This window comes from Lolium perenne, chromosome 5, assembly GCF_019359855.2.
Source record: "Lolium perenne isolate Kyuss_39 chromosome 5, Kyuss_2.0, whole genome shotgun sequence".
In the NCBI taxonomy this organism is placed as follows: Eukaryota; Viridiplantae; Streptophyta; class Magnoliopsida; order Poales; family Poaceae; genus Lolium; species Lolium perenne.
The window spans coordinates 261,305,718-261,377,806 of NC_067248.2; the positions used below are offsets into that span (position 1 = coordinate 261,305,718).

Consider the following 72,089-nt stretch of genomic DNA (forward strand, 5'->3'; position numbering starts at 1 on the left):
CCAACCACTATGCCATTTGTGTCCACCATATCTACCTACTACATGGTATTTCTCCGCCATTCCAAAGTAAATTGCTTGAGTGCTACCTTTAAAATTCCATCATTCACCTTTACAATATATAGCTCATGGGACAAATAGCTTAAAAACTATTGTGGTATTGAATATGTACTTATGCACTTTATCTCTTATTAAGTTGCTTGTTGTGCGATAACCATGTTTCTGGGGACGCCATCAACTATTCTTTGTTGAATATCATGTGAGTTGCTATGCATGTTCGTCTTGTCTGAAGTAAGAGAGATCTACCACCTTATGGTTAAGCATGCATATTGTTAGAGAAGAACATTGGGCCGCTAACTAAAGCCATGATCCATGGTGGAAGTTTCAGTTTTGGACATATATCCTCAATCTCATATGAGAAAATTAATTGTTGCTACATGCTTATGCATAAAAGAGGAGTCCATTATCTGTTGTCTATGTTGTCCCGGTATGGATGTCTAAGTTGAGAATAATCAATAGCGAGAAATCCAATGCGAGCTTTCTCCTTAGACCTTTGTACAGGCGGCATAGAGGTGCCCCTTTGTGACACTTGGTTAAAACATGTGCATTGTGATGATCCGGTAGTCCAAGCTAATTAGGACAAGGTGCGGGCACTATTAGTATACTATGCATGAGGCTTGCAACTTGTAAGATATAATTTACATGATACATATGCTTTATTACTACCGTTGACAAAATTGTTTCATGTTTTCAAAATCAAAGCTCTAGCACAAATATAGCAATCGATGCTTTTCCTCTATGGAGGACCATTCTTTTACTTTTATTGTTGAGTCAGTTCACCTATTTCTCTCCACCTCAAGAAGCAAACACTTGTGTGAACGGTGCATTGATTCCTACATACTTGCATATTGCACTTATTATATTACTCTATGTTGACAATATCCATGAGATATACATGTTACAAGTTGAAAGCAACCGCTGAAACTTAATCTTCCTTTGTGTTGCTTCAATGCTTTTACTATGAATTATTGCTTTATGAGTTAACTCTTATGCAAGACTTATTGATGCTTGTCTTGAAGTACTATTCATGAAAAGTCTTTGCTATATGATTCACTTGTTTACTCATGTCATATACATTGTTTTAATCGCTGCATTCACTACATATGCTTTACAAATAGTATGATCAAGGTTATGATGGCATGTCACTCCAGAAATTATCTTTGTTATCATTTTACCTGCTCGGGACGAGCAGAACTAAGCTTGGGGATGCTGATACGTCTCCGACGTATCGATAATTTCTTGTGTTCCATGCCACATTATTGATGTTATCTACATGTTTTATGCACACTTTATGTCATATTCGTGCATTTTCTGGAACTAACCTATTAACAAGATGCCGAAGTGCCAGTTGCTGTTTTCTGCTGTTTTTGGTTTCAGAAATCCTAGTAACGAAATATTCTCGGAATCGGACGAAATCAACGCCCAGGTTCCTATTTTTCCCGGAACCATCCAGAACACCCGAGAGCCGCCAGAGGGAAGCCCTGGGGGCCCCACACCACACCCTGGCGCGGCCAGAGGGGGGCCGCGCCGCCCTATGGTGTGGTGGCCCCAGGCCCCCTCCGAGGCTGCCCTTCCACCTATTTAAAACCTCCATCGCGAAAACCCTATCACGATCGACGAAACCCACAGAAACCTTCCAGAGCCGCCGCCATCGCGAGGCCAAGATCTGGGGGACAGGAGTCTCTGTTTCGGCACGCCGCCGGGACGGGGAAGTGCCCTCGGAAGGCTTCTCCATCGACACCGCTGCCATCTCCACCGCCATCTTCATCACCGCTGCTGCTCCCATGAGGAGGGAGTAGTTCTCCATCGAGGCTCGGGGCTGTACCGGTAGCTATGTGGTTAATCTCTCTCCTATGTACTTCAATACAATGATCTCATGAGCTGCTTTACATGATTGAGATTCATATGAGCTTTGTATCGCTACTAGTTGTGTGCTACTCATGTGATGTTATTAAAGTAATCTATTCCTCCTGCATGGTGTAAAGGTGACTAGTGTGTGCACCATGTGGTTCTTGTCGTAGGCTATGATCATGATCTCTTGTAGATTGTGGAGTTAATTATCATTATGATAGTATTGATGTGATCTATTCCTCCTTCATAGTGTAATGTGGACAGTGTGTGCACTATGTTAGTTCTTGGTTTATTTTGCAATGATCTATTATGCTCTAAGGTTATTTAAATATGAACATTGAATTGTGGAGCTTGTTAACTCCGGCATTGAGGGTTCGTGTAATCCTACGCAATGTGTTCATCATCCAACAAAAGAGTGTATGTAGCACATATAAGAAAGAGTTATTTATTATGCGATCAATGTTGAGAGTGTCCACTAGTGAAAGTGTAATCCCTAGGCCTTGTTCCTAAATATCGCTATCGCCGCTTGTTTCTTGTTTCTTTGCGTTACTCGCTGCGTTACTACCGCTTGTTTACTTGTCTGGGCAAAGCACTTTTCTGGTACCGTTGCTACTGCTCATATATATTCATACCACCTGTATTTCACTATCTCTTCGCCGAACTAGTGCACCTATTAGGTGTGTTGGGGACACAAGAGACTTCTTGCTTTGTGGTTGCAGGGTTGCATGAGAGGGATATCTTTGACCTCTTCCTCCCTGAGTTCGATAAACCTTGGGTGATCCACTTAAGGGAAAACTTGCTGCTGTTCTACAAACCTCTGCTCTTGGAGGCCCAACACTGTCTACAGGAAAAGGAGGGGGCGTAGACATCAAAGAGCCATAGAGCCGATGCGACATTTCATTGAGGTATGATCACCAAATTTTAATGTAAGCTATTATGTTCGGGTGGCTTTGTAACCATGAATTCTATTACGCAGAACACTGGATGGAAGATGCGGCGGTTAGCCAACTTGCTAGGTTGCCGCGAAGGCGAAATTGCGTCATCCTCTTCTGAAGAGGCGAAGGTTTGGACTATTTTGTTATCCTCAAACATGTGCATAGTAATTTCAACTTTTTCCATCTCATTTGTTCATGTTTATGAAGATTCCTGACGACACCATTCGGAGTCAAAGCATTAGCCGATGCAAGAAGCAAACCACATGGTCTGCGTACCAGTTGAAGCCAAGGGGCAAGGCTCCAAACCGTTACACTCCGGACGATTATGTCAACCGAGGAAAGAAGGTTGTGGTTGAGTTCGATGAGGAGCCGGCGCGGAGATCTGATTTGAGGAGGATGAGGAAAGATGAGCCATCATCTTCAGAGGAGGAGGAGGAGGAGCAGGAGATGCAACAGCAACAAGAGCAACGGCAGCAGACGAAAATGATGGCAATCCGGAAGTAGCCTGTGAGGAGGGGACGTCGAGGATAGATGGATTTGCTACGTGTTGTGAACTCTATCTTCATTGCTACTTGTTGTGAACTCTATGTCATTTCGAACCATGTCGTCATTGCTACGTGTTGTTTGAATCTATGTGCTACGATGTGAGCTATGATGTGTGCTATGTGTATGATGTGTGTATGAAATTGCTATTGAAATTGCTATTGTTGTATTGAAAACTGTTGAAATAAGGTAGGAATTTTCATAGTTTAGCAAAAGTCAGTGTGTGGCGCCAATGACATGGGCGCCACACTTCACAGTGTGGCGCTGACGCCATGGGCGCCACACTTCACAGTGTAGCGCCGACACCATGGGCGCCACACATTGCAACTTATATGTCGAAAACATCCAGGGGGCTCCGAACGCTTAGTCCTTAGCCGTTTTGGCGACCTTGTTTGTGTGGCGCCGCTGGCATCGGCGCCACACAAACAGGCTCGCCAAAACGGCTAAGTCCCAGGCGAATTGTCTTACAGTATGGTTTGGGCAATTATAAGTGGATCTGTGGTGCCGATGGGAGCGACGCCACACATCCTGCCACGTCAGAGCGGAGCACACATCAGTGTTGACCGCGCCACGTCAGATGGGCGAGTGACGCCGCAGGCACGGGCGCCACACAGTGCGGTGTGGCGCCGATGCGCGGGGCGCTACACAAAAGGGTTAGATGGGTGAAATAGTTTCGCCGGAGGGTCAGTCTGTCCTTTTCTTCCAGAAAAGGGTTATTTTTGTGTAAATCGCAGATGAAATGGAAAAACTGGCCATGACAAAGATAAAATGAGAGACAAATAGGAAGGATATAGCATAGCTCCTCGTATTAATCATTGCTAGTATTTTTTTTTTGGCTCTGAGAGGAGTGTAGAACAAAATGCTGCCTTTTTTTTTTGTGTCTGGGTCACTAGGTGTGTGCGCTTTGAGATATGTGAAAGAAGGGCCATACTTATTTATAGTCCCACCTGAAGGAACTAGCAGTGTGTACATCGGAGACTAGCTGGCCATGGGTGTTTATTTACTTGTTCGCCGTGATAACTGACAAAACAATAGCATCACATGACAAAGTTTAAACAATCGTGTCATGTATAAGCATGATTTGATCAATCGGGAGAAATAGACAATATGAGTGTTTTAGGCTCGGCGGCCATTGATTTGTCTTCTAGTGTTGTATTATTTCTTATAAACGACTAGGAAGTATGACCCGCACACTCGCACGGGCATGGACAACGAAGTGGTTAAATAGTTTTATTATGAAGGGAAATTTTTTAAGATGTGTGAAGTTTAATTTGGACAGAGATCAGGTGCCTTGACGTTCACAAGGCACAGCTTTCCTTGTGGCCTCTCATCCACCATTCATACAGATCCAACGGCAGCAACTAGATCAAGAGTAAATCAACCAGTTGACCGGACGAGTCACCACCTGACCGAGCTTCGTCCTCGTCGCGGGAAGGGGAAAAATCGCGCGGGCTTCCTGTACAGAGCTCTGCCGCGCCGCCGTGGGAGAGGGAGGGGAGAGATCTCGGGCGGCTGGAGCCGGACAATACGGTGCCGGCGGGGCACTCTGCGCCCACTACGACGGGCTCCTGGCTCCTGCGCCCCGCCCCGCCCCAACGCCGACGACGCCCTGTGCCCTGCTCCGGCGAAGTCCTCTACAGCCGTCGAATCCTCTTGCCGGTAGACGCCGCCAGCACACATTTGCTCATGTTGCCGATTGACTCCTGTAGGTAGCCATGTAGCTATTATTGATTTTCTGTGATGTCTTATGCAATTGAATGATGTGTTGTGAATTTAATCTGTTGCTGATTGCGTTCATGTGCTGTGCAATTTGACAGGATACAATGTGCTATCCAATTGTTAGTGTTGTGCATTTGCAAATATTGTGCAATGGGAGATATTGACAGGATACAATATTGTGCTATCCAATGGGCCGTCGTTGGTGGGAGGCAGAGGAAGACGTCGGAGGGCCATAGGAACGGGCGGAGCGGCGGAGGTGGGCGCCGGAGTTCACCATGGAGGAGCAACTGGACTGGCTCCTCGGGCCTTCCGGCGGCGCAGGCACGGCGACGGAGATGCACAGCGGTCGGCGCGGCGACGGAGAGCAGGCTGCGCGGTCGGCGCAGTGATAGGAGTTGCGTCGCGCGCGTGAGGATGAAGTAGCGAAGCGGACGTCCCTGTGAAGCTGGGTTTGGTAGTCAACCTGGTTGATTTAGTCTTGATCTATTTTCTGCCGTTGGATCTGTATGGACGGTGGATGAGAGGCCACAAGGCAAGCTGTGCCTTGTGAACGTCAAGGCACCCGATCTCTGTCCGTTTAATTTACCCATTCCGCATTAAAAAGTTTTCTTCAATCTTTTTTCTTTCGCACTATAATATTCTTTAAGTGAGACAACATTATTCCAACATAGTACGGTGCTTCTCATGGTTCTCATACAACCAAATTTGAGGATCTGTTGGAAAGCACCCTAGTTTGCAAGATCAGCCGGCAAACACTAAAAGGCCAATCGCTAATAGGAGAAGGGGGTTCTCATTCTGTTCAGGTGATGAGAGGGCTCAGTGTTTTAGCCGGAGGCAATGGAATAGTTTTGATGCTCGGTCCTTACCATCACTAATCCAATTAACAGCCTCATAAATACTTCAATACATTAGACGTGCCAAACTTTTAAATTAATTCAAAATTCTAGAGCTTGCACTGTTGGAAGTACTCTACAAATTGGTACGGTTGGATTTTGTATGTTGATTTTAGAAGTGTGAACATACCGGGTTTGGCTATCCAATTCTATCTAGCAACATTTTTTTAGGATGAGTAAATTATACTAGAAGGAAAATGATCCAATCCCCCTCGCGTTGGCAAGCTCCTGATGCGGTTCCGTCCGATCAAACCGATCGTGTGGATGGCCTTTCCCCACGTCCCACCGCCCTCTGAAACTAGGCTTATCTTCTTCCCATCTTCTCCACCAGACCACGACTGCTCACTCGTCTTTCTCGGTCACGCGCCGCCGCAGCCCCGACCACACGCACCGCCGCACGATGCAGCCCAGCCTCCCTCGTGCAGCAGCAGCGCCCGGGGCCATCGGAGGAGCCCCGCACCGCCATGGATCCCAGGCAGCAGGGCTTCCTCGACGGCGCCGTCGCCTCCCCACCGGCCGCGCGGATTCCGTGCACCGGCTGATGCCTCAGCGAGATGAGCGCGGGGGACGGGAACTGCGGACGACGGCATCTACCGCTCCGGCTTCCCGGCCATGGCCGCTGCCACCAGCGCCGTGACCAGTGGCGGCCAAGCAAAATCCCAGATTTATGTGCTCAGGATGACAGGAAGTATGCCTTTGAGCCGCTTTTCATTCTGGCAGAGCCTGGGTCTGTTGATTGTAACGATATGGAATCTTCAAGGTCTGGAGTTGATGCAAGTAGCAGCAGGGTTTACAGCTCCATTTCAGGTGGCACTGATAGTGGAGCTAGCCCGCTACTTGAAGGGTCTGAGAATGACGGTGCTACAAGTCTTCATTGCTGTTATGGCTGGACCGAGGACTGGCGATGGTTAGTATGCATCTGGACAGATTCTAGAGGAGAGTTATTAGACAGCTTAATATTTCCTTTTGGTGGTATTAGTAGCCGCCAAAACACTAAAGTTCTCCAAAGCCTTTTCATTCAAATTCTGCAGCAAGCTTGTCAAATAATGTCGTCTTCACCAGAGGCAAGCAATACGAGACCAAGAGATGTAACAATAACCCGTATTGGAGGTTTCCTCGAACTTGAAATCCAGGGTACTAATCACCTGTCATTGACTTACTTTTTGTCTGATGGAGCATAATGTGTTTTGTTTTATGTTTTTGTAATTTATGTACTCTGTTTATGCAGAGTGGCAAAAAGCAATATACTCTTTCGGTGGCAATGAGGTAGAAAAGTGGCCTGTTCATCTACGGCGATCTATACCTGATGGCATTCCATCGAATTCTAATGGACCAACACTCCAGCAACAAGATATAGGCTTAATCCAGGACAGAAACATGCCTTCCTCACCAAATACGTTGTACAACCCTCATTCAAAATCTAGCTTCACGAAAGGGCAACCAGGCAGCAAAAAACAGATCCTAGTGGAGCAAACTGGAATGGATAATTCAAGGGGGTCGTTGCACTTGGTTCGTAGCATCAGTTTAGTTGCAGTTTCCGAAGATAATTCATTGCATCTTGCCTGCCAAGCGGATCTGTTGGCCAGACCTGCTCCTGGTAAATACAATCTTCATCATATAATATTGTTATTATTATATATGCATCTACAATGGTAACAGGCGTTTCTAGTCCCGGGCTCAGCTGAGCTCTTTTTTATGAACCGTACAGGTTGTGACACGTGCACTGGCTTGTGTCAGGAACAGGAGGACAGGGGTGGTTGTAACAGTTATGTACGCGTACTGTACGAGAGGGTACGGAGGTACACGGATAGACGGAGGACACGATAACCGTCTGGTAGCCGTCCATGTGGTACAGGTACAGATATTACATGTGCCAGCGGCACAAGACAACCTAGTTTTAGTTGAGGGGTGTATCAGGACGGCATCTCCTCATCTCAAAAAAAAAAAAAGGACGGCATCTCCCCGTCCCGGAGGCAGTTCTTGTCTGTGCTGAGCGGCGGCAGAGTTGATTTGGAGGTTAAGCAGAGGAGGAGGCTAGGGAGATGGATTTCCCACTACATCCAGTTGCGGGGTATGTGATCCAGTACCTGTACCTTCATTTTTTTGTTGCCTATGGCTGTATAGCCATTGATGCGCAGCCGTTGTTCAGGGTGCCGGTGTACGAAGGTGCCGGGGAGAACTTTGAGCCGCTCGAGGAAGTGAAGCACACAGACGGCGAGGGGTTAGCTGTGGTGGCGGAGGTAGTAGCAGCAGCAGAGTCGGCTCTAGGGATGCAAAAAGGGGACGTGGAGATTGAAGAAGATGGAGTAAAGACAGGCGATTCAGGCGACAGCGGGAAGGAAGAATCAACTTTGTCGGTAGTGCGACCAGATCCAAGAGCTCCAGGCTGGAACAAGAGGTGAGTTTTGTGGTAGGCACATTTGTGGATTTCTGTTTGCCCGATGTAGGCGGAAATGCTAAAATCTGGACATTTGGGGGCAACTTGGATGGGATCCTATTTTACATATGTTCTGTTAGATCGATTTGTTGTAACAAGACAATACATGCTTATTTATTCTAGAAAAATCGAATAACAAGACAATACATATGCTAAGGAATTCAGTACCAGTGCCACACGTCTGACGGTATACGAAATAAATGGACGCGCATTGGTGGGCCATGGAACAGCAGACGATCGAATAAACAAATCGAATACGACCGGATGTACGTGAGAGTACCATCAATCTCAAAGCAAGTGGACGGAACAGAAAAAGAGCTCATCTGAGCCCGCGATCAGAAACACATTTCCGATGATGTATCTGTATATGATGGAAGTGGCAAACTGATTCTTTACATTTTCATAGAGTACCACATTAAATGAAGACTGACATTGTAGACGGAAATGTGTTTCTGATCGCGGGCTCAGATGAGCTCTTTTTCTGTTCCGTCCACTTGCTTTGAGATTGATGGTACTCTCACGTACATCCGGTCGTATTCGATTTGTTTATTCGATCGTCTGCTGTTCCATGGCCCACCAATGCGCGTCCATTTATTTCGTATACCGTCAGACGTGTGGCACTGGTACTGAATTCCTTAGCGGAACAGAACGTGAAATCGTTGTTCTGTACCACGAGACGTGTGGCACTGATACTGAATTCCCGCAATTTACAATCTATGCCAACACTCATCACAATAGCTCTAAATCTATGCAAATACTACAGCAATTTCTTTCCCTTCCTATAAATGTTTAGAACAACATGCTCTAGGGAAAAAAACCTTTCTCACACCTAACTAATCTGAAGACATTAGCACTCGTCCAGCTTTCGACGTTTCAAGCAGGTGTCCTTCCTGTGACCTTCGACACCGCAAATTGTGCACCGCCCGACCTTGCGGGGCTTCTTCGGCAAATCACCTCGATCAGGGCATGTAGTGCTCCTGTGCCCCGGCCTCCGGCAAATCGTGCAAAACCTAGTGCGTTTGCTTGTGCCCTCATACGGTGCCCTGTCCCTGCTGTTGCTTGGTCTCCCGGCTGGTCTCTTCTTGCCTGGTGCCTTCAACGCATCAATATCATTTTCTGACCTTGTAATCCATTTATCCTTTTGAACTGTCACTGTTGCAGCTCTTTTTTCCTTTTCCTTCTGTTGTTCCTCCAGCCCTAGACCGTCAGGCTTCTCGGTGTATGGCTGCATTGTCACAATATTATCACTAAACAGGCTAGTCAGCTTCTCATAAGCTTCAACACTTGTGTCACCCATCCTGACAAGCTGCAATGCCTGCATGTACAGCTGTGAGTGCCTGAATGTGAATGTGCCCTTTGCCAATTGGTCGCGCTGGTAGTGTGCTAGATGATCTGGCAGTACGTCTCTTGCATCCCTCGTCCATCTTTTCACTATGTGCCGAGCAGGAATTTTCTTAACATCCAAGTGATCCATAATCTGCATACAAAAAATTTGGTCACTCTCCATACAAAAAATTGTAGAACCTACGACTATACAGCAATGCAAAGCCATCAAGGAAAACCCTCCCACGACCTTAAGGATATGGCAACAGAGCATCCCCATGTGTTCGAACTGGCCGCACTCACACTCAAATTCTTCCCTATTATCGCCCACCGTAACTTTAAATTGCACTCTGCTCCACAGCTCTCTTTTTTCAGCCTGAATATTTGTTGCAAAATATACCTTACCAATCTCCTCAACTTCAACCTCATAGTACCCTGCCTCATACAGGATATCTCCAAACTTCTCAAACATTGCCCTTGTGTACACCTGGCTCGCATGCCTTTCGAATGCCCGATTAACCCTAAGCAAAGGTCGTGCCTGCCAAAAAAAAGAACTTGTTAGGGCCAGACTGGGCGAGATAAAATCGCTATCACAACATATACTTCTAAATCGAATCACATATGATATAAATAGAGTCAGATCTATGTGCACTCACGACACGTGTCCTCTTCTCCTCAGCACACTCCGCTGAATCCCTGTCAAATTGCATCCTCAAGTAATGCCTCACAAACATGTGCATCGGGCATGAAGGCGGGACGTATGTCTTGAGCATGTGGTTTGCACTTTCGCTACGCTGTGTACTTGTCATCTTTGCACAAAAAACCCCTCTGAAATAAGGGCTAGCCCATTTCTCACGTATCTCATACAGCTGAGTCATGTATGTGTGGCTACGAAGGCTATATTTGTCAATCAACATCTGCCAAGCAGATTCGAACTCGTCCACAGTTATCATGTGGTTTATCACCTTGTGGAACTCTGCCCTAAATTCGCTTCTCTTAGTGTAAAGCGACCCGAGAGACTCCTTCGCCTTCTTCAGGACATGCCACTTACACCACCTGTGTGTTGTGCGCGGCATTACATTACTTATAGCTACCTCCATGGCTCTACACTGATCTGCAATTTTGGATTTCAACAACATATACAAATTAATTATTTGGCTTGATTATTTCAAGCAGAAAATCATTTTCACATAGCTCTTATTAAAAACGGAATAGTATACAACCTGTCAGTATTGTTTGCGGAGCACTCCCTCCCATCATGGCTATAAACTCTGTGAATACCCACTCGAAGCTCTCTGTCTGCTCATCCCTAAGCATAACCCCCGCTAGAATAATACTCTGGAAGTGATTGTTCACTCCGACAAACAAACCGAATGGCATGTCATACAGATTTGTCTTATAGGTCGTGTCGAAGGTCAGGACATCTCCAAAGAATTTGTACTGTGTCCGCCCACTGCCAGTTGCCCACATTAGGTTCTTGATGCGCCCCTCACCGTCTGTTTGTACTCTAAATGTGAAGTCAGGATCCTTCTTCCCCATCTCTGAGAAAACTTGCATCGTTTTGTGCACGTCGGCATCAGCATTATCACGGCTAATCTTGCCACACAAATTTTTCAGGGTCTTCTTCGTGAAGGGGACATTCTCCATACTCCCAAAGAAGCTACCAACTATAGCATACACCTTGCCTATGTCTATGTTGTTATCTCTAAGTTGTTTCACTAGGTTTTTCGTGTACATATCTATATGCTTGTGTGATGGCCAATGCACTCGCTCTCCGCAAGTTAAAGACAAGGAGTGGTTGTGTGATACCCTGTGCTCTGCGATGTACCAACCGTTGTCGCTAGTCCGCAGCAGCCGTATCAAGGCGGGGCACTCGCACCTGCATGACCTTGAATTGTCCTTCTCAGGCTTCCCCTGGAAAAAAAAGACATGACCTTGCAATTAGCATGGGTCCTCACAACACCGAAACTGTTGTCAACACAGAACAAAGCAAAAGACAGAACTCAGAATTGTTTATTCTCACCGAGCAGCCGCAGACTATCTCTTGCATACACTTGTTCCTCTCGACATTCAGCCTGCTCTTCCCGTATCTAATCCCAAATCCATTCTCCCACGAATAAAGATTGTAGTAATCATATGCTTCGTTCAGAGAGTCAAAACTGAAACCAAGTTCAATTTTTATGACATTCTCCGATGGGTTCTCAGCAAAGTCCCTAACTGACTTTTCGAGTGCACCAATTCTTCCTGGACAAGGATCCCTCTCAGCTGGTGCTTTGCCCACTCTCAGCCTGCAAAGCAAATTAATAACAGTTCTATGTTATCTTCATGCATTCCATGTAACTACACTCTTCCCACCAAATGCCAAGGGGTAGACTTGTTTAGGATCACTTCATTAGGTGAGATCGTACGATCTACTCACACAATTCATTCATATAAATTCAAACCTAAGATTTGTCTTTTTAAGTTCTCTAATTGTACGTCGAATTTGAAGCTGAGATTTTCAGAGGTTGCATACATAGGACAAATGTTTGTTGTCGATTTTTCTAGAATAAATAAACATGTATTGTCTTGTTACAACAAATCGATCTAACAGAACATATGTAAAATAGGATCCCATCCAAGTTGCCCCCAAATGTCCAGATTTTAGCATTTCCGCCTACATCGGGCAAACAGAAATCCACAAATGTGCCTACCACAAAACTCACCTCTTGTTCCAGCCTGGAGCTCTTGGATCTGGTCGCACTACCGACAAAGTTGATTCTTCCTTCCCGATGTCGCCTGAATCGCCTGTCTTTACTCCATCTTCTTCAATCTCCACGTCCCCTTTTTGCATTCCTAGAGCCGACTCTGCTGCTGCTACTACCTCCGCCACCACAGCTAACCCCTCGCCGTCTGTGTGCTTCACTTCCTCGAGCGGCTCAAAGTTCTCCCCGGCACCTTCGTACACCGGCACCCTGAACAACGGCTGCGCATCAATGGCTATACAGCCATATGCAACAAAAAAATGAAGGTACAGGTACTGGATCACATACCCCGCAACTGGATGTGGTGGGAAATCCATCTCCCTAGCCTCCTCCTCTGCTTAACCTCCAAATCAACTCTGCCGCCGCTCAGCACAGACAAGAACTGCCTCCGGGACGGGGAGATGCCGTCCTTTTTTTTTTTGAGATGAGGAGATGCCGTCCTGATACACCCCTCAACTAAAACTAGGTTGTCTTGTGCCGCTGGCACATGTAATATCTGTACCTGTACCACATGGACGGCTACCAGACGGTTATCGTGTCCTCCGTCTATCCGTGTACCTCCGTACCCTCTCATACAGTACGCGTACATAACTGTTAAACCACCCCTGTCCTCCTGTTCCTGACACAAGCCAGTGCACGTGTCACAACCTGTACGGTTCATGAAAAAGAGCTCAGCTGAGCCCGGGACTAGAAACGCCTGTTACATACATCATACAGTTGTTTCCTTAAAATCTGGACTGTCCTAAGTGTACCAATCAAGTAAAGAGGATCTTGCTTGTAAGGAAATCGATAGTCGAGCATCAAAATCATACGCACTAATGTTGTCCTTTTCCCATCCCTTACAGGTGATGGAATTCAAAGCAGCAATCAGCCTTCTAGTTACTTGGAAGGGTTCTCCCCAGTCAAGTCCATCGGGTCAATGTCTGCATCGTATCTTCTGGTTCCGTCACCAAGCATGCGATACCTTTCTCCTGCGACGTTACAGCTTCCAATGTGCCTCACATCAGAGTCCCCACCACTCGCCCACCTATTGCACAGCCAAGGGACAGCGACTCCCTTGGCAATGGGTTACGTCGTCTCCAAAGCCGTCCCACCAGTTAGAAAGAACTCTGCGCAACTCACCAAAGAGGACAGACACTCTGTTCTCTCTGTCAGCATCGTGGACTATTATGGAGGCAGCAGCGCCACCGTTCAAGACAAGATGAGCAGAGGCAGCAAGCAGGCGAGGAACATGGCTCATGAGATGTCAGCCCGTGATTATGAGACGGATATGCATAATGTGCTGGAATCTGTAGCTGCTGAGCTCCACGCGCTTTCGTGGATGACGGTGAGCCCGGTGTATGCGGAACGGCGCAGCGCCCTGCCCTTCCACTGCGACATGGTCCTGAGGCTGAGGAGACTCCTCCATTACGCCGACCGACATCTCTCTCAGTCTCAACCAACAGTAAAAGGAGAGACCTAGCTTAGAGAGGCATGAACTAATTCTTCACATGACAAGATTTTAGCTGTTCTTACACAGGAAGAGAAAAAACAAGGGTAGATCGATGTAACGGCTTGAACCTCCGTGCCTGACCGTGTGTATGTATGTAGGTAGATAGGTAGGTGGAGGGCATGTTGTTGAGCTCTCTAGCCCGATTTTAGCAACTTGGGGTTGAGGTTGTAAGTAAGCGTGCACCGATGCCTCTCGCTGTGTTAGTTGTAATAACATTGCAGAACTGTTTTTTCAATCAGATGCTATGTCTTTCTGTATACCAGGAACTAGCACATATCAAAACAGCCGTGTTTCTTTCTTCTGCTTATGTAGCACTCATATTACGAAATTTATCAGTATCCATAAAAGTTTCAATGCATTTATAATCATAAATTATACATGATTCTCTATCCTTGTCGTTCTCCCAACCTTCAGTATTTTCTTGGATCCGATCAAGAAGGTCCCTTTTAAACTCTTCTTTATTGCGTGTAAATGATCCAGAACAAGAAGTATCCAGCAAGGTCTTGTCTTGAAAAGAAAGTCTTGCATAGAAATTATCAATAATAACATTACCAGGAAGCTCATGAATGGGGCATTTGAGCATTAAAGACTTCAATCTCCCCCAAGCTTGGGCAATATTCTCTCCATCATGAGGCCAAAAATTATATATGCGATTCCGATCCTTGTGAATTTCACTTGGAGGATAGAACTTAGAATAAAACCGGGGCACAATATCATTCCATTCAAGAGAATCCCCATTATCCAGTAATTTATATACCAATGCGCCGCTTTACCAGACAGCGATAAAGAGAATAGTTTCTTCCTCACTTCATCCATAGCAATACCTGCACACTTGAATAAACCGCATAATTCATGTAAGAACAATAAATGATCTCCAGGGTGGACAGTTCCATCCCCTTCATAGCGGTTATCCATAACACGTTCAATAATTTTCATAGGTATTTTATATGGTATCACTTCCTCACCTGGCGCCTCATCCACTACCGTTGCAGTAGTAGTAGATTTCCCAAATAGAAATTGAAGAGAAGATCTCTCCATAATGACTTATAGCAGCAGGCAGAAATAAAATCAGCACAAACAGTAAAGGTTTTCCTTACCAATTCCACTTACCAATAGCGCTTCACTCCCCGGCAACGGCGCCAGAAAATAGTCTTGATGACCCACAAGTATAGGGGGTGTATCGTAGTATTTTCGATAAGTAAGAATGTCGATCCCAACAAGGAGCAGAAGGTGTTGACAAGCAGTTTCGATGAAGGATTCACTGTAAATGCTCACAGACAAGTATTCAGGGGGTTTTGATGTAACAGTTGAATAAAGTACGAGTAAGTAAAGTGCGAGAGTAACAATTGCAGCGAGTGGCCCAATCCTTTTTAGCACAAAGGACAAGCCGGTTTGTTTACTTATAATGATCAAACGTTCTCGAGGACACACGGGATTTTAGTCTAGTGCTTTCGCTACATACGGCTAAATAATCTTCATTGTTATGATAAGTGTTGTGTGGGTGAACCTATGCTAATGTACCGCCCTTCCTAGGACTAATACATACTTGTGATTATACCCCTTGCAAGCATCCGCAACTACAAGAAAGTAATTAAGAATAAATCTAACCACAGCCTTAAACTCTGAGATCCTGCTATCCCTCCTGCATCGATATACCAACGGGGGTTTAGGTTTCTGTCACTCCGGCAACCCCGCAATTGGCAAACGAATACAAGATGCATTCCCCTAGGCCCATAAATGGTGAAGTGTCATGTAGTCGACGTTCACATGACACCACTAGAAGAATAACACCACAACTTAAATATCATAGCATTGAATATTACTCAACCATAGTTCACTACTAACATTTAGACTTCACCCATGTCCTCAAGAACTAAACGAACTACTCACGAGACATCATATGGAACATGATCAGAGGTGATATGATGATGAATAACAATCTGAACATAAACTTGGTTCAATGGTTTCACTCAATAGCATCAACAACAAGTAGAGATCGATACCGGGAGAGTTTCCCCTATCAAACAATCAAGATCAAACCCAAATTGCTACGGCGGTGACGGTGTCCAACGGTGGAGACGGCGGTGATGATGGTGGAGATGATGATGATGGTGATGGAGATGATGTCCACCTCGATGACGGTGACGATGGCGTCGATTTCCCCCTCCCGGAGGGAATTTCCCCGGCGGATTCCTGCCCGCCGGAGAGCTCTTTTCTCTCTGGTGTTCTCCGCCCCGCAGAGGCGGCTGTAACTCTTCGCGAGGTACCCTCTGTGGCTTAGGTTTTCGGGACGAAGGATTTCGCGAAGAAAAGGAGGCGAAAGGGGCTGTGGGGCCCCCACACCACATGGTGGCGCGGCCAGGCCATGGGCCGCGCCGCCCTATGGTGTGGGCCCACCCTGGGTCCAGCTGGCTCCTCCTTCTGGCTTCCTTCGTCATCTTGAAAAATAGGATTTTTGGTATAATTTCCTTCCACAGTTGATCTTCCGAAATATTGCGTTCTGACGGTGCTTTTTCCAGCAGAATCCTGGCTCCGGTGCTTGATCCTCCAATAATGATGAAACATGCAAAATAGATGAAATAACATAAGTATTGTGTCCCAATATGAAATATATCAATGAATAACAGCAAATTATGATATAAAATAGTGATGCAAATTGGACGTATCAATATTCAAACGAGAAAAATCATGTATCAAGCTACCCCTAACCCCAAACTCTGTCTTATGAAGTCAAGCATGAAGAGAAGTACGTGGTTTTTGGTTTCAAACATGGAAATTTCAAAAACCCTCCCAAGAGCTTCATTTCGAAGTGATTAATTAAGAAGCATACATGCATGCTTACTTTTTCATATTCATGTTTTAAACTTATTCAAATCTTGGTGAAACCTAGGATTTGACCAAGATTCAAATGGGTATAAAAATTCCAAAAAAAGGTCTTCTTATGTTATATATATATAGTAGGCATTCAATTAAGTTGATAAATAAGGTCTAGACATATTCAAACCAGAAAAATCATGTATCTACCCCCTAACCCTAAACTTTGTCTTATGAAGTCAAGCATGAAGAGAAGTGGTTTTTGGTTTCAAGCATGGAAATTTCAAAAACCTCCCCAAACTTCATTTTAGAGTGACTAAGAAGGATACAAGCTTCCCTTTTCATTTTCATGTTTTAAACTTGTTTAAATTATCTTGGTCAAATCTAGGATTTGACAAGATTCAAATGGGAAAACATATGATAAGTGATGCAAATATCATTTCTAAGTGCGGGCAAACCAGCCTTTAGCTTAACATATTTCTAAGTACAAGGTTTCAGAAAATTGAGTGGGGGCGGCTGCCCCCCTTGGCTATAGTCTGGATCCGCCCATGCTATAGTTTGAGGCCATTTGGATGACGTCGAAAAAATTCTTTGATTAGAAATGGGGTTGTTCGAACCCCGTAGTTGGATTTTTTTGAACCTTGATCTGTAGTACTGGGCAAAACCCTAGTTTAACCTATTTAATTATAGATTCGTGATACGTCTCCGACGTATCGATAATTTCTTATGTTCCATGCCACATTATTGATGTTATCTACATGTTTTATGCACACTTTATGTCATATTCGTGCATTTTCTGGAACTAACCTATTAACAAGACGCCGAAGTGCCGTTCTTTGTTTTCTGCTGTTTTTGGTTTCAGAAATCCTAGTAACGAAATATTCTCGGAATTGGACGAAATCAACGCCCAGGGTCCTATTTTGCCACGAAGCTTCCAGAAGTCCGAAGAGGAGACGAAGTGGGGCCACGAGGTGGCCACACCCTAGGGCGGCGCGGCCCCTCCCTTGGCCGCGCGGCCCTGTGGTGTGGGCCCCTCGTGCCGCCTCCTGACCTGCCCTTCCGCCTACTTAAAGCCTCCGTCGCGAAACCCCCAGTACCGAGAGCCACGATACGGAAAACCTTCCAGAGACGACGCCGCCGCCGATCCCATCTCGGGGGATCCAGGAGATCGCCTCCGGCACCCTGCCGGAGAGGGGATTCATCTTCCGGAGGACTCTACGCCGCCATGGTCGCCTCCGGAGTGATGTGTGAGTAGTCTACCCCTGGACTATGGGTCCATAGCAGTAGCTAGATGGTTGTCTTCTCCCCATTGTGCTTCATTGTCGGATCTTGTGAGCTGCCTAACATGATCAAGATCATCTATCTGTAATTCTATATGTTGCGTTTGTTGGGATCCGATGAATAGAGAATACTTGTTATGTTGATTATCAAAGTTATGTCTATGTGTTGTTTATGATCTTGCATGCTCTCCGTTACTAGTAGATGCTCTGGCCAAGTAGATGCTTGTAACTTCAAGAGGGAGTATTTATGCTCGATAGTGGGTTCATGCCTCCATTGATATCTGGGACAGTGACAGAAAGTTCTAAGGTTGTGGATGTGTTGTTGCCACTAGGGATAAAACATTAGTGCTATGTTCAAGGATGTAGTTACTGATTACATTACGCGCAATACTTAATGCAATTGTCTGTTGTTAGCAACTTAATACTGGAGGGGGTTCGGATGATAACCTGAAGGTGGACTTTTTAGGCATAGATGCATGCTGGATGGCGATCTATGTACTTTGTCGTAATGCCCAATTAAATCTCACTATACTCATCATAATATGTATGTGCATGGTCATGCCCTCTTTATTTGTCAATTGCCCAACTGTAATTTGTTCACCCAACATGCTGTTTATCTTATGGGAGAGACACCTCTAGTGAACTGTGGACCCCGGTCCAATTCTCTATACTGAAATACAATCTACTGCAATACTTGTTCTACTGTTTTCTGCAAACAATCATCTTCCACACAATACGGTTAATCCTTTGTTACAGCAAGCCGGTGAGATTGACAACCTCACTGTTTCGTTGGGGCAAAGTACTTTGGTTGTGTTGTGCAGGTTCCACGTTGGCGCCGGAATCTCTGGTGTTGCGCCGCACTACATCCCGCCGCCATCAACCTTCAACGTGCTTCTTGACTCCTACTGGTTCGATTAAACCTTGGTTTCTTACTGAGGGAAACTTGCCGCTGTGCGCATCACACCTTCCTCTTGGGGTTCCCAACGGACGTGTCAACCACACGCATCAAGCAAATTTCTGGCGCCGTTGCCGGGGAGATCAAGACATGCTGCAAGGGGAGTCTCCACTTCCCAATCTCTTTACTTTGTTTTTGTCTTGCTTAGTTTTATTTACTACTTTGTTTGCTGCACTAAATCAAAATACAAAAAAATTAGTTGCTAGTTTTACTTTATTCGCTATCTTGTTTGCTATATCAAAAACACACAAAAAATTAGTTACTTGCATTTACTTTATCTAGTTTGCTTTACTTACTGTTGCTAAAATGGCCAACCCTGAAAATACTAAGTTGTGTGACTTCACAACCACAAATAATAATGATTTCTTATGCACACCTATTGCTCCACCTGCTACTACAGCAGAATTCTTTGAAATTAAACCTGCTTTACTAAATATTGTTATGTGAGAGCAATTTTCTGGTGTTAGTTCTGATGATGCTGCTGCCCATCTTAATAATTTTGTTGAACTATGTGAAATGCAAAAATATAAAGATGTAGATGGTGACATTATAAAATTAAAATTGTTCCCTTTCTCATTAAGAGGAAGAGCTAAAGATTGGTTGCTATCTCTGCCTAAGAATAGTATTGATTCATGGACTAAATGCAAGGATACTTTTATTGGTAGATATTATCCCCCTGCTAAAATTATATCTTTGAGGAGTAGCATAATGAATTTTAAACAATTAGATACTGAACATGTTGCACAAGCATGGGAAAGAATGAAATCTTTGGTTAAAAATTGCCCAACCCATGGACTGACTACTTGGATGATCATCCAAACCTTCTATGCAGGACTAAATTTTTCTTCGCGGAATTTATTGGATTCAGCTGCTGGAGGTACCTTTATGTCCATCACTCTTGGTGAAGCAACAAAGCTTCTTGATAATATGATGATCAACTACTCTGAATGGCACACGGAAAGAGCTCCACAAGGTAAGAAGGTAAATTCTGTCGAAGAAACCTCTTCCTTGAGTGATAAGATTGATGCTATTATGTCTATGCTTGTGAATGATAGGACTAATATTGATCCTAATAATGTTCCATTAGCTTCATTGGTTGCACAAGAAGAACATGTTGATGTAAACTTCATTAAAAATAATAATTTCAACAACAATGCTTACCGGAACAATTCTAGTAACAACTATAGGCCATATCCTTATAATAATGGCAACGGCTATGCTAATTCTTATGGGAATTCTTACAACAATAATAGGAATTCACCCCCTGGACTTGAAGCCATGCTTAAAGAATTTATTAGTACACAAACTGCCTTTAACAAATCTGTTGAAGAAAAGCTTGGGAAAATTGATATACTTGTTTCTAAAGTCGTTAGTCTTGCTGCTGATGTTGATCTTTTGAAATCGAAAGTTATGCCTAATGAAAATCATCATAATAAAATTGTTACTACAGCAAATGCCATCCAAGTTAGAATTAATGAGAATATAAGATTGATGGCTGAACTGCGTGCTAGGTGGGATAGAGAAGAAAATGAAAAACTAGCTAAAGAAAAGAATGTAGCTAAAGTTTGGACTATTACCACCACTAGCAATGCTAATGCTACGCATGTTGCTGCACCTCCTACTATTAATAATAAAAGAATTGGTGTTAGCAATGTTTCCACATCTAATGCAAAGCGCGAGAAACTGCCTGAAATTGCTAAAACTGCTGAAACTGCCTGTGATAAAACTGCTGAAATTTTTTCCAACATTGGGGATGATGATCCCATTGCTTTAGATTATAATGGTTTGAATTTTGATGATTGCCACATCTCTGAAGTTATATAGTTCTTGCAAAAACTTGCTAAAAGTCCTAATGCTAGTGCTATAAATTTGGCTTTCACGCAACATATTACAAATGCTCTCATAAAAGCTAGAGAAGAGAAACTAGAGCGCGAAGCCTCTATTCCTAAAAAGTTAGAGGATGGTTGGGAGCCCATCATTAAGATGAAGGTTAAAGATTTTGATTGTAATGCTTTATGTGATCTTGGTGCAAGTATTTCTGTTATGCCTAAGAAAATTTATAATATGCTTGACTTGCCACCGCTGAAAAATTGTTATTTGGATATTAATCTTGCTGATCATTCTACAAAGAAACCTTTGGGGAAAGTTGATAATGTTCGCATTACCGTTAACAATAACCTTGTCCCCGTTGATTTTGTTGTCTTGGATATTGAATGCAATGCATCTTGTCCCATTATATTGGGAAGACCTTTTCTTCGAACTGTTGGTGCTATCATTGATATGAAGGAAGGTAATATAAAATATCAATTTCCTCTCAAGAAAGGTATGGAACACTTCCCTAGAAAGAGAATGAAGTTACCTTTTGATTCTATTATTAGAACAAATTATGATGTTGACACTTCGTCTCTTGATAATACTTGATACACACTTTCTGCGCCTAGCTGAAAGGCGTTAAAGAAAAGCGCTTATGGGAGACAACCCATGTTTTTAACTACAGTACTTTGTTTTTATTTTGTGTCTTGGAAGTTGTTTACTACTGTAGCAACCTCTCCTTATCTTAGTTTAGTGTTTTGTTGTACCAAGTAAAGTCGTTGATAGAAAAGTTCATACTAGAATTGGATTACTGCGCAGAAACAGATTTCTTTGCTGTCACGAATCTGGGCTGTTTTCTCTGTAGGTAACTCAGAAAATTATGCCAATTTACGTGAGTGATCCTCAGATATGTACGCAACTTTCATTCAATTTGAGCATTTTCATTTGAGCAAGTCTGGTGCCTCGATAAAATTTGTCAATACGAACTGTTCTGTTTTGACAGATTCTGCCTTTTATTTCGCATTGCCTCTTTTGCTATGTTGGATGAATTTCTTTGATCCATTAATGTCCAGTAGCTTTATGCAATGTCCAGAAGTGTTAAGAATGATTGTGTCACCTCTGAACATGTTAATTTTTATTGTCGCTAACCCTCTAATGAGTTGTTCTAAGTTTGGTGTGGAGGAAGTTTTCAAGGATCAAGAGAGGAGTATGATGCAACATGATCAAGGAGAGTGAAAGCTCTAAGCTTGGGGATGCCCCGGTGGTTCACCCCTGCATATTCTAAGAAGACTCAAGCGTCTAAGCTTGGGGATGCCCAAGGCATCCCCTTCTTCATCGACAACATTATCAGGTTCCTCCCCTGAAACTATATTTTTATTCCATCACATCTTATGTGCTTTGCTTGGAGCGTCGGTTTGTTTTTGTTTTTTGTTTTGTTTGAATAAAAATGATCCTAGCATTCACTTTATGGGAGAGAGACACGCTCCGCTGTAGCATATGGACAAGTATGTCCTTAGGCTCTACTCATAGTATTCATGGCGAAGTTTCTTCTTCGTTAAATTGTTATATGGTTGGAATTGGAAAATGATGCATGTAGTAATTTGCTATAATGTCTTGGGTAATGTGATACTTGGCAATTGTTGTGCTCATGTTTAAGCTCTTGCATCATATGCTTTGCACCCATTAATGAAGAAATACATAGAGCATGCTAAAATTTGGTTTGCATATTTGGTTTCTCTAAGGTCTAGATAATTTCTAGTATTGAGTTTGAACAACAAGGAAGACGGTGTAGAGTCTTATAATGTTTACAATATGTCTTTTATGTGAGTTTTGCTGCACCGGTTCATCCTTGTGTTTGTTTCAAATAAGCCTTGCTAGCCTAAACCTTGTATCGAGAGGGAATACTTCCCATGCATCCAAAATACTTGAGCCAACCACTATGCCATTTGTGTCCACCATACCTACCTACTACATGGTATTTTCCGCCATTCCAAAGTAAATTGCTTGAGTGCTACCTTTAAAATTCCATCATTCACCTTTGCAATATATAGCTCATGGGACAAATAGCTTAAAAACTATTGTGGTATTGAATATGTAATTATGCACTTTATCTCTTATTAAGTTGCTTGTTGTGCGATAACCATGTTCACTGGGGACGCCATCAACTACTCTTTGTTGAATTTCATGTGAGTTGCTATGCATGTTCGTCTTGTCTGAAGTAAGAGCGATCTACCACCTTATGGTTAAGCATGCATATTGTTAGAGAAGAACATTGGGCCGCTAACTAAAGCCATGATCCATGGTGGAAGTTTCAGTTTTGTACATATATCCTCAATCTCATATGAGAAAATTATTAATTGTTGTTACATGCTTATGCATAAAAGAGGAGTCCATTATCTGTTGTCTATGTTGTCCCGGTATGGATGTCTAAGTTGAGAATAATCAATAGCGAGAAATCCAATGCGAGCTTTCTCCTTAGACCTTTGTACAAGCGGCATAGAGGTACCCCTTTGTGACACTTGGTTAAAACATGTGCATTGTGATGATCCGGTAGTCCAAGCTAATTAGGACAAGGTGCGGGCACTATTAGTATACTATGCATGAGGCTTGCAACTTGTAAGATATAATTTACATGATACATATGCTTTATTACTACCGTTGACAAAATTGTTTCATGTTTTCAAAATCAAAGCTCTAGCACAAATATAGCAATCGATGCTTTTCCTCTATGGAGGACAATTCTTTTACTTTCAATGTTGAGTCAGTTCACCTATTTCTCTCCACCTCAAGAAGCAAACACTTGTGTGAACTGTGCATTGATTCCTACATACTTGCTTATTGCACTTATTATATTACTCTATGTTGACAATATCCATGAGATATACATGTTACAAGTTGAAAGCAACCGCTGAAACTTAATCTTCCTTTGTGTTGCTTCAATACCTTTACTATGAATTATTGCTTTATGAGTTAACTCTTATGCAAGACTTATTGATGCTTGTCTTGAAGTGCTATTCATGAAAAGTCTTTGCTTTATGATTCACTTGTTTACTCATGTCATATACATTGTTTTGATCGCTGCATTCACTACATATGCTTTACAAATAGTATGATCAAGGTTATGATGGCATGTCACTCCAGAAATTATCTGTGTTATCGTTTTACCTGCTCGGGACGAGCAGAACTAAGCTTGGGGATGCAGATACGTCTCCGACGTATCGATAATTTCTTATGTTCCATGCCACATTATTGATGTTATCTACATGTTTTATGCACACTTTATGTCATATTCGTGCATTTTCTGGAACTAACCTATTAATAAGACGCCGAAGTGCCGATTCTTTGTTTTGCTGTTTTTGGTTTTGAAATCCTAGTAACGAAATATTCTCGGAATTGGACGAAATCAACGCCCAGGGTCCTATTTTGCCACGAAGCTTCCAGAAGTCCGAAGAGGAGACGAAGTGGGGCCACGAGGTGGCCACACCCTAGGGCGGCGCGGCCCCCCCCTTGGCCGCGCGGCCCTGTGGTGTGGGCCCCTCGTGCCGCCTCCTGACCTGCCCTTCCGCCTACTTAAAGCCTCCGTCGCGAAACCCCCGATCGAGAGCCACGATACGGAAAACCTTCCGGAGACGCAGCCGCCGCCGATCCCATCTCGGGGGATCCAAGAGATCGCCTCCGGCACCCTGCCGGAGAGGGGATTCATCTCCCGGAGGACTCTACGCCGCCATGGTCGCCTCCGGAGTGATGTGTGAGTAGTCTACCCCTGGACTATGGGTCCATAGCAGTAGCTAGATGGTTGTCTTCTCCCCATTGTGCTTCATTGTCGGATCTTGTGAGCTGCCTAACATGATCAAGATCATCTATCTGTAATTCTATATGTTGCGTTTGTTGGGATCCGATGAATAGAGAATACTTGTTACGTTGATTATCAAAGTTATGTCTATGTGTTGTTTATGATCTTGCATGCTCTCCGTTACTAGTAGATGCTCTGGCCAAGTAGATGCTTGTAACTTCAAGAGGGAGTATTTATGCTCGATAGTGGGTTCATGCCTCCATTGATATCTCGGGACAAGTGATGAGAAAGTTCTAAGGTTGTGGATGTGCTTTGTTGCCACTAGGGATAAAACATTAGTGCTATGTTCAAGGATGTAGTTACTGATTACATTACGCGCAATACTTAATGCAATTGTCTGTTGTTAGCAACTTAATACTGGAGGGGGTTCGGATGATAACCTGAAGGTGGACTTTTTAGGCATAGATGCATGCTGGATGACGGTCTATGTACTTTGTCGTAATGCCCAATTAAATCTCACTATACTCATCATAATATGTATGTGCATGGTCATGCCCTCTTTATTTGTCAATTGCCCAACTGTAATTTGTTCACCCAACATGCTGTTTATCTTATGGGAGAGACACCTCTAGTGAACTGTGGACCCCGGTCCAATTCTCTATACTGAAATACAATCTACTGCAATACTTGTTCTCTGTTTTTCTCGCAAACAATCATCTTCCACACAATACGGTTAATCCTTTGTTACAGCAAGCCGGTGAGATTGACAACCTCACTGTTTCGTTGGGGCAAAGTACTTTGGTTGTGTTGTGCAGGTTCCACGTTGGCGCCGGAATCTCTGGTGTTGCGCCGCACTACATCCCGCCGCCATCAACCTTCAACGTGCTTCTTGACTCCTACTGGTTCGATTAAACCTTGGTTTCTTACTGAGGGAAACTTGCCGCTGTGCGCATCACACCTTCCTCTTGGGGTTCCCAACGGACGTGTCAACCACACGCATCAATTCGTAGGTCGATTTTTCTACGTACCTTTTTATTATTACTCTACTATGCAGCACATATGTGTTTGCCCGTCGAGTGAAACTCGGAGGAAGAGGGATCACTCGGAAGGAGAGAAGAAGGAGGGAGAGCATTATGGTGTCTCCCCTTTTTCGGGTGATGATGTTGACTGTTGTGCAGGGTTTGTCAGTGAGCAGGAGGTGCGAGCGAGCGAGCGAGCGAGTCGAGCGAGGCCGAGAATGAGAGAGATTTGTTTTTTTTGTGAGAGGGACAACCGAAGGATCCAGAAGGACCCACAGACTTCCAATACGCATCCTGATGCGTCTTCTCTTGACAAATAAAATGGCTGGGAGTTTGCGTACCTATTGCACGTGACTTGTGCTCACTGAAGTGTGGGACCTCACGCATGGGCACCACACGTAAGTGACAGACCTGTTGGTGTAAAAACTCGGTTGATTATTATAGTGCATTAGAACAAAGTTTCCTATGGATTCAAGGGTAGGAAATCCAAGTTAACTCATTTACATGACATTATTTTTTCCATGAAGCAAAGTTAACACATCTATCAATTGGTACATTTTGGAGTGACTAAGAAGGATCCATGCTTACCTTTTCGTTTTCACGTGTTAAACTTGTTTAAATTTTGGTCAAACCTAGGATTTGACAAAGATTCAAATGGGCGGAAAATTAAAAAAAAACAGAAAAATGAAAAACCAAAGCACATACGTAGTTTTCTTATGTCATATAGTAAGCATTCAAGTTGATAAACAAGATCTAGACATATTCAAAACATACAAATCATGTATGTACCCCCTAACCCTAAACTATGTCTTATGAAGTCAAGCATGAAGAGAAGTGGTTTTGGGTTTCAAACATGGAAATTTCAAAAACCTCCCAAGAACTTCATTTAGAGTGACTAAGAAGGATAAATGCTTCCCTTTTCATTTTCATGTTTTAAACTTGTTTAAATCTTGGTAAAACCTAGGATCTGACCAAGATTCAAATGGGCATCAAAAATAAAAAAATCAGAAAAATGAAAAACCAAAGCACATAGTCTTCTTATGTCATATAGTAAGCATTAAAGTTGATAAACAAGGTCTAAACGTATTCAAACCAGACAAATCATGTATCTACCCCTAACCCTAAACTCTGTCTTATGAAGTCAAGCATGAAGAGAAGTTGTTTTGGGTTTCAAACATGGAAATTTCAAAAACCCTCTCAAAGAGCTTCATTTTGGAGTGACTAAGAAGGATCCATAGGAAACTATGTACTAATACAGTATAATGATCACCCGAGTTATTAGAGCAACAAGTCTATCACTTACGTGTGGTTCCCATGCGTGAGGTCCCACACTTCAGTGAGCACAAGTCACGTAGTCTTCTTATGTCATATAGTAAGCATTCAATTAAGTTGATAAACAAGGTCTAGACATATCAAACCAGAAAAATCATGTATCTACCCCCTATATTATACACTATATAAAGGTTGGCTGATTTAGAGCTCTCATTTTGTCTTGACTACTATTCATGAGCTATTTATCTCCAGTTGGGTAGAGACACGTACGCATCCTCTTCTCTTTCTACCGTGTCAAGCAGATGGTTGTTTTCCGTTTGCCTTTTTTCTTGCTAAATAAACTACCGGTAACCACCGGTTCCTAGGCCTTATTCTCATTGTTTCCCACCTCTCCCGGTTACTTCCTCCAGAAAGGTCTAGTGGGTGGGTCCTGCCATCCACCGCTTGGTCCTCTTTTGCCCAATTCAACCGCTTTGACCGAGTTGTGAGGCAGAACAAATCCCCCAACGCCTGCACGACCCAGGCCCAGCTCTCTCCATGCCGCCCCTCGCCCGTCCCATATCCGCCGCCGACCAAGAGGCCTCCAAGGCTGGCGACGCGGGGAGCTCCCGGAAGGGTTGGTTGCCAGCCATGATCTCCACGTAGCGCTGGGTGACGAGTATCTCGGCGGGACGGCGGCCTCAAGACATGGCGGCCGCAGGTCGGGGATGGCTTTCTCGTGGCAGGGCAGGCGCGGGCCGATGGAGGCGACGTTCGGCCGGAGTAGGCGCATCCCGATTGGAGAACGGGAGAGGAAGAGCGCGACAGCGACGTCGTCGCTTTGAGGATTGCTACCCGAGGTTAACTTGCACACCGCCTCCCGACTCATGTTTCTTTTTTTCCTTTGTTTTACTGCTCTTTTGTTTTCTTTCTCCCGATCTGATCTCTATTTGTTTCCTGCAGCTTCTTGTGCTACTAACACGGTGTTTCTGGTCGGCCGCGAGATTGTCCTCCTTCTACGTCTCCTTTGTCAGCTCAGCCTGTAGGGTAGGTCACCGTGCCGGAGTGGCCGGTGGCGTCGTCGTCGTCCAGGAAGCACAGAGGTTCACCTCGCCGGAGCAGTGCCCGTCGATGCTTTCTCCCGATCTGATCTCTATTTGTTTCCTGCAGCTTCTTGTGCTACTAACACGGTGTTTCTGGTCGGCCGCGAGATTGTCCTCCTTCTATGTATCCTTTGTCAGCTCCGCCTGTAGGGTAGGTCACCGTGCCGGAGTGGCCGGTGGCGTCGTCGTCCAGGAAGCACAGAGGTTCACCTCGCCGGAGCAGTGCCCGTCGATGCTTTCTCCCGATCTGATCTCTATTTGTTTCCTGCAGCTTCTTGTGCTACTAACACGATGTTTCTAGTCGGCCGCGAGATTGTCCTCCTTCTACGTCTCCTTTGTCAGCTCCGCCTGTAGGGTAGGTCACCGTGCCGGAGTGGCCGGTGGCGTCGTCGTCCAGGAAGCACAGAGGTCCACCTCGCCGGAGCAGTGCCCGTCGATGCCTCCCCGGCGCTACGCGCCTAGACCTTGCCTCAATTTTCTTCGCCTTCTCTCTCTCTTTCACAGGTGCTCGGTTCACTGAGGAGTAGTGCCATCAAGCATCACGCCTTAACAGCTGTGGAGAACGAGAGCGAGCTCAACTCCATGTTCACCATCCCCTGCAGTAATAAGCTGAGCGTGACTTTCCCCATCACTTTCTCCCTCTCATTTGATTTCTTTCTCTGTGTCTCACTCGACCCCAAGCTTCTCCTCTTATTCTCCTCCATGGCGCGTGGGTGATGACTGATGACCAGGATGAGCGGCAGCAGATGACCGCTGCCTTACCCTCATTGTGTCGCCACGCCCAGGCAGTCACGCCAAGCTGTAGTAGATGGCCGTGACAAGTACGGAGAGCAGATCCCCGATGAGCAGCGCCAGTCATCTACTCCTACATCCTCTCAAGTTGTGTGCTGATTCTCTGCTCAGATCTTATTTTTGTGTCTAATTTTGATATTTTCTCAAAGCCATCTATTTGTCATGATTACAGATTCTCCGCTGGCATGGAGACTGAGGCAGAGAAAGGCTAATTAGCTATACCACAGAAGAAAGAAACAAGGTAACCAAATAGCTGCAAGGGAAATCAATAACATGGGCTTCACCAAAACGGGTTATTAGCTTATTTAGAGTTCTTACCCTCTCACAATAACATGGGCTTAGCAAAAAACGGGTTATCAATTTTTCAGTGTTATTAACCTTACCCTCAAATCTAAGTACAAAAATGTAATACAGAAAACATATATGCTTGAAATCATACTAAGGGATACTCCAAAATCAGATTTAGGCAGACTGTTTATTTTCTACCCAAATAAGAAGGTACTGACATGAATTGTCAACACATTTAAACGATGCAACTGTTTATAAGTAGAGATTCAAAATACCAATTTAAGGTCAACATAACTTTATTGAACACCTCTTCATCATGTCGCTACATAAATTATAAATTATGATTAAATGATTAGTGAATAGCAGCACTGGATTGGATTCCCAAACAACCATCCACCCCGTGTAAATTAGACTAAAATGTTGAGCATTTAAATATAATTGCGAACTATAATTTTTACATGCATTGTCGTTTCTTATTCTACAAAAATATTTGGTACAGTAACAACACTACCAACCACACAATTTATACGCATAGGATAGATTTTTATCACCAACGATTGCTCCACCAAGAGGTGAGAGCAGAAGCACGACAAATGGACGCAGAGATAGGGGATGTGGACGTACCATTGTTGTGGGAATGAGTACGACATAATCAACTCAACCAGTCACCCACTCCACTTCCATTTTCTTCTACCTGTATAATTCCAGCATCTCCCCTTTGTGTCTTGCATTCATCCGCCCATAGCCTGTGTTTCAACTGGACCGCTCATTTATTATCTTCTGATGGTGATTTCTCACTTTTTCTGAACTGGGAGTTTCCCGTGCACACTTGCTTCGTGAAACACAAGCAGGTTAGCTAGCTCTAGCTGCTCCATGTGACTTACATAATGCTAATTTGCTCCTAAACTTGCTTATGGGACAAAGCGCAATACGTAAGTAAGGTCCAACATTCTGTCCTGAGGAGGAAAGTCGAGCAACTTGCGGTTCAGGTGAGCACCATGTGTAGTACTGTTTGGCCTGATGGAGGTGACGTTGGTGTTCTGCACTTTTTTGGTTCAGGAATTTATGTTTGCATGTCGCAAGACTCGGGCTTATTCATTTCCTGGTTCATTGGAATTTTTTTTCTACAGTCTTATACTGTACATGGTATTTGCCCATGGAAATTTCTCTGTTCTCTTGACATGTTGATGGCTTGATGCCTACAAATGATATTGAGGAACCGTTTCGTTGTAAAATGACATTGATTTAGAGGACAAAAATGCCAGTTATGTATCCCAGTTACACATACTGTCCTAAGTCCTAAGTCCTCTGTTCTAACTGAATTTATTGCAAATAAATGAAAATAAGATTTTACTTTAAATATTTTTGATTGTATTTGTCTCAATGGGCATCTAATTTGTTCTGATTGGTCTGATCTCTATTAGTTGTTGTATGACTCTTTTTATTGATTTCTTTCAACTCATTCTTTGGAAGTTCTCTGATTTTTCCATCTATGATATATGCAGCTTTGTGATCTTCTAAAGTACATGGAACGCACATTCTTAAGAAGTCTGGGTCGTCTCCTCGCGTCGAATAGATGTCTCCAGTTCAAAGACCAAAGAAGCATCGGTATTCACATCAAAGCTGCATGGTCCATCTTTGATGCCTATCTAAATGTAAACTTGTGGTACTTTGCAAGGTATAGCATGGCCTGCCCACAGTTGCAGGTCTCCAGTCCATGCAGGTCTCCAAGAGCTTTGGAAGAAAAGGGAGAATTCTGAAAATAAGGACACTCGTGAGCCTGATGCTGTCACACAAGCTGAGCTTGCCGAGAAGATGATTCTGCTAAGAAGAAAGTGAGAGACCTCACGACTGAAGTAGATGTACGGTTTAAGCGGGATAAGCTTCTCTATGAAGATCTGCTTGACATGTTTCTTTGAACGTTTATTTCCTCAATTGCGGAATCTTGCATATTACTACAGGTTGTTAAACAAGTTTATTTATCTTGCTTTTTTTGAATGAGATGTGACTACTTGGGTGAATATTCTGCGGCCCAAATGGTGATCCCTGAGGCTGAGGCGCTGAGCAGCAATAGAACCTATTGTCTAAAGAGGACATACTAATAGCTCTTTAGCCATCTCGGTGATAGTACTGTTATGAGTCTTCAGACCGGCTGTACAAATTGGGCTATTACACTATATGTGTGCTAAATGACGCCAATGTGAAAACCGACAATTTAACTCCAAAACTAAAGAAGCTTATGCAGACAGCCCACAAATTATTTTCAAATGAAGCATTTTAACAGTACATTCTTGCATCAATTGACATAACACCACGGGCAAGGTGCCATAGCTTAATGTGTATGCAATACGGTTTAATTACTGGGAAACAATTACAGGTACAAAAAATGTGCTTATCTGACCACAGATTGGAGCAACGATTTATCAAAGCACGACCATAACAGTACAATGCGTGTACTTTTTACTTCCAATTTAAGCACTATAGAAGACGACATATCTGAGCAGTTTATATACGCTTAGGTTGACCAATCTATACACTTCAACGGTAAAGCAAAACTGGTTTCCTTGCATGGTACTATGGTAGCATGAACAAACGAGAGGGAAAATTAGCTGCTTAGGATTTGTTACGTATTTTCTTTTTTTCATCTGCTGATTACTTCGATCCCGCTGGCTTGCACAAATTTCGGTGTGCCGGTGCAAACATGGCGCACCATCTAGATCCGCCCCTAAACGAAAGAGATGGGATTGTGAATTGTGACCCGTGCCCTGTCTAGGTTTCTGAATTTACGCATTGTGTGCAGCAGCTTGAAATCTGAAACCGTTTAATCCCTTAAACAGTTAAACTGCATGAGAAAGTCATATGTACCGAGCTCAAAAAACTAACTTTTCTGCTTCCTTTTCTTACATGGCATCCGACTCAATGGAACATATCTCCAAATCGATGCACACTATGTAGCTGAACAAAACCAAATTGTCTTTGTTTTTACTGTCTCTTTCTAGCGGAACAGTCTACAGGTTTCGAGATGTTGTACTTTCGATCCTTTAATTTTAGCTTTCTTCACATAATAACTTCTTCCCAGATGCACGCAACTGCTATTCCACATAGAAATGCTCCTGTTGAGCAACTAAAGAGAGAAGTGACATACCGATTATTGATGCCTTTACCCATAGGCTCTCGAGCTCAGCGTCGGCAGCCTGGGTTGCCCCGCTCTTCCCTCCCGTCGGCACTGCCGCCTGCTACGCGAACGAGCTCCACCGACCTCCATTGAACGGAGCTTCTACCACGTCACCCTCCGTCCGAAGCACGCAGGGCGTTCGCGCTCGCAACGATTGGCCTCCGCGACTGCGGCCTGGACGTGAAGACACCCGCAGAGGCATCGCTTCGCATCCCCTGCGGCATGCTGCCCGCCGCCGTCCCAATCACGCCGCCCATCTTCTTCAGCTACGGCACCCAGAGCTAGCACCTCTCTTCTGGTCACTGTTCTAGGATCCACTAATTTTTTCCCTCACCCGTTCCTATCCTCATCTCTGTTTTATTTTTTGAGGGGGTTCTCATCTCTGTTAAGACCGATGCTGCTAGACGAATCGACTATTTCGATTAGGCCCGGATCTACTGCTGCGGCCCATGTAAAGAGCCTTGACGTAGCACACCAAATAAACAGAAGATGGACCGAGTGTCCTATGGCGGCGCTTACATGCGGTGCATGGCCAACAAAAAACAGCAACATGGGGTGCATTCCCGTGTACACCTGCCGTCCTGGACGCAACAGCCAGTCTTACAGTGAAAGTGGTATCCGGAGACACTCCTCCTCTCTCCTTTTAGAACAGCCGAATCAACTTCAGCCGACGGTGCCCCTCATAAAAAATTAATCACATTTTCTAAGAAAAAAAAAGCCACGGGCGCGGCGTGCGCCGCGCCACCGCCAGTTAGTATCCCTAAACCCTGACTTATGAAGTCAAGCATGAAGAGAAGAAGTGGTTTTTGGTTTCAAACATGGAAATTTCAAAAACCCTCCCAAGAGCTTCATTTTGGAGTGACTAGTTAAGACGCATACATGCTTACTTTTTCATATTCATGTTTTAAACTTGTTCAAATCTTGGTCAACAAACCTAGCTACGATTTGACGAAGATTCAAATGGGTATAAAAAAATTAAAACCAATGTCTGCTCATGTCATATAGTAAGCATTCAATTAAATTGATAAACAAGGTCTAGACATATTCAAACTAGTAGGAAAATCATGTATCTACCCCCTAACCCTAAACTATGTCTTATGAAGTCAAGCATGCATGAAGAAAAGTGGTTTTTGGTTTTCAAGCATGGAAATTTCAAAAACCCTCCCAAGAGCTACATATTGGAGTGACTAAGAAGGATAGATGCTTAATTTTTCATATTCATGTTTTAAACTTGATTAAATCATGGTCAAACCTAGAATTTGACCAAGATTCAAATGGGCATAAAAATTCAAAAAAAATGAAAAACCAATGCACATAGTCATCTTATGTCATCTAGTAAGCATTCAATTAAGTTGATAAACAATGTCTAGACATATTCAAACCAGAAAATTCATGTATCAAGCTACCCCCAACCCCAAACTCTGTCTTATGAAGTCAAGCATGAAGAGAAGTACGTGGTTTTTTGGTTTCAAACATGGAAATTTCAAAAACCCTCTCAAGAGCTTCATTTTGGAGTGACTACGAATGATACATGCTTAATTTTTCATATTCATGTTTTAAACTTGTTTAAATCATGGTCAAACCTAGGATTTGGCCAAGATTCAAATGGGCAAAATTTAAAAAAAATCAAGGCACATAGTCTTCTTATGTCATATAGTAAGCATTCAATTAAGTTGATAAACAAGGTCTAGACATATTCAAACGAGAGAAATCATGTATCTACCCCCTAACACTAAACTCTGTCTCATGAAGTCAAGCGCATGCATGAAGATATGTGGTTTTTGGTTTCAAACATGGAAATTTCAAAAACCCTCCCAAGAGCTTCATTTCGAAGTGATTAATTAAGAAGCATACATGCATGCTTACTTTTTCATATTCATGTTTTAAACTTATATTCAAATCTTGGTGAAACCTAGGATTTGACCAAGATTCAAATGGGTATAAAAATTAAAAAAAAAAACAAAAAAGGTCTTCTTATGTTATATAGTAGGCATTCAATTAAGTTGATAAACAAGGTCTAGACATATTCAAACAAGAAAAATCAAGCATGTATCTACCCCTAACCCTAAACTCTGTTTCATGAAGTCAAGCATGAAGATATGTGGTTTTTGGTTTCGAACATGGAAATTCAAAAACCCTCCCAAGAGCTTCATTTTGAAGTGACTAAGAAGCATACATGCTTACTTTTTCATATTCATGTTTTTAACTTATTCAAATCTTGGTGGAACCAAGGATTTGACCAAGATTCAAATGGGTATAAAAGTTCAAAAAAAACAAGGTCTTCTTATATGTTATATAGTAAGCATTCAATTAATTTGATAAACAAGGTCTTCACATATTCAAACCAGGAAAATCATGTATCTACCCCCTAACCCTAATTAAACTCTGTCTTATGAAGTCAAGCATGCATTAAGAGAAGTGATTTTTGGTTTCAAGCATGGAAATTTCAAAAACCCTCCCAAGAGCTACATATTGGAGTGACTAAGAAGGATAGATGCTTAATTTTTCATATTCATGTTTTAAACTTGTTTAAATCATGGTCAAACCTAGGATTTGACCAAGATTCAAATGGGCAAAATTTTAAAAAATGATAAATCAAGGCACATAGTCTTCTTATTTTTGGTTTCAAACATGGAAATTTCAAAAACCCTCCCAAAGAGCTTCATTTTGGAGTGACTAAGAAGGATCCATAGGAAACTATGTACTAATACAGTATAATGATCACCCGAGTTATTAGAGCAACAAGTCTGTCACTTACGTGTGGTTCCCATGCGTGAGGTCCCACACTTCAGTGAGCACAAGTCACCTACGCTAGGTAGGCAAACTCCCAGCCATCTTCTTTGTCAAGAGAGAGGCATCAACACTCTCTCTCTCTCTCTCTCTCCAATTATCCACCTCCGTTGGCTGCCGGTTTTGGCAGGTCGTTTCTAGCTCAGCTCGTAGGCCATGGTGTGCAGGCTCTGTAGCCATGGCGATTTGGTCGCGCCAAGTGGTTCGTCCCCGGCTCCGACGAGGATCAATCCAGACGGTGCCTATTAAGGACCCGATCGCATTTCTTGCTTTCAGCATGGGGTCTACCATGTAAATCTTAGGAATTTAGACGTAATTTCCTGTTTATTTTGTGTCCTGCTGTAAACTGCGCTCTGATGCGTATTGGAAATATGGGTCCTTCAGGATCGTTCGGTTGTCCCTCTAAAAAAAACATCTCTCTCATTCTCGGCCTTTCTCGCTCGTTCGCACCCCCCTGCGCACTAACAACCCTGCACAACAGTCAACATCACCAGAAAAAGGATAGACACCATAAATAAGTGGGGCCCCGTGATCGCTCTCCCTTCGTCTCCTCCCGTGTGATCCCTCTTCCTCCGACTCCCGACCTTGCGGAAAAGAAAATGAAATGAAAGAGTTTCACCGGACGGGCAAACACATGTCTTTGCCTAGTAATAATAATAATAACGTAAAAAAATCGACCTACGAATCTATTATTAAATAAGCTAAACTAGGGTTTTGCCCAGTACTACGGATTAATTTCTGAAAATCCAACTACGGGGTTCGATTTTGGCCTGCTAATATAAAATTATATAATCCGAACTAGTATTCCTCTAAAAAATCATTTTGGTAAGCATCGTTTGGTACTTTTCATAGCTAGAGTGCTTACTCCCTCCGTTAGCAAATAGTCTTCGTATGTCATATAGTAAGCATTCAAGTTGAAAAACAAGCTCTAGACATATTCAAACCAGAAAAATCATGTATATACCCCCTATATATCCCTAAACCCTGACTTATGAATTCAAGCATGAAGAGAAGTGGTTTTTGGTTTCAATCATGGAAATTTCAAAAATCCTCCCAAGAGCTTCATTTTGGAGTGACTAATTAAGAAGCATACATGCTTACCTTTACATATTAATGTTTTAAACTTGTTCAAATCTTGGTCAACAAACCTAGGATTTGACGAAGAATCAAATGGGTATAAAAAAATTAAAACCAAGGTCTGCTCATGTCATATAGTGAGCATTCAATTAAATTGATAAACAAGGTCTAGACATATTCAAACTAGCAGGAAAATCATGTATCTACCCCGTAACCCCAAACTCTATCTTATGAAGTCAAGCATGCATGAAGAGAAGTGGTTTTTGGTTTTCAAGCATGGAAATTTCAAAAACTCTTATGTCATCTAGTAAGCATTCAATTAAGTTGATAAATAATGTCTAGACATATTCAAACCAGAAAGTTTATGTATCAAGCTACCCCTAACCCCAAACTTTGTCTTATGAAGTCTAGCATGAGGAGAAGTACGTGGTTTTTTGGTTTCAAACATGGAAATTTCAAAAACCCTCTCAAGATCGAGCTTCATTTTGGAGTGACTACGAAGGATACATGCTTAATATTTCATATTCATGTTTTAAACTTGTTTAAATCATGGTCAAACCTAGGATTTGACCAAGATTCAAATGGGCATAAAAATTCAAAAAAAAACAATAAAATGAAAAACCAATGCACATAGTCATCTTATGTCATCTAGTAAGCATTCAATTAAGTTGATAAACAAGGTCTAGACATATTCAAACCAGAAAATTCATGTATCAAGCTACCCCTATCCCCAAACTCTGTCTTATGAAGTCAAGCATGAAGAGAAGTACGTGGTTTTTTTTGGTTTCAAACATGGAAATTTCAAAAACCCTCTCAAGAGCTTCATTTCGAAGCGATTAATTAAGAAGCATACATGCATGCTTACTTTTTCATATTCATGTTTTAAACTTATTCAAATCTTGGTGAAACCTAGGATTTGACCAAGATTAAAATGGGTATAAAAATTCAAAAAAAAAACAAAAAAGGTCTTCTTATGTTATATAGTAGGCATTCAATTAAGTTGATAAACAAGGTCTAGACATATTCAAACAAGAAAAATCATGCATGTATCTACCCCTAACCCTAAACTCTGTTTCATGAAGTAAAGCATGAAGATATGTGGTTTTTAGTTTCGAACATGGAAATTCAAAAACCCTCCCAATAGCTTCATTTTGAAGTGACTAAGAAGCATACATGCTTACTTTTTCATATTCATGTTTTTAACTTATTCAAATCTTGGTGGAACCAAGGATTTGACCAAGATTCAAATGGGTATAAAAATTCAAATAAAACAAGGTCTTCTTATGTTATATAGTAAGCATTCAATTAATTTGATAAACAAGGTCTAGACATATTCAAACCAGAAAATTTATGTATCAAGCTACCCCTAACCCCAAACTCTGTCTTATGAAGTCTAGCATGAAGAGAAGTACGTGGTTTTTTGTTTTCAAGCATGGAAATTTCAAAAACCCTCCCAAGAGCTACATATTGGAGTGACTAAGAAGGATAGATGCTTAATTTTTCATATTCATGTTTTAAACTTGATTAAATCATGGTCAAACCTAGGATTTGACCAAGATTCAAATGGGCATAAAAATTCAAAAAAATGAAAAACCAATGCACATAGTCATCTTATGTCATCTAGTAAGCATTCAATTAAGTTGATAAACAAGGTCTAGACATATTCAAACACGAAAATTCATGTATCAAGCTACCCCTATCCCCAAACTCTGTCTTATATATGAAGTCAAACATGAAGAGAAGTACGCGGTTTTTTGGTTTCAAACATGGAAATTTCAAAACCCCTCTCAAGAGCTTCATTTTGGAGTGACTACGAAGGATACATACTTAATTTTTCATATTCATGTTTTAAACTTGTTTAAATCATGGTCAAACCTAGGATTTGGCCAAGATTCAAATGGGAAAAATTTTTAAAAAAAATGAAAAATCAAGGCACATAGTCTTCTTATGTCATATAGTAAGCATTCAATTAAGTTGATAAACAAGGTCTAGACATATTCAAACGAGAGAAATCATGTATCTACCCCCTAACACTAAACTCTGTCTCATGAAGTCAAGCGCATGCATGAAGATATGTGGTTTTTGGTTTCAAACATGGAAATTTCAAAAACCCTCCCAAGAGCTTCATTTCGAAGTGATTAATTAAGAAGCATACATGCATGCTTACTTTTTCATATTCATGTTTTAAACTTATTCAAATCTTGGTGAAACCTAGGATTTGACCAAGATTCAAATCCGTATAAAAATTTAAAAATAAAATAAAAAAATAAGGTCTTCTTATGTTATATAGTAGGCATTCAATTAAGTTGATAAACAAGGTCTAGACATATTCAAAGAAGAAAAATCATGCATGTATCTACCCCTAACCCTAAACTATGTTTCATGAAGTCAAGCATGAAGATATGTGGTTTTTGGTTTCGAACATGGAAATTCAAAAACCCTCCCAAGAGCTTCATTTTGAAGTGACTAAGAAGCATACATGCTTACTTTTTCATATTCATGTTTTTAACTTATTCAAATCTTGGTGGAACCAAGGATTTGACCAAGATTCAAATGGGTATAAAAATTCAAAAAAAAAACAAGGTCTTCTTATGTTATATAGTAAGCATTCAACTAATTTGATAAACAAGGTCTACACATATTCAAACCAGGAAAATCATGTATCTACCCCCTAACCCTAAACTCTGTCTTATGAAGTCAAGCATGCATGAAGAGAAGTGGTTTTTGGTTTCAATCATGGAAATTTCAAAAACGCTCTCAAGAGCTTCCATTTTGGAGTGACTACGAAGGATACATGCTTAATTTTTCATATTCATGTTTTAAACTTGTTTAAATCATGGTCAAACCTAGGATTTGGCCAAGATTCAAATGGGCAAAATTTAAAAAAAAAATCAAGGCACATAGTCTTCTTATGTCATATAGTAAGCATCATTCAATTAAGTTGATAAACAAGGTCTAGACATATTCAAACGAGAGAAATCATGTATCTACCCCCTAACCCTAAACTCTGTCTCATGAAGTCAAGCGCATGCATGAAGATATGTGGTTTTTGGTTTCAAACATGGAAATTTCAAAAACCCTCCCAAGAGCTTCATTTCGAAGTGATTAATTAAGAAGCATACATGCATGGTTACTTTTTCATAGTCATGTTTTAAACTTATTCAAATCTTGGTGAAACCTAGGATTTGACCAAGATTCAAATGGGTATAAAAATTCAAAAAAAAAGGTCTTCTTATGTTATATAGTAGGCATTCAATTAAGTTGATAAACAAGGTCTAGACATATTCAAACAAGAAAAATCATGCATGTATCTACCCCTAACCCTAAACTCTGTTTCATGAAGTCAAGCATGAAGATATGTGGTTTTTGGTTTCGAACATGGAAATTCAAAAACCCTCCCAAGAGCTTCATTTTGAAGTGACTAAGAAGCATACATGCTTACTTTTTCATATTCATGTTTTTAACTTATTCAAATCTTGGTGGAACCAAGGATTTGACCAAGATTCAAATGGGTATAAAAATTCAAAAAAAACAAGGTCTTCTTATGTTATATAGTAAGCATTCAATTATTTTGATAAACAAGGTCTACACATATTCAAACCAGGAAATTATGTATCTACCCCTAACCCTAAACTCTGTCTTATGAAGTCAAGCATGCATGAAGAGAAGTGGTTTTTGGTTTCAAGCATGGAAATTTCAAAAACCCTCCCAAGAGCTTCATTTTGGAGTGACTAAGAAGCATACGTACGTGCTTACTTTTTCATATTCATGTTTTAAACTTGTTCAAATCTTGGTCAAACCTATGATTTGACCAAGATTCAAATGGGTATAAAAAATGAAAACCAAGGTCTTCTTATGTCATATAGTAAGCATTCAATTAAGTTGATAAATAAGGTCTAGACATATTCAAACCAGAAAAATCATGTATCAAGCTACCCCTAACCCCTAATTAACTCTGTCTTATGAAGTCAAGCATGAAGATAAGTATGTGGTTTTTTGGTTTCAAACATGGAAATTTCAAAAACCCTCTCAAGATCGAGCTTCATTTTGGAGTGACTACGAAGGATACATGCTTACTTTTTCATATTCATGTTTTAAACTTGTTTAAATCATGGTCAAACCTAGGATTTGACAAAGATTCAAATGAGCATAATTTAAAAAAAAACAAAAAATGAAAAACCAAGGCACATAGTCTTCTTATGTTATATTGTAAGCATTCAATTAAGTTGATAAACAAGGTCTAGACATATTCAAACCAGAGAAATCATGTATCTACCCCCTAACCTAAACTCTGTCTCATGAAGTCAAGCATGATGATATGTGGTTTTTTGGTTTCAAACATGGAAATTTCAAAAACCCTCCCAAGAGCTTCATTTTGAAGTGATTAATTATGAAGCATACATGCATGCTTACTTTTTCATATTCATGTTTTAAACTTATTCAAATCTTGGTGAAACCTAGGATTTGACCAAGATTCAAATCCGTATAAAAATTAAAAAACAAAATAAAAAAAACAAGGTCTTCTTATGTTATATAGTAAGCATTCAATTAAGTTGATAAATAAGGTCTAGACATATTCAAACCAGAAAAATCATGTATCTACCCCTAACCCTAAACTTTGTCTTATGAAGTCAAGCATGAAGAGAAGTGGTTTTTGGTTTCAAGCATGGAAATTTCAAAAACCTCCCCAAACTTCATTTTAGAGTGACTAAGAAGGATACAACCTTCCCTTTTCATTTTCATGTTTTAAACTTGTTTAAATTATCTTGGTCCGCCCATGCTATAGTCTGGATCCGCCCATGCTATAGTTTGAGGCCATTTGGATGACGTCGAAAAAATTCTTTGATTAGAAATGGGGTTGTTCGGACCCCGTAGTAGGATTTTTTTGAACCTTGATCTGTAGTACTGGGCAAAACCCTAGTTTAACCTATTTAATTATAGATTCGTAGGTCGATTTTTCTACGTACCTTTTTATTATTACTCTACTATGCAGCACATATGTGTTTGCCCGTCGAGTGAAACTCGGAGGAAGAGGGATCACTCGGAAGGAGAGAAGAAGGGAGAGCATTATGGTGTCTCCCCTTTTTCGGGTGATGATGTTGACTGTTGTGCAGGGTTTGTCAGTGAGCAGGAGGTGCGAGCGAGCGAGCGAGCGAGCGAGTCGAGCGAGGCCGAGAATGAGAGAGATTTGTTTTTTTTTGTGAGAGGGACAACCGAAGGATCCTGAAGGACCCAGAGACTTCCAATACGCATCCTGATGCGTCTTCTCTTGACAAAGAAAATGGCTGGGAGTTTACGTACCTATTGCACGTGACTTGTGCTCACTGAAGTGTGGGACCTCACGCATGGGCAACACACGTAAGTGACAGACCTGTTGGTGTAAAAACTCGGTTGATTATTATAGTGCATTAGAACAAAGTTTCCTATGGATTCAAGGGTAGGAAATCCAAGTTAACTCATTTACATGGCATTATTTTTTTCATGAAGCAAAGTTAACACATCTATCAATTGGTACATTTTGGAGTGACTAAGAACGATCCATGCTTACCTTTTCGTTTTCACGTGTTAAACTTGTTTAAATCTTGGTCAAACCTAGGATTTGACAGAGATTCAAATGGGCGGAAAATTAAAAAAAAAACAGAAAAATGAAAAACCAAAGCACATACGTAGTTTTCTTATGTCATATAGTAAGCATTCAAGTTGATAAACAAGGTCTAGACATATTCAAAACATACAAATCATGTATGTACCCCTAACCCTAAACTATGTCTTATGAAGTCAAGCATGAAGAGAAGTGGTTTTGGGTTTCAAACATGGAAATTTCAAAAACCTCCCAAAAACTTCATTTAGAGTGACTAAGAAGGATAAATGCTTCCCTTTTCATTTTCATGTTTTAAACTTGTTTAAATCTTGGTAAAACCTAGGATCTGACCAAGATTCAAATGGGCATCAAAAATAAAAAAAATCAGAAAAATGAAAAACCAAAGCACATAGTCTTCTTATGTCATATAGTAAGCATTAAAGTTGATAAACAAGGTCTAGACGTATTCAAACCAGACAAATCATGTATCTACCCCTAACCCTAAACTCTGTCTTATGAAGTCAAGCATGAAGAGAAGTTGTTTTGGGTTTCAAACATGGAAATTTCAAAAACCCTCTCAAAGAGCTTCATTTTGGAGTGACTAAGAAGGATCCATAGGAAACTATGTACTAATACAGTATAATGATCACCCGAGTTATTAGAGCAACAAGTCTGTCACTTACGTGTGGTTCCCATGCGTGAGGTCCCACACTTCAGTGAGCACAAGTCACGTAGTCTTCTTATGTCATATAGTAAGCATTCAATTAAGTTGATAAACAAGGTCTAGACATATCAAACCAGAAAAATCATGTATCTACCCCCTATATATCCCTAAACCCTGACTTATGAAGTCAAGCATGAAGAGAAGAAGTGGTTTTTGGTTTCAAACATGGAAATTTCAAAAACCCTCCCAAGAGCTTCATTTTGGAGTGACTAGTTAAGACGCATACATGCTTACTTTTTCATATTCATGTTTTAAACTTGTTCAAATCTTGGTCAACAAACCTAGCTACGATTTGACGAAGATTCAAATGGGTATAAAAAAATTAAAACCAAGGTCTGCTCATGTCATATAGTAAGCATTCAATTAAATTGATAAACAAGGTCTAGACATATTCAAACTAGTAGGAAAATCATGTATCTACCCCTAACCCTAAACTATGTCTTATGAAGTCAAGCATGCATGAAGAAAAGTGGTTTTTGGTTTTCAAGCATGGAAATTTCAAAAACCCTCCCAAGAGCTACATATTGGAGTGACTAAGAAGGATAGATGCTTAATTTTTCATATTCATGTTTTAAACTTGATTAAATCATGGTCAAACCTAGAATTTGACCAAGATTCAAATGGGCATAAAAATTCAAAAAAATGAAAAACCAATGCACATAGTCATCTTATGTCATCTAGTAAGCATTCAATTAAGTTGATAAACAATGTCTAGACATATTCAAACCAGAAAATTCATGTATCAAGCTACCCCTAACCCCAAACTCTGTCTTATGAAGTCAAGCATGAAGAGAAGTACGTGGTTTTTTGGTTTCAAACATGGAAATTTCAAAAACCCTCTCAAGAGCTTCATTTTGGAGTGACTACGAATGATACATGCTTAATTTTTCATATTCATGTTTTAAACTTGTTTAAATCATGGTCAAACCTAGGATTTGGCCAAGATTCAAATGGGCAAAATTTTAAAAAAATCAAGGCACATAGTCTTCTTATGTCATATAGTAAGCATTCAATTAAGTTGATAAACAAGGTCTAGACATATTCAAACGAGAGAAATCATGTATCTACCCCCTAACACTAAACTCTGTCTCATGAAGTCAAGCGCATGCATGAAGATATGTGGTTTTTGGTTTCAAACATGGAAATTTCAAAAACCCTCCCAAGAGCTTCATTTCGAAGTGATTAATTAAGAAGCATACATGCATGCTTACTTTTTCATATTCATGTTTTAAACTTATATTCAAATCTTGGTGAAACCTAGGATTTGACCAAGATTCAAATGGGTATAAAATTTTAAAAAAAAAAGGTCTTCTTATGTTATATAGTAGGCATTCAATTAAGTTGATAAACAAGGTCTAGACATATTCAAACAAGAAAAATCAAGCATGTATCTACCCCTAACCCTAAACTCTGTTTCATGAAGTCAAGCATGAAGATATGTGGTTTTTGGTTTCGAACATGGAAATTCAAAAACCCTCCCAAGAGCTTCATTTTGAAGTGACTAAGAAGCATACATGCTTACTTTTTCATATTCATGTTTTTAACTTATTCAAATCTTGGTGGAACCAAGGATTTGACCAAGATTCAAATGGGTATAAAAGTTCAAAAAAAACAAGGTCTTCTTATATGTTATATAGTAAGCATTCAATTAATTTGATAAACAAGGTCTACACATATTCAAACCAGGAAAATCATGTATCTACCCCCTAACCCTAATTAAACTCTGTCTTATGAAGTCAAGCATGCATGAAGAGAAGTGGTTTTTGGTTTCAAGCATGGAAATTTCAAAAACCCTCCCAAGAGCTACATATTGGAGTGACTAAGAAGGATAGATGCTTAATTTTTCATATTCATGTTTTAAACTTGTTTAAATCATGGTCAAACCTAGGATTTGACCAAGATTCAAATGGGCAAAATTTTAAAAAATGAAAAATCAAGGCACATAGTCTTCTTATTTTTGGTTTCAAACATGGAAATTTCAAAAACCCTCCCAAAGAGCTTCATTTTGGAGTGACTAAGAAGGATCCATAGGAAACTATGTACTAATACAGTATAATGATCACCCGAGTTATTAGAGCAACAAGTCTGTCACTTACGTGTGGTTCCCATGCGTGAGGTCCCACACTTCAGTGAGCACAAGTCACGTACGCTAGGTAGGCAAACTCCCAGCCATCTTCTTTGTCAAGAGAGAGGCATCAACACACACTCTCTCTCTCTCTCTCTCCAATTATCCACCTCCGTTGGCTGCCGGTTTTGGCAGGTCGTTTCTAGCTCAGCTCGTAGGCCATGGTGTGCAGGCTCTGTAGCCATGGCGATTTGGTCGCGCCAAGTGGTTCGTCCCCGGCTCCGACGAGGATCAATCCGGACGGTGCCTATTAAGGACCCGATCGCATTTCTTGCTTTCAGTATGGGGTCTACCATGTAAATCTTAGGGATTTAGACGTAATTTCCTGTTTATTGTGTGTCCTGTCAGAACTGCGCTCTGATGCGTATTGGAAATCTGGGTCCTTCAGGATCGTTCGGTTGTCCCTCTAAAAAAAACATCTCTCTCATTCTCGGCCTTTCTCGCTCGCTCGCACCCCCCTGCGCACTAACAACCCTGCACAACAGTCAACATCACCAGAAAAAGGATAGACACCATAAATAAGTGGGGCCCCGTGACTGCTCTCCCTTCGTCTCCTCCCGTGTGATCCCTCTTCCTCCGACTCCCGACCTTGCGGAAAAGAAAAATGAAATGAAAGAGTTTCACTGGACGGGCAAACACATGTGCTGCCTAGTAATAATAATAATAACGTAAAAAAATCGACCTACGAATCTATTATTAAATAAGCTAAACTAGGGTTTTGCCCAGTACTACGGATCAATTTCTGAAAATCCAACTACGGGGTTCGATTTTGGCCTGCTAATATAAAATTATATAATCCGAACTAGTATTCCTCTAAAAAATCATTTTGGTATGCATCGTTTGGTACTTTTCATAGCTAGAGTGCTTACTCCCTCCGTTAGCAAATAGTCTTCGTATGTCATATAGTAAGCATTCAAGTTGAAAAACAAGCTCTAGACATATTCAAACCAGAAAAATCATGTATCTACCCCCTATATATCCCTAAACCCTGACTTATGAATTCAAGCATGAAGAGAAGTGGTTTTTGGTTTCAATCATGGAAATTTCAAAAACCCTCCCAAGAGCTTCATTTTGGAGTGACTAATTAAGAAGCATACATGCTTACCTTTTCATATTAATGTTTTAAACTTGTTCAAATCTTGGTCAACAAACCTAGGATTTGACGAAGAATCAAATGGGTATAAAAAATTAAAACCAAGGTCTGCTCATGTCATATAGTGAGCATTCAATTAAATTGATAAACAAGGTCTAGACATATTCAAACTAGCAGGAAAATCATGTATCTACCCCCTAACCCTAAACTCTACCTTATGAAGTCAAGCATGCATGAAGAGAAGTGGTTTTTGGTTTTCAAGCATGGAAATTTCAAAAACTCTTATGTCATCTAGTAAGCATTCAATTAAGTTGATAAACAATGTCTAGACATATTCAAACCAGAAAATTTATGTATCAAGCTACCCCTAACCCCAAACTCTGTCTTATGAAGTCAAGCATGAAGAGAAGTACGTGGTTTTTTGGTTTCAAACATGGAAGTTTCAAAAACCCTCTCAAGATCGAGCTTCATTTTGGAGTGACTACGAAGGATACATGCTTAATTTTTCATATTCATGTTTTAAACTTGTTTAAATCATGGTCAAACATAGGATTTGACCAAGATTCAAATGGGCATAAAAATTCAAAAAAAAAAACAATAAAATGAAAAACCAATGCACATAGTCATCTTATGTCATCTAGTAAGCATTCAATTAAGTTGATAAACAAGGTCTAGACATATTCAAACCAAAAAAAATCATGTATCAAGCTACCCCTAACCCCAAACTCTATCTTATGAAGTCAAGCATGAAGAGAAGTACGCGGTTTTTTGGTTTCAAACATGGAAATTTCAAAAACCCTCTCAAGAGCTTCCATTTTGGAGTGACTACGAAGGATACATGCTTAATTTTTCATATTCATGTTTTAAACTTGTTTAAATCATGGTCAAACCTAGGATTTTGGCCAAGATTCAAATGGGCAAAATTTAAAAAAAAAATCAAGGCACATAGTCTTCTTATGTCATATAGTAAGCATTCAATTAAGTTGATAAATAAGGTCTAGACATATTCAAACGAGAGAAATCATGTATCTACCCCCTAACCCTAAACTTTGTCTTATGAAGTCAAGCATGCATGAAGAGAAGTGGTTTTTGGTTTCAAGCATGGAAATTTCAAAAACCCTCCCAAGAGCTTCATTTTGGAGTGACTAAGAAGCATACGTACGTGCTTACTTTTTCATATTCATGTTTTAAACTTGTTCAAATCTTGGTCAAACCTATGATTTGACCAAGATTCAAATGGGTATAAAAAATGAAAACCAAGGTCTTCTTATGTCATATAGTAAGCATTCAATTAAGTTGATAAATAAGGTCTAGACATATTCAAACCAGAAAAATCATGTATCAAGCTACCCCTAATTAACTCTGTCTTATGAAGTCAAGCATGAAGATAAGTATGTGGTTTTTTGGTTTCAAACATGGAAATTTCAAAAACCCTCTCAAGATCGAGCTTCATTTTGGAGTGACTACGAAGGATACATGCTTACTTTTTCATATTCATGTTTTAAACTTGTTTAAATCATGGTCAAACCTAGGATTTGACAAAGATTCAAATGGGCATAATTTAAAAAAAACAAAAAATGAAAAACCAAGGCACATAGTCTTCTTATGTTATATTGTAAGCATTCAATTAAGTTGATAAACAAGGTCTAGACATATTCAAACCAGAGAAATCATGTATCTACCCCCTAACCTAAACTCTGTCTCATGAAGTCAAGCATGATGATATGTGGTTTTTGGTTTCAAACGTGGAAATTTCAAAAACCCTCCCAAGAGCTTCATTTTGAAGTGATTAATTATGAAGCATACATGCATGCTTACTTTTTCATATTCATGTTTTAAACTTATTCAAATCTTGGTGAAACCTAGGATTTGACCAAGATTCAAATCCGTATAAAAATTAAAAAACAAAATAAAAAAACAAGGTCTTCTTATGTTATATAGTAAGCATTCAATTAAGGTTGATAAATAAGGTCTAGACATATTCAAACCAGAAAAATCATGTATCTACCCCTAACCCTAAGCATGTATCTCGTTGTTTGCGCTATGATACAATATCTACCTATGTTACACTAATCTCCTCTCTCCTACTTAATTAGCTGCCACATCAGCAGTTTTGTGGGACCAATGTGTATGATACTAGCTATGATACTAGCACTATCATGTGGGTACCTAAATCTCGAGTCAAAGTTTGACACGGGACCGATGTGGACTTTATTAATGGTGGAAGGGAGTAACAATCATAAGCACATTATTATTATTGATTGAACAACATTTTATTTGATGTGCCATAAGAAGTTTAGAAACTCCTAGCCCCTGGAGGTGGCGTTTTGGCACACACGTGCATATGCACCGATTATTGGAAATAATAAAAAAAAAATTATATAAATGTTAAAAAAATCTGACATAAATTTTTTGGTATACATTGTGACATCCTATGTTCGTTCATAAGTTTTCGTGGAAAAACAACATTTTGTGTGGTGTGTACAAAAAAGGCAAAAAATGTACGTAGTCGTGTTACAGCATCAAAATTTGTCTTTTTTACAGGAGCCACATATTTTTTTAAAAAAACTTATGTACCAACATAAAATGTCTAGATATACATGTAAAATTTCAGTTTAGAATTTTTGGACACTTTGAAATGTGGATTCACATAATGGATTCCTCTACCTCGACCCCCTTGGATTACTGAACAGACTTACAGTACTACTAGTAGGGCCTACTATTTATTATTATTATTACCTACTGCAGGCAAAATTTAATCTCATCGAGCGGTAAAATTCCCCGCCAACGCCCAAATATCTCGCGCCGCAAAGTTTCAGATCTGCGAATATTTTTTTTCCCTCAAAAGAAGGACTGCGAAATTCCCTTTTTCTCCTCTATCGCCCAGCTTCGCCCTAGTTTCGCCCGCAAGCCCTCAGAGAAACCGCTCCTCTTACCTACCTCCCACCTTCACGGCCGCCGCACCGGAAAATCACCGCCGCACTTCGCCGTTCAAGCTGCCACGGCTTCAAACCTCGAGGCTGCCCTATCCGCTTGATCTGCACCTACTCCGGCGTCCACCGCACCGTATCTCGTTCGCCGACTCTATCGACCACCGCACCTGACCAGCTTCGCCGACACCGACGTCCCCGTGCACTGCACATCATCTGCTTCACCGACCTTCTACTTCGGCCGGCGCGCTGAACACTTCATCGACCGCCCAGCATGTCCTTCTCCGACCCCCCAAGATCTGGTTCCCCGGCACCCACCGCAACAGCAGTCCCCTCGCCGACCTCCACGTCACCCGTAAGAACGCGGAACACGTCTAAACGCCGCCCGAGAAATAGGTAACCGGACATCCTGCGCGTTTTGTTACGTTAGGAGTATTGCAGGTGTTGTATTTCTGAATTCGTGCTAGTATATTTTTAACTTACAAGTGCTTTCGTTTGTAACCACCTCATCCTTTAGATTTAAACACGACGCATAAGTATTTTTTTTCCGTGACCTAACCCACCCATTTGCTGAAACTCTACATGGTATCAGAGCCTAGGTTTCCTTCCTGCTAGTGCTAGCCGCCCCAAACAGTACCATACAAGTTCTTCCTTTGACCACAAAAACCACCGTTGAGATGTACAAATCCAGGCGGCGGGAGGCCGCATCAGGTGCTCTGCGTGGGTTGCGGCTATCACACACAGCGATGCGAGTTGTGTGAGATCGGCGGCTGCTCGCGCGGGGACAAAGAAGAGGGTCAAGATCGTTTTGGTTTAGAAAGGAGAGAAGAGGAAGTGAATCCGTGGCAGAGAGATCTGGATCCGTGCGAGGGGGAGATGTTGAAGGCGTGCGGAGTGGGCCGAGCCTTTGAGCGCAGGGCGGAGCCAGAGGTTGGTGCTGGACGTTGACCAGCGCGAGCCGGTCGATGTGGCCGGGTGCGGTCTGCCAGGTTGGCCAGGCGCGGAGACGAGGCGCCATCCGAGTGGAAGTGAGGAGAAAATGGAGATGTGAGGCTGTGAGGATATGTTGTGATGGAGTTGATGAGGCTGCGATTGAGTCGTGATGGAGTTGATGAGGCTGCGGTTTAGTGGTGATGGTGATGGTTGTGGATATGTCCAGGGGAAAGGCATGCGTGCCTGAGGTGAGACTGGTTGAGGCCTGACCGGGGGATAGGCATGGGTGCTTGAGGAGTGGATGGTTGAGGCAGGAGTTGGCTGGGGGTTTGTGGGAGAGACAGAAGAGGTCAGTGGCCGGGCAGAGTGGAGAAGAGAGGCTGAGGACATTGAGGCGAGTGTGGATGGTTCTGCAGAACTTGTGTGGTGAGGCAGCCGGGGTTGTTGAGGATGTGTATGGTTAGGAGTTGTGCGTATCCCAGATGGTTGAAGCTGGATGTCTTCGCTACTGATGAAGAGATGAATCGAGATGACAAGATGATGGAAAGTGCAATGCTGTCATGTATCCTAGGAGTTATGTTGAAAGTTCATTACTCGTAGTTGTCATATGTGTCATGTTGTTGCAAGATGGCCATGGTTGTTTACCCATAATCATCTTGAGGGGGTGTGTTGGACCATGAGTGAGTTTAGTAGTAGCGCTGTAGTAATATTGTATCCAGTGTGAGGCCCATAGAGGCCCATGTCCAATGGTATTGTAACCCTAACTCAGATGATATAAATACAGAGTGTCGTGGTCTGAGTGACCTAACCCACCCATTCGCTGAAACTCTACAAAATATGAGCCACCAATCATGAGCCGTTGAATGCTCTACATGTCCACGATTGACAACAACAACAACACCACCAACAACAAAGCTTTATTCCCAAACAAGTTGGGGTAGGCTATACAAGTCCACCATTGACACGATTACAATTTCTCACTATTTGGCCGTAGGCTACTGCTCTAGTTACATCATGTTTGATATCTTTCTGCGATCCTGTATTACATGTTTATGCACGTCATAATGTTTCTACTACTGTTTGGTGTCAATTTAATTATAGCAAATCCTTGACTCGTAAGTGTTTGTTGTTATTACACGTGCAGCAGGCACATCTTACACTCAGAAACGTAGAGTAAAGCTCGCCTATAATCATGTAAGTACCTGCTGTTTTTTGTATATTGCTTAATGCAAACTTCTATATCTTGGATCCTGTTTTTGTTTACAATTGGCCTCTCCTTCATGCAGAGGAGAAACAGTGTGGCACCAGGTTCTTCCGCCCAAGTACCTGATGAGGTCCGTGTGACTCAAAAAAAAGCTCACGTAAGTTCCCTGTTTTTTTTTGGAATGTTAATTTACCTCCTGTGCGTAGTTCAATTGCATCATTTTCTGTATGTTGCACTACCTAAGTTGCCTAATGGAATCTAATAAAATATAAACAATGACCATATGGAACATTGCACACTGCCTTTGACCCATCTGGCATCCGGCATGCCTGGGTATAAGTTACATGATTTGGCTATGTTAAACAAGTCCTAAAATTCTATTATGTTAATTTTTTGCCTGTTGCTTCATTGAGTTTGCCTGTTGTTCCATGGCTAGTGCATGAAGTTTGATAGAAATGATCCTAGCTGAAATGATGCACTTCGTGTTTTTTTATTGCTTTATTCCTAACCTAGCTTCCTATTCTACTTGAAACATGATTGCTTTATTCCTAACCTAGCTTCCTATTCTACTTGAAACATGATTGCTTTATTCCTAACCTAGCTTCCTATTCTACTTGAAACATTGTGAAAAAATAGTTATATTACTTGTTTAAATGTCTAGCTTTGTTTTTCTGAGTCCCATTGACATGATGTGGTATATCCATATTCAAATGATCTGGCTGTTTATATAATACGCTCCATGTTCAATTGCTTCATTCATTTTCTAGTAATCTACTAGTAAGTAGCACGTGCTTTGCACGTCACGACATATATAATTTTAAAATATATTTCCATATTTTATTTGATGTTGATAATTATTATTTTTTGCTAAAATTAGTCACAAAGCCTAGAGTTTGGCTTTTGAAAAACTAATACACCCTAAAAGAAGTAATGGAAGGAGTAATATGTGAGTTCATTACAATTAAGTTTTTTAGCCAGTATGAAATAGAAGTATACCCTAATACGAAAGTGACAAAACTTTTTCATGGACACCCCATTAGGATTATGTATATTTTTGTGATTAGAGTCGAGAATTTTTAAGGATCTATCTTACCTTTTGCGGCATGCATATTGCACGGCAAGACTATCTAATTTATATATTTCTACCATATTTTTTGAAATTTAAAATACATTATCCAATATCTATGTATAAATTTACTACCTCAATACTTTTTATGTGACCCACACATGGCCACCGTTAGATTTTATATCAAAACTGGGTTGTCATGGGGAAAAAAGTTAGACCTTAATATGAGTAAATACGAAATATTAGTACTAAATTAATATATAATATTTTATCAGCCTTGGTTGGTGGACCAATGAACTTCGTATCTTCGAGCTTGAAGATGGTTCTTGTAACATAGTAATTGCTATTTGTTTTCCTAGCACAGAATTATATATCAATATCTTCACATAACCATGTACGATGAAGATGATATTTTTCATAACACAGTGCCAATGTAGACGATGGCTTGTGCTTCTATAAACTCCCAAAATAAAAATGTTTTCTTGAGTAAAACAAAAGAACGGCTGAGATTAAATGATACATGTTTGGTATTAGGGGTGAGATAGCTGAGATTAAATGATACCATGATACCCTTTCGGGGGATTACACTATTTTAAATTTTGAGGGTATATGAAAGCTAAGGCCCTGTTTGTTTGGGCTTCTGCTTCTGCTTTTAGAGCTTTTGAGGTCCAAAAGTAGCAGCCCAAACAAACACCAACAATTAGAAAAGCGCTTTGAAGAAGCGCTGTGCCTAAATGAACTAGCAATCCGGAAGTTGGGCGAGACCTGCTTCCCGAGCTTCTTCTGCTCCCGAGCGGCGGTGGACCAAAATGCCCCTAACACTTGCCGCTAACAACGAAAAACTGCCCTCACGTACAACTCGGCCCGCCCCTTCCAATCGTTCCTCGCCCGAGAGCCGGTGCCCATTTTCCCCTTCTTCCTGTCCCGTTCAATGAAAGGATAGGGTTAGGGTTTCTGCCCGGCCGCCGCCGTCATCGTTCCGGCCGGCATCGTCGCCGCATCCGCCGCCGCCGTCCCAGTAGTCCGTCCCCACTTGCAAGCTCGTCGGGAACGCCAGAGAGCATGGTGTAGGAGCTCCTGCGGCAGGGGCGCGCCTCCGCCGCGATAGCATGCGTGGCCCCATGGTTAGCCTCGAGGCCGAGGGCCAGGTCGACCGCCTCCTCTGCGCGTAGGCGGACAAGCAGGGAAGCGCGGCCTAGGAGGAGGACGCTGAGCAGGGAGGCGCGACCTAGGAGGAGGAATCTGAGCACGGCCGCCGGCGACAGGAGGTGCTCGAGGCGTCGCGGGGTCGCAATTTCTCATTCAGCAGACCGCCTGGAGCTGCTCTTCCATCGGTTGGTCCATCTTCACTCCGGCGCGAGGCTCTTCACTACCCGCTCGGCTGCTGCAGGAAATTCTTCCTCCACAGTTCCGTCCAATCCACAGTATTGAAGTATTGATGTACAGAGTAATTGGTAGTTTGGTACAGAGCACGGTGTTCATGCGATGCAATTTTATTTTCCTCTCCTGTACTGTATATGGTAGCTACCAGTTTCACATGACGGTGAAGATGAGAAGGATTTGACAATCCTATTCATATATATTTTATTTTGGATGTCATCGTTTACTTCAAGCAATCAAGGCAATACTTCTGCAAAAATCCTTTTGTGCGCTATTTTGCAAATCTTACTTTTCAATATACAGTAGCATATTTTAGAGCTTAGAGCCTGCCCATTTAAAGCAACCTCGCTGATTAACAATCGACTGATTAATTCCTAAAATTAAGGTGATCGATCAATTAACGGTTAGTGAGATGTCTTGTGATATTGTTTACACTTTTTTTAAAGCCGTAAAAACTTTAACTTAGAAGCCAAAAGCTATATTTAATTCTAAACAACACTCCAAAATATTCCGATACAAAAAGTGTTCAAAATTATTTTAGCAAAAAAGAAAGATAAATTGAAGTATTTTGAGGTTATTAAACATGATAATTATGTAATGAAACTATTATAAATAGCAAATTCGTTTCAAATCTGCATATATTCAACATCTTCAGCACTCAGGGCATTTCAGACATTTCACTCCTAAACCAACAGCAGCAGCCATAAAAAGCACTTCAACCAGACATCAAATCTCTGCTTCCAACAGCTGCTTCTCACAGCTGCTTTTTCACAGCCCACCAGCTACAACTGCTTCTCAAAAGCTGCAGCCCAAACAAACAGACCCTAAATCCTTAGATTTTGTTGGCAAGTGAATGTTGTCATTGGCCCTGTTATGGATTTTGCATTTCTATTGCCACTACTTGTACTGACATCTCGCTTCATTCTTGTTTAATTCGGTCTCGTTGGTACTCGAACCCGGGTGGGCTGGCTGTGCACTCGCAAGCCTTGCCACTGAGGTAGCACTCAGTTCTCAGATTAAGCAATGCCTCGTTATGCTTAATTTAAATGTTATGGCACTTCATACAAGCCATACAATTAATTGTTGCATTGACCTTCTACGTTGTCGAAGGCACTATCTGAGCATGCTTAAATCAATCATACATTATTTTCCTAATTGTATCCAATCCAACATGCACATGTTTTGACTGTATTTGGCTATTTGCTAGATTTCTTCTGTGCAGTGACCTGGCTTCGTTATTGGGCACATGATGTCTAGTTGCTTGGTTTATTGTATACATCATCGCCATGATCTAGTTTGGTTTGTTCTAAGAGACATGTGGCTTAACTAGTTTCTTTGTTATATCTGCCCATGGTTCTTTCAAAATTATGTCAACAGTGCTGTTTGTTTGCCGTGTATTGTATTGCATTTTAACTTATTTTGTCTTAGTTTCAGCCTGCAAACAAAGCTGTAATGTCAGTAGGGACAACCCATTTATCAAGTGTTGCGGTCATTTCACAGAGCAACAGTGACAGTGGCACGTGCTCCCATTGGTCCACTGAGTCCAGTACACCAACCGTTCCAGAAGAAATAGATGTACGAGGCTCTATTTTGGATTGCTTGCTATGTTATATCAGCTCAATGATGCTCTTGAAATTGGAGGTCTTTTATTGCATCATATGATGTTGTAACTTGTTTTATCTAAATTTCAGGCTTCAAATAAAGCTACAAAGCCAGAAGCAAGGGCCAATGCCTCAAGTATTGATGTTTCACAAAGCAGCAGTGAGAGTGCATATTGCTCGCATAGGCCCATGGTATCTATTGCTCAACTTAATCCAGCACAAAGAGATTTGGGGGATGCACTCCAAGAGGCAGTTGATATATTTGGGCGGGAAAACAAAGATGCTGATGAAATAATTGCCAACACACGCCAAGAGATACATGAATTGAAAAATAGGCAAACTTTGACAGAAAATGTTCTAAAGAATCTCCTATGCACTTGTCATGGTAAGCCAGTTGTGATGTGTCTGGGAATTGAAGGTGTATAAATAAACTTTGATTAAATTGTTCACCAAGTGGACTGCTGATGCCAATGCTGTAATTAATTACTGCTCAAAATTTCGTTCAAAATTTCCTGGTCTGTAATAATTGCAAATTTTGTTGTTGTACTAAAATTAGATATGTTCCATGTGGCTGCTGTATTTTGTGTGAAATAATATAATGATGTGTACTTCAATTAAACCATAAATCGGCTGCATGCTGAAAATTTGAATCTGAGCGCACGTGTGAACTGTTTTCTGCTCGTAATGCAATAAAGGCTGTTTCTTCGAAGACTATGAACATGGTAGCCCATTAATAATACCTTAATAATTATGCCTACTAGCAAGATAGACGGTCCTTATTATAGTCAGGCATGCCAACTTGTATGATTAAAAGTAGTTCGTACACATTAAATCTACCATCTGCATTTTTCTTTGTAATAACTTTTCTTTTTACACAACTCAAAACTTGTCATGCTAATATGAAATTCGAGATGGCAAAACATGGGAAAGATAAAGATATCTCTTTCCTGCGAAATGCTGGGTTTTGAAGCCCAAGTCCAAGTCTTTCCCTGCTCAAGTTTTGGAGGAACAACTCCAAGTAGAACGAGTTGCAACAGCTATGCTAAGAACAAAAGTTAACATGTTGAGATCGAGATTAGAAGCATGTGATGCCCTATTGCACGAGGCCAATCAAGTTCGTTATAATCTCCCAAAGACTTAGAAAATGCCATAGATAATTGGAGATGAACACTACATAGTGAGTACATTGGTCTTGTGAAATATTTCCTTAGAATAAGGCACCGTTCCTACTTTTGTTGGTGGATGCATTTATCTGCGGTTGGGATCAACTTGGTAGTTGTTCCTGTGGATGTTATATAAATTAATTGCATAGCCTTTTTCAATCAGTTCGAACTTAAATGGTATCATAGCCTTGGTCTCAAGTTTGAATTGTCGAACGCGTGGTTTAATTTAATCTCAGTCGGGCGGCAAAATCTCCCACCAATCCTGAAATATTTCAAACGCATTTTTGATTGGGATTAAGAAGATAGGGACATAGATCCAGTGCCCCCACGTTCACAGGGCACATCAAACTTGAGATTAAATTATGCGTTCTAGTTCTATACAAAACCCAGTAGGAGGTTGAGCGGCAGCGGCTAGGGTTTAGTGTGGGAGGAGATGATATGCGTACGCTCCTGTTTATATAGGTCGGAGGCACGCGACGGCCGCTGCACGCGTGGCATCGCCATTCGCAGAGGTAGGTGACGACGCGTGCCACCCGAGGCATCGCCATTTTACGCGACCGCAGACTGCCGAAGCGGCGCCGCTGAGAAGACGCATCGACGCTGGGTCACTGCCAAGCGGGCCTGACGAAACGTTCGCCAGACGTGAGCGGACACTTTACGCGTCCACGCAGCGTCCGCGCGACGGATCCGAGACACATATTTGGGCATGTTTGCATCGCTGCGAACGGCCCAGTCACTATGCGTCGTCCCGCTGGAGTTTGTACCAGATACATTTTTGGCCCGGACAGATGCGCTCGGAACCGAAATCATCTTCTGTTCCCTTCTCTATTTCTTCAGGTTCGAGAGAACACAGCAGCTCTTCAGCTCAGCAGAAATTAATCGGGTCACGTTGTTGCTTTCCTTGCCGTTGGATTGAAACGAATGGTGGATGGGAAGCCTCAGGTCACGTTGTGCCCTGTGAACGTGGGAGCCTTTGGATCTCTGTCCGTAAGATAGATCATGATCATGGTAGTGACCTATATTCAACGTGATGATGATTTGATTTTGCACTCGGCCTTGAACAGAGGTACTAGTACGGTGTCACAATTTTTTATCATTATACTTGGACGGTGGCCAAATTCAAAATCTCATAGCGGCAAAACTTGCCGCCCACAAAATACAAAAATTTCACACGCTTCCAAATTCCTATTCTACCCCTGTGGAGATGGCAGCAAAGTCGGTTGGTGGGGGGGTCTGCCCGTCATTTTTTGGATCACCACCTCCCTAGCCCAGGAAACCCTCCCAAAAAAATACATTTCCTTCAGACCACCCACCGGAACTTCCCAAGTCCCTCTCTCCCACCTCCACGACCACCGCACCGGAACATCCCCGCCGGACTTCCCTGGCCTACCCGAGCCCTCGCGATCCTCGTCATCCGGCTGCCTGCCGGAGCCGCTTCATTGACGCCGTCATCAACCGGACCGGATCATCCCCGCCGAACCTCGAAACCATATGCTCATCCAAAGTCTACCGCGATCGCTTCAGCTGCGGTATCGTCCACCCCACCGGAGCCGCTTCGCCGGATCCGTCGTCCACCGCATCGTATCTTGCTCACCGACACCGCTGTGCATGAACCGGATCTGCTTCACCGGCGCCGTGCATGATCTAAACTCTTCTACTGTCGCTTTTCTATTGCTTGCCTGCAAGTTCTTGTTTAATCTTGGGGGAACCTGTTTGTGCTAACGACGCGCCGTTACGTTTTTGCAGATGAGATGAGTAACCATGAAGTGTAATGGCCGTCTCTCCAACCCCAAGTAGCACATGTAGCGTACTTCATCACCGGATCTATCAACCCCAGGAAGATCTGCTGTGACTCCCACTGAGTGCTTCTCCTAATGTAAGTCCCTTGTTTTAGCGCCATGTTCTGGGTTCAGATGCTTGTTTGTCTGAAGCTCTTTTAGTTCATTCCTACCTATGACCGTAACACGTTGCTATTTTCTACTTCATTGCTAACTTTAAGCGATTGAACATTTTGGTTTGCATTCCCTGCTCTGTAGATGTAGCCATCATAACTTCTATCTTGCTCAGTCGTTGTTACAAAAATTATAGGTATTATAGTAACATCCTGCTATTATTTAGTTCATGGCCAATTTTAAGTAATTGCACATGTTGGTTCGCATTCCTGCTCTATAGCTTTTGGCATCGTAACTTCTATATTTGGTTTACATTCCCTGCTCTGTAGATCTAGCCATCATAACTTTATCTTGCTCAGTCGTTGTTACAAAAATTATGGCCTGCTACTATGTTGTTTGTGCCAATTTTTTACTCCATGAACATGTTGGCTTGCATTCCCTGTACTACGGGTGATGCCATTTTTTGTATCTAGTTCATTGTAAGCTAACAAAGTAAGGACTTAGTTTGGCATGCTATCACTCTGCTATCTAGCCTGTAGTACAAATAAACTTGTCATACTACTAGATAATAATTTTGCGTGCCATCTTGTTCTTCAAAAGCTGCATTATTGACTTGTTTCTCTGACTTGGCATGATGCTCACATATGGAAAGCTGAACATATTGGTTTGCATTCCCTCTTATACAAGTTCACAGGTGATCCCACTATATTCTGTATCTGGTCCATCCTAAGCTCCAGCATTAACTATCCTCTATGTGTTGCTCATTACAAGTTTATATCCCGAAACATCTTGATTTGCATCCCCTTCACTATAAGTTCAGGAGTATTATTTAGTTCACGGCCAAAATGAAGTAATTGCACTTGGCACATGTTGGTTCACATTTCCTCCTCTTTAGCTTTTGCCATCGTAACTTCTATTTTTGGTTTACATTCCACCTTTCTGTAGATGTAGCCATCATAACTTCATCTTGCTCGATCGTTGTTACAAAATTTATAGCCTCGCTACTATGTTGTTCATGCCAATTTTGTACTCCCCGAACATGTTGGTTTGCATGGGACTCGACGGTAGTAAGTCTCATTGTTTCATTCTAACATGCTCTGTTATATTGGTTGTTGGTATGCGGCATGCACTCTTTGTTTGCTTATTGTGCGCATTACAATGATCTTGTTATAACGACGAAATGATGAGTTCCAAATTCTTTGGCAAACAATATTGTAGTGTCTTTGCCTTTCCATTGTTCTTTGTCTTAACTTGTAATGTCTTTGTTTCGGATATAGGTGCTGCATGGACAACTTAAAAGATTGCGGATCCCTTCATTGTATTGCTAGGTTTAATTACCATTCAATTTCTCTGGGTTCTGTAATATTTTTCAATGCCTTACGGTGATGTAATATTTAGTTAGTTTTTATAGTTCTTTCGCGCATTTTTTCTTTGGTGCTTGTGGTAAGTGAGGCTATCCGACAGAAATCAATGCTGCGTAAATATTCTCAGTATCTAAATCACGAATTCTCATCCCTTAAACGGCCCAATTAAGCGAAATCACATATATGCCGGCCCGCAAAATCCTAAAGCGCCTATTACGCCGGCATATAAACAGCAACTAAACGGGCTGGCCCACTTACTTATTGGGCCAACCCACTTGATTTACTGTGGACCCCACACTTTTATTGGGCCGGCCCACTTGCTTTAAGGTGGACCCCACCCACTACTGGGCCGGCCCACTAACTAGTTAGGCCAGCCCAATTGCTTTTGTGGTGGCCCCCACCTACTAAATGGGCCGGCCCTTTAAGACGAAAGTGGGACCCACCTGTGTTTTTGGCCCGGCCCACTATCTTGTTGGGCCGGCCCACTTGCTATATGGTGGACCCCACATACTAAATGGGCCGGCCCTTTAACTGGAAAGTGGGACCCACCTGTGTTTTTGGCCCGGCCCACTAGCGTGTTGGGCCGGCCCACTTGCTATATGGTGGACCCCACATACTAAATGGGCCGACCCTTTAACAGGAAAGTGGGACCCACCAGTGTTTTGGCCCGGCCCACTATCTTGTTGGGCCGGCCCACTTGCTATATGGTGGACCCCACATACTAAATGGGCCAGCCCTTTAACTGGAAAATGGGACCCACCTGTGTTTTTGGCCCGGCCCACTATCTTGTTGGGCCGGCCCACTTGCTATATGGTGGACCCCACATACTAAATGGGCTGGCCCTTTAACAGGAAAGTGGGACCCACCTGTGCTTTTGGCCCGGCCCACTGGCTTGTTGGGCCAGCCCATTTGATCAAATGTGGACCCCACGTACTAAATGGGCCGGCCCGATAGCAGGAAAGTGGGACCCACATGCTAATTGGGCCGGCCCAATAACTTCTTGGGTCGGCCCAATAACTTCTTGGTCCGGCCCAGTTGCTTTAATGTGGACCCCACTTTGTAAATGGGCCGGCCCGATACCAGGAAAGTGGGTCCCACATGTCTTGTGGGCCGGCCCTTTTGCCTGTTGACCGGTCAAACGAGTGCATTCGGCCCGGCCCACATACTTAGTGGGCCGGCCCATTAAAGTTTTGACCAGTCAACCTTAGAGGTTAGGCCCGGCCCACGTAACTAATGGACCAGCCCAGCTATATAGTTGACCGGTCAAACTAAGTCACTGCCCGACCCGCAAACTTAATGGGCCGGCCCGCTTAAGACGTGGCAGGCCTCGTGTGGGCCTACCATCTACCACGGGGTTTCAGCCGGTTAACGCCGTTAACTGCCAGTTAACGGCGTCTGCCACGTGTCAGTTTGCATGACGTCAGCAGTCAACGGGCTCCCGGAAACACTTGGGCAACGGTCTGATTTTCCGTGGCGGAAGGGCGCCCAAGCGCGATGGACCGAAAAAATCATCGTAGGACTTTGCCTGACGCAGTTTCCACAACAGAACCCATATCGTCGGGTTAGGCCCATAGGCGACGAAAAATACCCCTTAGCGGACGATTTTGAGACGTTGTCTATCAGAACTTTTCTTGTAGTGAAGGTAGAGACCTAATCCAACTCAACAGGCTATCCTTATACTTAGCTTTGATTCTATATTGCAGCAAAGACATGTCATGAATGAACTGACCCTTCCACTTAGTGAAAGAGCTTCTCTCCTGTCTAAAAATCTTCGCATTTCGGACAAGCCAAATATTCCAGCATGCTGTGATTAACACTTCCATAAAGAAAGGCTGTCTAAAACTCCTCCTTGCATGATGCACTATTGACTGTATATCTCCCAGGGGCTGCCAATCAATCTGAAGATACGACCAAATCCGAGCACTGAAGTTGCATTCAAAAAATAAATGCACTCTATCTTCATATGCCATCAGCAAACATAACTCACAGTGTTTGTCATCAGTTACATTCCAATTCCTCCTCTGTAACAAATCCCTAGTGTTCAATCTGTCAGAAAGCAACAACCAAGCAAACACCTTGGTTTTCATTACACAACAGGACTTCCACAACCACAGATACACATTGGGCACCTGAATATGAGAATGAATATGATCATAAAACCCTTTTGCAGAATAACTTTTCCCCCAACAGTAATTCCATTCATCATTCTTCTGCAACAAAGGGTTATCCTGCATTATAATCTCCAGACTCTGTAACTCTTGATAAGCTTGCTGAGACATAGGCAAATAAAATAGGGAATGCAAATCCTCCAGCTGATATACGGCAGAAACAGAGATGGCTTGCTGTAAGGCATATGAATGCAATCTTGGAAACCTAACACACATTGGTAATGCAGAATGTGCAACATCCCAATTATCATTCCAAAAAGAAATAGTATCTCCCCTTCCATGTGTAACCAGAGCCACTCCTCTAAAGTTGTCAACTTGCCTCAGTACATCCCTCCACCAAAAAGATCCAACCATATTTTCCTCATGTGGTAGTTTCCCTGGATAGTGAGCAGTCCATATTAATTGGATCCAAGGGATATCCCTTTTGTTATAAAAATGTTGCGGTCAGAAACCCACCGGCGAGCAACGACGGGCAACACAGTAGAGCCGGGAACAACTTAGGGCTGCGGCTGGCCCTGGTCCCTCCGAGCGACGGCCCGCAAAGCCTCTGGTACGCACGTCCGATGCTGGTGCAAGGGCGTGCCACCTGACCTATACCTGGTCAGGAAGGTGATGGAGATGCCTCGCTTAGTTTCCTGCATGGCATACACGTAAACATTAAATACGAGCCTCGATCGGCTCTCAGGTTATCCTGTGAATCGGCTCAAGGAGCCGATCCACCCATGATTCGTACGAGGTGCACGAATATATGGTGGTCCTGCTTGATCAAGATAAAGCTAAAGCGATCTACAACGATTTAGGGTTTTCACCGCATAATCAGATCATCCTACTCACGATTGGGCCTCGCGGTCACGTACGGTGATCGTAAGCCGGTCCTAGACAAGGCCTAAAAACCAACACGAGGTTGATCCTCGGAACATCCTGTCTAGGACTAGCAAACGACACCCTACGCGTCGCTGCATCCTCCAACCCTTTGTAAGGCCTAACTATTGCAGATATTAAACTAATCCTTGAAGAACAAGGAGCAGCCGTAACGGATCGGATCTACTAAATAATGATCAAGCGGGGTGCCGCCCCTACACCTAAGATAGGTGTAAGGGCGGCTAGATGTATAAGGGTTGCACTACGACAGCATATGATACGAAGAACAATGCTAACCCTAACACATCTAAGATAACTACGTTGCTCGCCATCAAAAAGGCTTCAGTACGAGCAACGCATGGTAACGAATAAACTTGTACTGCCTAGATCGCAAGAAGCGATCTAGGCAGCATGATGCTTACCCGGAAGAAACCCTCGAGACGAAGGAGTTGGCGATGCGCCTAGATTGATTTGTGTTGAACGATGGTTGTTGTTTATTTCATAAACCCTAGATACATATTTATAGTCCAGGGGACTTTCTAACGTGGGAATAATCCCCACCGTGCACGAGACAAACTCTACCTAAACGACACGTATCCTACTATATTACAGATACACGGGCCAACTAGCCCAAACTTTGCATAACAGGCCGATTCACGTATTTCCTCCATGTATATTCTTCAAATCCATCTTGATCGCGGCCCACCTCTGACTCGGTCAAATTCTGGTGATAACACATGCCCCCCTGGTTTTGGAATTGATAATTCCAAAATCACTCTGCTTTTTCTTCGTTGGGTCATGTCGTGGCAGAACCGTCGCAGTATCCTTCATCATGATGCCTTGCCTTCTCAACTTCTCCGCGTGACCTGGCAGTTTTTTTTCTTTTAGGCACCACTTCCTCGGAAACTGCTGTGGCATTGAATTTCCACTATATCCCCTTTTATTTAACCGCTCCGAATAGTTTACTTCCGCATCCCCTTCGCATTAGCACTCCAAAAGCCCTCCTGCGCCACCATGTCTTCTTCCTCCTCTGCTTCATCGGATCTTTCCACCCAGTCCTCCTCTTCCCGCGAGCCGACGCCGGAGCCGAACCAGGAGGAGGTCCACGCGGCGAACACCCGCCGCACCATCGAAGCCGGGGAGGAGTCTAGCCACGACTTCTCCGTCTGGTCTGAGGACGACAAGTCCTTGACCGACGGGGAAAGTGACCTTCGCTTCCTCGCCGACGGGGAAACGGAGGAGGAGAGCGATGACGATCGCTTCTCCTGCGACGACTTCACCTCCCCCGAGGAGGAGGAGGAGGAGAAGGAGGAGGAAGAGGAGGAGGACGACACCTCCTCCGACGAGCCGCCGGCCAAACGGTTCTGCCCCTGGCCGGGGAACCTCAGCGACTTCGACAGCGACGACGACGACGCTGATGAGGAGGATGAGGACAATGAGGGCCCGGCCGGCGGCCGCTGGAGCAGCGACGATGAGCCCGCCGGGAGTAGCGCCGACAGCGGCGACGACGGTGACGACGAGGGCAGCGACGGCCCATAGATTAGGACCATTAGCGTAGGATCAGTAGTAGTAGACGGGGCAATGTATCCCCTAGTACTCCCTTTTGAGAGCAATCAGCTCTTTATGTAAGAAATCTTGCTTATCAATGAAGAATTTCCCCAATTTGATTTTGCCGATTTCCCTTGAGTCAATTTAGCCGATTTCCCCTCATACTAATTTTGCCGATTTGTCCCCTTAGCCAATGCTTGACGAGTCGATAGCAACACATCGGTCCTTTACAATTCATCCTTCAATTCTTCAACTGATGACCTTGAGATCTGGTGGATAATGTAGAGTCTTCAAGAGAGCCTTTGAATTCTTCCAACCAGGCCCAATGGTCTTCTTCAAGCACTCATCATTTTGTGAAGAAGGTTGCGACGAAGGATCAGCCGATGGTACCCCAATCGGCTCCTAAACAGAGCATCTACCAGGCCTGCTGCCCCCCGAGCCTTACTCAAGGCGAGAATATCGGTGAGGATGCACCAAAGCCGATCACCTTTTTTCCCTCGAAAGCCGATATATCTCTTCTGACAGCACTACTGAACTAGCACCAAGGGCTGAAAGTCCTCGACAAGAAGGTTCAGGCACCAGAATCGGCTCAAGGCAGCTGAGGAAGCTCTCATTGTTTTACTCCCTCAAGGAAGCAGAAGGCCCCACAGCTGAACTGGACTTGGTGAAGATCCGCGCTTTGAACACGTAGCCAGTAGATCCTGCGTAGTTATACTAGAGTCGATGGCTGTGCATCGGCTTTATCTCGTGATGCTGATTTTTTTTACTGGCCGATTTTTTCTAATCGGCCCCCAATGTTTCACTGCACACATGTTCATCTGCACATGTTCATCTGATTAGGTGCCCCCCGAGCCGAATCTGTCAGGTAACTGCAGATATCGGCTCTGTAGTTTAGCCAAGGCACCGTATTTGCACGTCGGCTTCGGTAGGACCAATGTTGATTTTCCCTGACTCATCAGCCGACATAAACCGCTGCCCAGTAGATCGATGTTGAACACAAGCAGAACATGTGGTGAGGATAATTTTGGCCGATTGCTGGAATCGGCCTCCATATTGATCGAAGCGCTCAATGAAGGTTTCGTAACGTTCCTTCATAGATCTTTGGGGCCGATCCAAAGGATCGGCCTCGCCACGTTTCTCATCGGTTTGTTCTTGCTACTCGGTCAGGCCAGTGGATAAGACCAGCCTAACCCTGCCCTTCGTCACGTCGATGCGCTCGCAGTCGTCCAAATTGATACCTGAGAGGGGCTCTTGGCCTACTGCTTCCCACGCGTTCATGCCAGCCGTTGAAATTTCGGCTGAGTCATCGGCCTGGACGACCTCTACCTCATCTCCATCCCACTGTATTACGCATTGGTGCATCGTGGAGGGAATGCAACAGTTGGCGTGGATCCAATCTCTTCCTAGCAGAACAGCATAGGTGCTCTTGCTATCGACGATGAAGAACGTCGTAGGGATAGTTTTCCTTCCTACGGTCAGATCCACGTTCAGAACACCTTGTGCGTTAGACGCTTGGCCGTTGAAATCGCTCAATGTCACGTTGGTCTTGATTAGATCCGAGCTAGAGCGTCCCAACCGACGTAGCATAGAGTATGGCATAATGTTGACTGCCGCTCCGGTGTCCACCAGCATCTTATTGACAGGCCTCCCATCGATATAACCTCGCAAGTACAGGGCCTTCAGATGTCTGTAGCTTCTTTCTCGTGGCTTCTCAAAGATAACCGGCCGTGGGCCGCAGTCAAGTTGTGCCACAGGTGCCTCGTCTAATCCTGGAGCACTGAACTCCGAAGGAAGGATGAACACCATGTTTGTGCCAGCCGATGTTTCATCATCGGCTTTCCTTTGCTTGGGGCGCCACTCCATTTTTCGTGGTCGACCCTCTTCATCCAGGGTTCGCTGAATTTTCGCGGCCAGATCAGGCCGCGCCTTTCTTAGCGTGTGCAGGTATAACCTTTCGGCTTCCTCCAAGCCGCGCAATCACTGAACCCTACGCTTTTGGGAACGGCTGAGTCCATCAGGGCACCACCTTGGTCGGTGGTACCTGTCTTCTTCTTCTTCTTCTCCCTCGTCTTCCGAATCCTCGAGATCTTCCATCCGAGGGGACTCAGCGCGTTTGCTTTGTGGTGGGAGAGGCCCTAGACGTTTGAACACAGACACGTTAGCTGCATCCTTCCTCTTCTGTCTACATTCTGGGCAATTGCCGATTGTAGGCAATCGGCTCATTCCTGAATCCCAGCAGTGTCTGAAGAAGGGGCAGTCCCAGTGCCTATCTTCGTCGTCTTGCTCCCTTGATTTTTCTTTGGCATGGCGCTCGTACTCCTTCTCATCGCGATCATGCCGACGATGTCTCCTGGCGTCCCTAGCCAGACGGTCTCTATCATCATCGTCGCTGGATCGTCGGCGTTGGCTATATTGACTCACATACTTGTTGAGGAGGTGATCAGAGAGAGGTCGCTGATATCTTATGTTCTTCACTTCTCCCTCTGTGACGTAGCGCTTGCCATCGTGACGGAGCCGATCGCGTGGAGCGGCCTCCTCTGTGTCCTTGCTACGAGAGCAGCTGCTCTCGTCTCCATCCTTGCCAGAGTGGTGCTCAGGTCCTACCATGTTGATACTGAACGAGGATCCTGGCTGGCAACCGTCAGGGTAAGTGCACTCCACCATGTTAATGGCGGGAAAGGGGTGGGTGTCGACCTTCATGGCGTACTGGTTGAAAATCAGACGTCCTTGTTCTATCGCCATTTGGATCTGCTGACGCCACACCCTGCAGTCGTTGGTGGCATGGGAGAGCGAGTTATGCCATTTGCAGTATGGCTTTCCGTTCAGCTCCTGTACCGTGGGGAATTTGAGGCCTTCGGGTATCTTCAACTGCTTCTCCTTGAGTAAAAGGTCGAAGATTTGCTCAGTTTTGGTCACGTCAAAATCAAACCCTCTGGGCGGACCTGGTGGCTTAACCCATTTGCAGGACACGGCGGTTGCCCCCCGAGTCCATTCAGCCACTGCTACCTCTTGATCTCCCGCAGAGCCTTCGTCTTCATCCGCCTCAACCAGGACTACCGCACGCTTGAATTTGTCCTGGTACAAGTCCGGGTGGCGCTGTTCATATCTTTGACAGTTTACGAACCATGTGCGCCAGTGAAGGGTAGTCTGCTTGGGAAGCCATATCCTTGATTTGTGAGGCAAGGCCCACCACTGCCAACTCGACTGCTTCTTTTTCAGTCACACGAGCCGAATAACATCGGTTCCTCAGATTTCTGAAGCGCTGGATGTATTCTGCCACGGTTTCTCCACGCTTCTGACGTATTTGAGCTAGATCGGCAATGCCGGCCTCGGAAGCTTCTGAGTGAAACTGCATGTGGAACTGTTCTTCCAACTGCTTCCAAGTCCGGATCGAGTCCGGTGGCAACGAAGTGTACCACCCGAAAGCCGATCCCGTGAGGGACTGTGCGAAGGACCTCACGCGTAGTGGATCCGACGCTGAGGCCGTTCCTAGCTGTGCCAAATATCGGCTCACATGCTCGATGGAGCTGGAACCATCTGATCCACTGAACTTGGAGAAGTCAGGGAGTCGATACTTGGGTGGTAGCGGGACCAACTCGTATTCATCGGGGTACGGCTTGGAATAGCCGATTGTCCTCCTTTTCGGCACCATGCCGAACTGGTCCCTCAGGATCGTACTGATCTGATCCACGGTGCTGGCTGCAGGAGTCGAACTCTGAAGATCCGCCGGGGTGGCGTACTTAGCCAGCCATGCTTGCTTTTCCAGCTCTGAGCCAACTGCAGGAGCTGAGCTCTGGAGGTTCGTCGGGGTGGCATATTTAGCTAGCCACGTCTGCTTCTCAAGATCTGTCGCTGACGTTCCTCCTACTTTCCCAGAAGTCCCTGCTGTCGCGGCCTGGTTTGTGAGTGCCCAGTTACCGCAGTCTGGCACGTATGTGCACATGTACCCGTGAGGGATCTCCTTAGGCGCCTCATGCAAGAACTGGCAGTCACTAGGGTCACCACCGATCTTGTAGACAACGAATGCCGGTGAATTCGGCACTTCTGGTGCTGCCAATGCAAATGGCAGCGGTGGACGGGACTGGAGTGGCATCTCTCCTTGGTGTGTCCCGAGAGCTGGTCCTGACGGAGAGTACTGGTGCCTCATGATCTCCTGGATCACCCGAAGAGTGACGCGCTCCAAAGTGTTCACCAGGTTCTCAGAGTGGCGGTGCAGCGAGTGAGCCACCATGTAGTTGATCTCCTGACGTAGGGACCTGGTGTGTTCTTCTGACGGGGCAGAGAGGTCTATCCCATCGAGCGCACCATCAGGCGAGAACCCCTTCCACCTGATGCCATGTGAACGGGTTCTATGAAAAGAGCCGATGAGGTCGGCTTCGAGGATTGCTTTGACCTCGTCATACTTCTTCTTGAGCTCGTCGGTCAGATCCTCGTACGTGACTGGAGTGCCGTCCGCCATCTCAGATGTAGATGGCGATGTGGTTGATGTCGAAGCTTGTCCCACCGGCGTGCCGAGAATGTGTTGCGGTCGAAACCCACCGGCGAGCAACGACGGGCAACACAAGAGAGCCGGGAACAACTTAGGGCTGCGGCTGGCCCTGGTCCCTCCGAGCGACGGCCCGCAAAGCCTCTGGTACGCACGTCCGATGCTGGTGCAAGGGCGTGCCACCTGACCTATACCTGGTCAGGAAGGTGATGGAGATGCCTCGCTTAGTTTCCTGCATGGCATACACGTAAACATTAAATACGAGCCTCGATCGGCTCTCAGGTTATCCTGTGAATCGGCTCAAGGAGCCGATCCACCCATGATTCGTACGAGGTGCACGAATATATGGTGGTCCTGCTTGATCAAGATAAAGCTGAAGCGATCTACGACGATTTAGGGTTTTCACCGCATAATCGGATCATCCTACTCACGATTGGGCCTCGCGGTCACGTACGGTGATCGTAAGCCGGTCCTAGACAAGGCCTAAAAACCAACACGAGGTTGATCCTCGGAACATCCTGTCTAGGACTAGCAAACGACACCCTACGCGTCGCTGGATCCTCCAACCCTTTGTAAGGCCTAACTATTGCAGATATTAAACTAATCCTTGAAGAACAAGGAGCAACTGTAACGGATCGGATCTACTAAATAATGATCAAGCGGGGTGCCGCCCCTACACCTAAGATAGGTGTAAGGGCGGCTAGATGTATAAGGGTTGCACTACGACAGCATATGATACGAAGAACAATGCTAACCCTAACACATCTAAGATAACTACGTTGCTCGCCATCAAAAAGGCTTCAGTACGAGCAACGCATGGTAACGAATAAACTTGTACTGCCTAGATCGCAAGAAGCGATCTAGGCAGCATGATGCTTACCCGGAAGAAACCCTCGAGACGAAGGAGTTGGTGATGCGCCTAGATTGATTTGTGTTGAACGATGGTTGTTGTTTATTTCATAAACCCTAGATACATATTTATAGTCCAGGGGACTTTCTAACGTGGGAATAATCCCCACCGTGCACGAGACAAACTCTACCTAAACGACACGTATCCTACTATATTACAGATACACGGCCAACTAGCCCAAACTTTGCATAACAGGCCGATTCACGTATTTCCTCCATGTATATTCTTCAAATCCATCTTGATCGCGGCCCACCTCTGACTCGGTCAAATTCTGGTGATAACAAAAACTTATCCAGAAATTTGATTAAGAGAGCTGCATTTTGCTTCTGAAAATTAATTATTCCTAGTCCTCCCTTTTTCTTTGGTTTACAAACCATTTCCCAGGCAGCTAAAGACTGTTTGGGTACCCCATCTTGATCCCTCCATAAGCACTGCCTAAGGATTCTGTCTAGTTGATTTGTGAGCCCTGGTGGCAGCTGTATGGTACATAGAAAGTGTAATGGCATAGAGGACAGAGCTGAATTTATTAGTTGTAATCTGGCACCTTGAGACAGAAAGCTAGAACTTGAGGTAAGTTTCCTTTCAAGCCTACACACTAGGGGGGAGAGCTCAGCAATCGTTGGCCTTGTAGTCCCTAAAGGTAGTCCAAGATAAGTAAAGGGCATCTGACCTATCTGACAGCCAAACTCATCTGCCAACTCCTTGAGCAAATCATCCTCAACATTAATAGGAACCATCTGAGATTTATCAAAATTAATTCTCAACCCAGTAGAAAGAGAAAATTTCCTAAGGGTTTACTTGAGCTCAATTAACTGTAGCTTATCAGCTGGCAAGATTAGCAATGTATCATCAGCATATTGGATTATTGGAAAGTCCACATCATTTGTGATAATTGGTAAAGATAGAGTCCCTTGGACCACCATATCATTTACTGCAGACTGCAACAAATCTGACCCAAAAAGATAATATAATGGAGAAATTGGGTCTCCTTGCCTCACCCCTCTCCTACATTCAAAATGCTTCCCAGGAATGCCATTTAGCAAGATTGATGAAGTACCAGTAGACAGTATGAGCTTAGCCCAATTGATCCATTTTGTGTTAAACCCCTTATACCTCATAACTTGCAAAATTGCCTCATGCTCAATAGTATCAAATGCTTTAGCAAAATCCAATTTAAGGATAATAATTGGCTTCTTGGATTGCTGGCAAAGAAACAAATATTCAAAAGCCCAGGCCAAACAATCCTGTATGGTCCTACCTCTCAAAAACCCATACTGGTTTTTATGAATACAAGAAAGAATTTTCCCTTGTAGCCTATTAGCAGCCAATTTAGTCAGGAATTTGACACACACATTGGTCAGGGATATTGGCCTAAAATCATTCACATGGACCGGGTTTTGCTTTTTAGGAACCAAAGTGATATAAGAGCCATTTATATTCTTTAGCTGAATAGAACAAAGAAGTTATGATGGGCCCTAACTCCGTTAAAATGGCTATACGCCATGAAATCTAAGATAGATGAATACTTTTTGAAAGTAATGGATCTATAAATTTGATGGACTTGGATGAAGTATCCTTGAAGAAGCTCGACTTGTCGAAAAGTTGTTTACGACAAAGTTCAAAGAGTTGACTACGATAAGATTAGATCTTCCGTAGCAATGCTTATAGTCTATGTGGATTATTCTAGTATTCACTACATATTTGTTTTATGAGATATGTTAGTAGGATGGCAAAATACATAACTTATCAGAAGTGTGTATTAAAAGGTGTATACAAGATACAACCAAGAGTTTTGCTAGTCCATAGAATACTAGATAGGTATACGAACTTCAATTGGATGAAGTAAGTATCGCGGAGTTGGAATCTTCACCAGATGAAATAATCAAAGAGTTTTTGATTTCATCAGAGACAATGAAGAGGCTTGCATTTGCAAGAAATTAAGTGGGAGCGCTGAGACATATTTATAATACTTTATGTAGATGACATATAGTTGGTTATAAATGATGTAATTATATACTTATTAAAAAGGTTTCATTGAGAATTAATTTCAATGAAAGTATATGGACTGAAACAAATTTAGTGTCAAGATCTATGAAGATAGATTGAAACACATAAATAAGTTTAAGTCAAAGTACATAGGATGGATATTGAAGTAGTTCAATATAGAAATATTAAGAAAATGTTCTTGTCATGTGAAGGTTTAACAAGACTTGAGTGTCTCTGACACTCAATGAGTAAAAACACATGAGTGATTATAGATCACGAATAATATGTACACAATCAGATGTCCTACGCTCTAAAAGTGTTATGAGCATGTACCAGAATGATTCATATGATGATCATTGAAAAACAGTAAGAATATTCTTGAGTACTTAAGAAGAACCAAGTATATATATATAGTTTTGTATGGAGAAATGACAGACAAATCGCTGTAAGGTGTTGCACCGATATTTATTTTGTCACATATGAAAATAAAATTTCAATCTCAAATTATACTAAGTGTTGTTTAAAAGGTAGCACAATGAGCTAGAAGTTATCTATGCTAGATTTAGAAGAGTTCTAAATATTGTGACGGATTCTACAAAAGAAGGCAGAGTATGTCATTGTTTTGACAATGACAGAGGATGTTAAGTCAAGAGGTTCTTTGAGAACTTGGTGTAGTTTCGACAGAGTCAGAACTTTGAAGCTATATTGTGTGTGACAATATTAGTGACATATTTCAGACTACGGAATTAAGGTTCCACCAGAAGACCAAACATATTTAATGCCAACTCATTTGGAAATGAGTAATGCGTTGAGACGCAAATGAATTACAAAATACATACGTTTCTGTTGCGGTCAAAACCCACCGGCGAGCAGCGACGGGCAACACAGTAGAGCCGGGAACAACTTAGGGCTGCGGCTGGCCCTGGTCCCT

The 72,089-nt window shown here is 42.9% G+C and overlaps 2 protein-coding genes and 1 long non-coding RNA gene across 6 annotated transcripts; 2 read left to right on the forward strand and 1 right to left on the reverse strand.

Annotated features, from left to right (window-relative positions):
* Window positions 1–6,288: 6,288 nt before the first annotated feature.
* Window positions 6,289–14,292, forward strand: LOC127302888 (mediator of RNA polymerase II transcription subunit 13-like). The gene is made up of 3 exons (XM_051333600.2): window positions 6,289–7,132; window positions 7,227–7,595; window positions 13,348–14,292. Exons 1-3 carry the CDS (start codon window positions 6,553–6,555, stop codon window positions 13,962–13,964), a joined length of 1,566 nt encoding a protein of 521 aa, XP_051189560.1. The 5' UTR covers window positions 6,289–6,552; the 3' UTR covers window positions 13,965–14,292.
* Window positions 9,005–13,305, reverse strand: LOC127302887 (protein FAR1-RELATED SEQUENCE 5-like). 4 transcript variants are annotated; one of them, XM_051333599.2, is made up of 7 exons: window positions 12,791–13,082; window positions 12,464–12,712; window positions 11,782–12,046; window positions 10,982–11,672; window positions 10,415–10,872; window positions 10,159–10,296; window positions 9,005–9,912 (listed from the first exon to the last, which is right to left on the reverse strand). In XM_051333599.2, the coding sequence occupies exons 1-7, from the start codon at window positions 12,817–12,819 to the stop codon at window positions 9,283–9,285; spliced, it is 2,460 nt and encodes an 819-aa protein (XP_051189559.1). In that variant the 5' UTR covers window positions 12,820–13,082; the 3' UTR covers window positions 9,005–9,282. The 4 variants fall into 4 exon arrangements, with proteins under 4 accessions (XP_051189559.1, XP_051189558.1, XP_071676603.1 ...); XM_051333598.2 differs by having other exon boundaries at window positions 10,009–10,296; window positions 12,791–13,079; XM_071820501.1 differs by having other exon boundaries at window positions 9,745–9,912; window positions 10,164–10,296; window positions 12,791–13,305.
* Window positions 14,293–28,176: 13,884 nt separating the features above from the next.
* Window positions 28,177–31,124, forward strand: LOC127302890 (uncharacterized). Its single transcript, XR_007853156.2, has 2 exons — window positions 28,177–30,090; window positions 30,607–31,124. It is a non-coding gene; the product is annotated as an uncharacterized lncRNA (long non-coding RNA).
* The last annotated feature ends 40,965 nt before the right edge of the window (window positions 31,125–72,089 follow it).

Coding starts and splice junctions, on each gene's coding strand:
- LOC127302888 (XM_051333600.2), top strand. CDS start 6,553: ATGAGCGCGGGGGACGGGAACTGCGGACGACGGCATCTACCGCTCCGG. Junction 7,133..7,226: donor CCTCGAACTTGAAATCCAGG/GTACTAATCACC, acceptor CTGTTTATGCAG/AGTGGCAAAAAGCAATATAC. Junction 7,596..13,347: donor GTTGGCCAGACCTGCTCCTG/GTAAATACAATC, acceptor CATCCCTTACAG/GTGATGGAATTCAAAGCAGC.
- LOC127302887 (XM_051333598.2), bottom strand. CDS start 12,819: ATGGATTTCCCACCACATCCAGTTGCGGG. Junction 10,873..10,981: donor TCCGCAAACAATACTGACAG/GTTGTATACTAT, acceptor CCAAAATTGCAG/ATCAGTGTAGAGCCATGGAG. Junction 10,297..10,414: donor AGGAGAAGAGGACACGTGTC/GTGAGTGCACAT, acceptor TTTTTTTGGCAG/GCACGACCTTTGCTTAGGGT.